The sequence below is a fragment of the Mus musculus genome, chromosome 11 (genome assembly GCF_000001635.26).
Source record: "Mus musculus strain C57BL/6J chromosome 11, GRCm38.p6 C57BL/6J".
NCBI classification, from domain to species: domain Eukaryota; kingdom Metazoa; phylum Chordata; class Mammalia; order Rodentia; family Muridae; genus Mus; species Mus musculus.
The window spans coordinates 111,605,070-111,677,158 of NC_000077.6; the positions used below are offsets into that span (position 1 = coordinate 111,605,070).

Sequence of the window (72,089 nt, forward strand, 5' to 3'; positions counted from 1 at the left end):
TAACTTTGGAAGATTCCGCAGGGACACCTGGGGCTAGACATTTCAGCCCCACTGGAATAAGTCCACTGTTTGTCTTTCTGCATGGAGAATTAATAAATGTATCAATCTTCTACCAGCTGTCCTGAGCCAGGGAGCATAAAGGAAACAGAGATGTGGGAACGAAACTACACGCATGCGCCTTCCCCTTTCCCACCCCCTGAGCCTCACCTCTCTGTCTTGAACTTATTTTCCTTTCAGAATTTTTTTTCAATATTATCCTCCCCTTTCCTCATTATTAGTTGTGTCTCTCGGTGTTCCTGACTGCCTCGCTCTCTGTCTACGTTAAGCTGATGTCTCCCGACCTGGACAGCGGTGATAATTTAATGGAATTGGCGGCTTCTGCATACCTTCTGTTCAGAAGATCAGTCGGTGGCCTTCACGTGTCAGATTTCATTAAATGCTTTTTGTTTCAATGGGGGAAAAATATGAAATGGAAAGTTAAAGGAAACCAGTCAGGAATCGCGCATGGTGCCAGCAGCCAAGCAACACGGGATTCCAGGGGTCATTTTACCATCTCTGGACCGATAAGCTAATTAATTATTAAAACAGAAACAGTCCTAAGATACCAATGACCAAGGTTATAAATACAGCCCTTTTCAATTCCTCCTTTCCTCTTACTTCAGTGTTCCCCTCACGCTGCACCACGGAGATTGATTCTAAGGCATCCAGCAGGAAGTTTGCAAGTCACAGTAAGGAGTCAGAGTAGCTAAGAGAACCTGATACAAATTCCATCATGAGAAAAAGTTAATAGAATTTTTAATATTTTATGTTTTGCTTTATAGCAATTGGTTTAAATCTTCACTGAAGCAAAACTTAGATACGTTCTTTATTATTATTATTATTATTATTATTATTATTATTATCATCATCATTATTATTATATATTTTCTTTATTTACTTCTCAAGTGTTATCCCCTTTCCCGGCTTCCCTCCTGCCCCTGCTTCTATGAGGCTGTTTCTTCACTCACCCACCCACTCCCACTTCCCTGCCTTTGATTCCCCTACACTGGGGCATCTATCGAGCCTTCATAGGACCAAGGACCTCTCCTCCCATTGATGCATGACAAGGCCATCCTCTGCTACATATGCAGTTGGAGCCACGTGTACTCCTTTGTTGATGGCTTAGTCCCTGAGAGTTCTTGGGGGGTCTGGTTGGGTGATATTGTTGTAGAAACGTTTTTATATCTAGTGCCTACACTGCTCCCCTTTTATGCAAACTGAACTTCTCCATAGCTTTGTTCACACCAGTTTATCAATCTGAGGGTAGCAACCTTCTTTGACAGTCATATATCAGATAGCCTGCATATAATGTATTTACAATATGATTCATAATAGTAGCAAAATTACAGTTACAAAGTAGCACCGAAAACAATTTTATGGTTGGGGGACACCACACCATAAGGAACTGTATTAAAAGATTGCAGCATTATGAACTAACCAGTACCCCCTGAGCTCAGGTCTCTAGCTGCACATGTAGCAGAAGATGGCCTAATTGGCCATCACTGGGAGGAGAGGCCCTTGGTCTTGCTAAGATCATATGCCCCAATACAGGGGAATGCCAGGGCCAGGAAGCGGGAGTGGGTGGGTTGGGGAGCAGGGCAGGGGGAAGGTATAAGGGACTTTCAAGATAGCATTTGAATTGTAAATGAAGAAAATATCTAATAAAAATATAATAATAAGTGGGAAAAAAGAACCACTGTTTTACACCATGATAGTTGTTTTTTCTTCTGTCACTCAGAACACAAAAGCATGGTAGAATCCTCACATAAACATGTCACATGCACCAAACAGGATTAAAGATTCATTAATCAGCTATTATTAAAGGTTTGTGTGTGTGTGTGTGTGTGTGTGGTTGTGGTTTTGCATTCTTGGAACCCAGAACTACCTTAAATTCTCCATAGGGATCTGCTCTTTTTAATCAAAGGTGACTTAATCAAAGGTGATAGTCACCAGTATGGAAGAGCATGCAAGATCGAGGCAGGAAGGAGAGAATAAATTCATAGCTCTGCACTAGAAAATGCATGTGTCTTCTGCTGTCTCTGCTAGGGAAAAACAAAAACAAGCAAGCAAACAAAAATGCCTGACGTCATGGCTGCATCCTGAAACCCAGGTTTATTAAAATGAGTAAGGGAACGTTAAGTGTCAATACTTGCCTTCAAATGTGGTTGAAATGACTATGATAGAACGCCAGAAGCCAATTTGACAGCTCCTCAAAAGGAAATAGATTGTCCATAGGACCCCGCTATATCACTCCTGTACATTTATCAAAAGGACTCCATCTCAACACATCCCAGAAGCACACACCCAGGTTCACTTCAGCACTATTTACAATAGCTAAATTATTTAAATAAATTAATATTTAGCTCCACATGGAACTAAAACTAAGTGTCTAAGAAGAGAGGAGGGAAGTGTGATAGGCGCACACAGAAGAATATTTTCAGCCATAAGGAAGAGCAAAATCATAATAGCAATATTTGGGGAAGTTGGGGAAACTTAAGAAGTAAATGGGCCCAGTTGTAACAAGCTGGTCACTCTGTGGAGATTTAGAAAGTTAGCCTTCTTCCTCAGTTCCTTTTCCTTTCTGCATTTTCTTCATAATTAACCAAACAAATCTCTCTTCTGCACAATATCTCACTTCCAAGATGTCCTGCCCAAATGCACTGGCCAGGGTGTTCATGGACTAAACCCTCTGAAACCATAAGCAAAACAATTATCTTCCTCCTCATCCTCTCTTCTTCCTCCTTCCCTCACCCCTCACCTCCTCTTTCTCTTGTTCTTAATTTCCTTGAGTAGTTTGCCACAGTGACCTATCACATTCAAGCTTTGCAGTAATTAACTGCTGCTTCCCCTGATATTAGAGTGTATTTTTAGAATATATCACAGTCTAGTTAGGGTACAGCCCACTGTCTACAGATAATATTCAGAGCCAAATGTGAAGCTTTGTTAGACCAACCTTACTTACATTTCGATTTGGCAAATTTAAGATTCTATCCTATCTCAAAAAATGGGCACCATATTTCTGGATGACTACACTTCCAAATGGTTACTCTCGGGTACTTGGAAAACATTCCAGATTGGAAAATGGAGTAGAGACATGTTTAAAATGATCAGGCTCATGGGAGAGATCCTCCGGGGAGGTTAGGCTCCTTTCATTCAGGTTCATGGTATCAATTGTAAAATAATTCCTAGATGATTGCAGCAGGCCCACAAACATATGTGTTGTAAGTTTATGAGTGGGTTATTGATATCAAGGTAATTTGCTCATGGGGAGTTAATTAGGAATTGCATAGTTCTGTTACTAATAATGAAATGATCCCATGTAGAAGATCTTCGGGACCATGGCTTTGATTGGTTTAAAGCATCTACCCATACCAAAAGATTGTCACCACAGAAGAGTCAAATATCAGTCATGTGGTATGGTTTTGACAAACTCCCCATGCTTTCAGTGGATGTGTTCTGGCTGCAGTTTTGAAACTTAGGAAGAGTGCTGCAACAAGAGTCTACTTCCTCTCATTGATTGTGTGAGAGGAATAGCTCATTGATTTCATTAGAAGCAAAAACAGAGATTGATAAATGAGGGTCTTGGTCACTGAGAATGTTAAATGAGGCCTTGTTCATAGTGGCCTTGGCATAGCAACCCTCCCTCCATAGTCTTTATAATAACTGCCCTATAAGATGGCTGAGTCCTATAGTTGGAATAAAACCCATGTGTAGTCAGAAGCGGAGGAACAAACATTAACACCAGCATTGTCCCCAAATTGTGCCTGCTCTGAATCCAGACTCGTTTTAGGGTCCTTTTCTGAATCATGTTCACTGGAGGCAGAACATTGTCCTGTGTGGGCACAGGGAAGACTATCAGGAAATACTACATAGTGCCCTGCCACAATTCATGAAGCATCCATCAACAGACAAGACAGAGCTCTGCGAACTAGGAGAAATGGGAAGAAAGAGTGGGTCCTAACCCCTATTACAAGAAGGGTTCTGTAACCCTTCCTCATGTTAGAATTCCTCTTCTGGAAGAACACAGTTTGACTGTGCCTTATTTGAATCCCAAAAGACAGTTGTATCCACATGGGTCCACTCAAGGATAGACAGTGCACAGCAATGAAAAGAAATGAAGCTCATTTGACTATCTACAAAGGCTTTTGTACATAACCTATTTTATTAATCACTTAGATCCAGGAGCTTTTATTAAGAATTATTTACATGTATGGAATATAAGATAATAATCTGATACACATGTATCATGTGGAAAGAGCCACGTCAGGGTGCTTAGACGTTCTTAGTGAAAATTAAAGAAGTAGGTTTTAGAGATTCCAGCACATGAGAATTCTGTAAGCGGATACACAGAAACATAGCATCGAGGCAGATGCACAGCAACGCAGGTCCCAATATTGGAACAAGTCTAAGTCTCAGCATTCAAACATGCATAGACCCCGTAGGACTGTAGGGCCTTAAGCAAAGTCTGCTTCTCATTGGCTGTCACTGTTCCTTGTCTGTAAATTAAATATGTAGCCCAGGTATTTCTGTCTCCCAAACCTAAAATTAGTTCCTAGAATAAGAATGGGAGGACTCTAGCTGATTATCATGTTAAGTCTTTTACATTTCACCCAGTGGGGGAGGCTGACATTACATTCTTTGTTGATATTTAATTTTCCTAAATATTTACGGACAATAATATCTGAAGATGATATTCAATTCAGCATATATTTAATGCAGAATATTATGGCTACTTCAGTGTTGAACCTTCATTTTCTGTGTTTGGGAAATTCTTGTAATCATACAAGGCTAAGGAATATTTTAGCAGTGCTTTCAGAATGTGTCACTCAATGTTGTATCCACATTATACATAAATTGACTCACAGAATCCTCATGTCTATGAGGTCAGTGCTATATGGTCAATTGCTCTCTAATGTTTAGAATAGATATACCCCTTGTTCTTAGAGAAAACAATGAGTGCAAAATGTTGGATGTAGTGTCATCTAAGTCACCATCATAAGAAATCTGTAGAGCTTAAAAGAGCCTGTAAAGGCTACATTTTAAACAGGTATCGAGTGCCTACAGAAGGCACCATCTTCTCCACTATGAGTCTTCTGGAAAGCCTTTCTTCTTAGCCCCATAGCAAGCAAAGCCAACAAGGTGGATCTATTGAGTGCTCTCGGATAATTACTGGGACAACTCTAAATATTTGGATCATCAAGAGAAGCCTTACCTTTCTGTGCCATAAAAACAAAGGCACCTAAGACCAGACTGGAGGCTTCAGGAGGAACATTAATGAAGCAATCACAGACAGTTGATGAAAAGATTCTAGAGTCTTAATTCACAAGCCCCAGGAAGGGTCAAGGAAATGAAAGGCAATTGCCCTGACTTCCAGGCCTTTCTGGTCCAGGGCTCCCTCCGGCTGCCCTGTCTGCAGGCTTTCCAATACCCGGGGGCAGTCATATTTTCTTTCTCTTTTGGCGTCTCATAGATTTAATGTTCCTGTGTTGAGGCACAGTGAGGTGATTTGCCAAATAACTCCTTTTGGCAAAAAGAATGTGCTGGGTTATTATTCTTAGTCCAAATGAGCCAGACTGACTGTCTACACTGTGGGAATATGCCAGATAATTACTTTAACCATGTCTTTCCCTTCAGCCATGTATGCATGGTCCTCACATTCTAGATAAACTTGCTTAAACCTCTCACTGAATAATTCCTGGCAAGTAGCCATGCACTTGGGCTAATTTAATGTTCATCCTTGGTTTCTGCAGGGTGCCAGTGACAAAGGCAGGTTTTGTTTATACATGGGCTAAAAGGATTTTCTTTTCATCATCCAAACGAACTCTCCAAAACACGAAGCAAACAAGCACTCCGCTAGAGAAAAGGGTTTTCCATTCCAAGCTGTGTGCAGGAGTCACAGAGAACAGTGCTAAGGAAAAGTTGACATGGTTTAGCTTTGAAAAACAGGACACTCTTAAGAGGGGATGTTGTGTTCTTCTTCCCCTGCCTGTCAAGTCAAGTGGTTGGTAATACATTAAATCATGGCCGACCCAATACTGCTTTCCCTTATGAAATTAAAGACTCAAGTTGCTTTGTTTTATCATGGGAAATAAATGATATCTTTGCAAATGAATTGCTGTGTGTTGCAATCCAACGTCACAAGGGGAAGCTCTAGAGCCAAACACAGGAGATGGGGACCCCCTCCCTGCCTGTGTTATTTGCTTAGGCCAGAATCAAGAATCTGTACATTTTTTCTTCTCTTTACAAAAATAAGAGCAACATCATCTTCATATTTAAACCAATTACATGTCCATAGAGTTACACAGAAAAAAAAAATTACAAGCTTCCTAACACAGTATCTTTTACATCAAAGAACAGAAAATTATTTGGAACTGGTTCCAAAATTTGTATCCTTTCTTTTCTTTTTTTTTTCATTTAAAAAATTTTTACATGTATGGATATTTTACTTGCATGTATGTACGTGCACCTTATGTGTGCCTGGAATTTACAGAAACCAGAAGAGGGCACCGGATCCCCAGAAAGTTGAGATACAGACATTGTGTGTGTGTGTGTGTGTGTGTGTGTGCACTAGGAATTAAACCCAGTTCACCTGAAAGAGCAGCCAGTGTTCTTTCTGAGCTGTCTCTCCAGCCCCATTTTTTTTTTTACACTTTTCCAGAATAAAGCACAAGCCTTGCAGCAAGGATGAGTTAGGATTCTGAAAAATGTAAGAGAGGCAATAGACTGCCCCAGAACCTGGAATTGGGATGAAAACCGTCTACCTGTTGTTACACATTGTCCTCCTCAGTTCTGCAGAGGAAGCTTGAGATCTCAGGGAGAAGAGGGGAAAACGCAAGTCGGAAGTACATTGCCTATTTGTATTTTAAGCTATGAACGGCTCACCGGCTTGACCCCACAGGATTGTGACTGCCTAAGACTGTTTCCCAATATGTGTGTAGAAGAAGACTAAGAAACTTTAGATTTGACAGTCTTCCCTGAACATTTCCTGGGAAAGAATGGTAACCAAGAAAACACTTTGTATTCCTCATCACTGTCTCCTCATCCTGGGCTCACTGGCAGGCCGCGTTTCCCTGTGATCATCTATGCCTTGTAGGAACACTGGGGTTGACATAAATGTGAGCAGAAGCAATATTAGCTGGGGCCAGAGAGATGGCTCAGTGGTCAAGAGCGCTCCCTGCACTTGTAGATGACCACTGTTCGGTTTCTAACACCTGCACCCCAGCTCTTAACCATTCTGTAACATCAGATCCAGGACATCTAATGCCCTCTTCTCGCCATGCAGGCACGACACAGATGTGGTGCATACAGTACGTACAGACAAACATTCAAAAAGAAATCATTTTCTGGGCGGTGGCAGAGCATGTCTTTTAAGGCAGAGGCAAGTAGACCTTCGAGTTCATGGCCAGCCTGGTCTACAGAGTGAGTTCCAGGACAATCGAGGCTACATCGAGGAAACCCTGTTTAAAAACAAAACAAAACAACAACAAACAAAAACAAATAAAAAAGAAAAAAAATAATTTAATAACAAGCTCATGAGTGCTTACTCCACAAACTCTCATGGGCCAAAACTGTCAAGTAAGAAACTGATGAATTTTTTAAAAACAGATATTGCCTAAAGTTTATTTCTATAAACAGCACAGGACACTGGTAATCTGCAAATAGTGTGTAGGTAGGCGTGTCACAGCAGTCCATCTGTCTTCACATTGGCAGGAGCCTTTTCTATGGGGCCTTCACAGGGACCTGGGCACCTTTGGGAGCCCGAGCTGGAGCTGAAGCCTGGGCCTTAGCTGGAGCTTCGGCCTCTGCCTTGGTTTGAACCTTGGGCTTTGGTTGGCAGAGCCTGCGATGCTTGGCCACTTAGCTTCGAATCTGCTTCCCAAGCTTGGGGTGCGAGATGAAATAAAGACGGCTGAGTTTCTGAATGGGGCCCTTTGGCATCTTGGGCTTGACGGCCTTAGGCTTCTCTAGAGCCTTGATGCCTCCGCGTGTGCACGCACCGCCTTTGTGTTGCGAGCCTGCATCTTCTTTGGGCCTTTCTTGTTGTGCTTCTTGGCAAAGCACATGTTTCTTAGACACTTGAGGTTAACGCCCTCCACCCCTGCCACCTTAAGAGATTTGTATTTTTGTGACTGGGGTTTCTTGATGCTATTTCTATGCCATCTGCAAGACTGGTAGTATGTGGTGTTGCTCTTGAACTTTGGCGTGTGTGGATGATAACTGGAGGCACCTGGGATCGGAAGAGACAAGCACGAAATTGAATTTTGCTTTCTGATTTCTTCTAGATTCAAACCCATCATCTCAACCTACATGGTCCTTCACTTTCAGACCATTACTCATCTCACCAAGTGCATCATGGCAGATCTGCTGTTTTTCCTTCTGTCCATACTCCTTAATGACCCATGGTGACTTCACTGTATTTTAGTTTTTTTCAGACATCGTTGAAACTATTGTGCTTTGATGACTTGTAGTAATTGTTAATCGATTTGGAATTAAGATAAAAGGCAATATTTTTTTTCCCACAGACTTCTATATGTAATTCACAAACAATCAAAAGTTTAGTAATTCCTCCATTGTTTCAAGAGAGATGACATGGTGTAAGTGAGAATCACTGGGCCTAGGTGAACCTCGGAATTTCTGGATAGATTCAAGTCCATGTTTCTGAAGGATGTTGGCCAATATCAGACAGGCAGTTTGTAAAGCAATTCTCTCTCATGGCTTTCAATCTGCAAACACCTGCTCTACCTCAAACATTAATAATAAACTTAGGAAAAGTACTTTCTGCATGCCCTTTCCTCCTTTCAAATTTTGACAAGTCCTTTAATTATGATGCCAGCCCTACCTGCTAAAATCTGGCGGGAAGGGGACAGTGTTATTACTTCTGCATGAAGATACCTGAACCCTGCAGGGCACGGGACAGAAAGATGTGAGATGGCTTTGTTCTTTTGAGACTGGTATTTGATCCTGTTCATTAGGACCATTTATAATTGTGCAACAAGACGGATTTCTGAATTTCATGGAAAATTATCCTGAATTCTTACACGGGTCTTTCTGCCTGTCTTTCAAAATAATAGGCATTTATTTTTCATTAATTTTTGAAATTCATTACTTCAGCAGAAATTGACCCTTCCAGCCTATCCCAGTTATCTTTCTTTATCCCTCTCCCTTAACACCTACCTCTGGTTGATAATAATGTATCTTTGATTATATTTCTTGTCTGTATATATTTAATTGTGTGCGGGGAGAGGTTCCGTACATGTAAAATATACACAAACAGAACTTTGCAGGTCTGTTTTCGTTGTCTGTGTTTATGTGATTTCAAGGCTGACCCCATGCAGTAGACATCCACTAAGCGTGCCCATCCAGGAAAGATGCAGCTTCTTTCTTTCCATCCATCAGTAGTTGTTGCCCTTAGTTCATTGTCTAAGGGCTGGTGTGTGTGTGTGTGTGTGTGTGTGTGTGTGTGTGTGTGTGTGTGTGTGTGCCCGTGTACGCACATGCATCCATGTCAGTACACACTTATGTGAGGGTTCATGGGCATATCAGAAGTGTTATTTCCCAGGCACTACCCCTCTCTCCATATTTTGAGACCTGGATTCACCAAGTAAGCTGGGTCGGTTAGCCAGCAAGCCCACAGGAATCTACTTGTCAATGTTAGTACAAGTTTGTACCACCACAACCATCGTTTTTATAAACATGTGGGTTCTAGGCATTGAACTCAGGTCTTCCTGCTTTCATTGAAAGTATTTTACCAACTAAGCTTTCTTCCCAGTGTGAGGTTTTTACTTTTTAAGTTTTAAAGATGTGTTCAACAACTGTTGACTTGATGATGCCAGATTATTGTAAACTCTCAAGTATTAATAAGACTTTTATGAAAGGAAGCTGTAGATATCTATGTTCCATTCCAAAACCTGGGAGATTTAGATGTAAATGAGTCTGCTTTCTTAGTTCTTCATTTTCTTCTGAGTTCTACGTTTGCCATCTTCCAAACTAGTTTTCTTATCGGTGTATGTTCAAGGTAAAGCTCCAATAGGATAAAGTCTGAAACTGTGTATGTGTGTGTGCTTTTTGAAAAATACCTGTGCCAAATTTAAAGTGTAAATTTCAGAATTATTTCCCAAATATACAATAGAGTTTCTGGTTCACTTATACAATTCTGACTAAAGATGATTCTTCCAAATTACTCGGTCAATTTTTCTCATAAAAACTATTTATGGAACACATTATATTACACATATATCTCATCCATTAATAGTGCATGGTATAAGGAAATAACATGTAAGTTGCTAAATATAAAAAACAAATTAAAAAAATAAATGCTTCTCTATCATTAAAACTGGTCCCACATTGATAACATTTAGGGAAGTGATATGTTCATTTTCAAAAGTTTATTTTTCAGTAAATTAGAACAAACTATTTCTGAAGTGTTTGAATTACGGTTTTAGTTTTAGAACCACTAAGTATTTTATGCATTTCAAATATTCCCTTGGTTGTGATTTTTGTGGACTTTTAGAAAATATAACCTGTTTCCAAATAACTAAAAATGCATGCTTCTAATTCCTTCAGTTTTGACTTTCTTGTATCTTTTCCTCTAAATAAAGTACATTCTGCTAATGCTTGACAAACAGTGAACTTTGTTATATGTCAGACACATTGATTTAATTGTCAGATGCAAATGCATGTTCCAGCATTTAGAAGTGGCTATATCTATCTGAGTCAGCTGCTGGGTGAAGTGTCTCAGAGGACAGTCATGCTAGTTTCTTGTCTATAAACGTAACAGTGTATCATTAATAGTGTCAGGCATTCGTGCTTGTCCATAGGATGGGTCTCTAGCCAGGCAAGTTATTGCTTGGATATTCCCTCAGTCTCTGCTCCATCCTGTCCCTGCATTTCTTGTAGACAAGATAAATTTTGGGTTGAAAATTTTGTGGGTGAGTTTGTATCCCTATAATTCCACTGGGGTTCCTGCCTGGCTACAGGAAGTGGTAGCACCTTCAGGTTCCATATCCCCAGTGGTGTGAGTCTCTGCTAAGGTCATCCCCATTAATTCTTTGGGACCTCCTCTATCTCAGGTCTCTCAGTAAAACATTAGATGGATCTTGGGGACTCATAGAAGAGTTGGGAGAAGGACTGATAGCCCTGAATGGGATGCAGCAACAAAGGGGATAAGGATCTCCACAGGAAGACCAACATAGTCAACCAATGTGGACCCTTAGGGGATCTATAGACTGAACCACCAACCAAAGAACATACACAGGCTGGACATAGCTTCCCCCTCCACATCTTCTAGCTGGTCTGCCTTGTCTGGTCTCAGTGGGAGAGGATGTGACTGGCCCTGCATAGACTTGATGTGCCATGGTTGAGGAATACCTAAGGGGCCCAGAAACAGAAGGGGAGGGAGAAGAGAGGAGTGGTAGGGGGAGACTCGGAATGGGGGACAGAAATAGAGATGTAAAGTGAATAAAAATAAATAGACAGGTAGATAGATAGATAGATAGATAGATAGATAGATAGATAGATAGATAGATGGATGGATGGATGGATGGATGGATGGACGGACGGACAGACAGACAGACAGACAGACAGACAGACAGACAGATAGATAGATAATAAAATAAAACGTGTCTGTAATATACATCCTTAGAGTTCAGAATCTAGAATAATTCTACTTTAAGTAACAGCTCTCTGCTCATGTTGATGGAAACAGAATTATACTGGAGAATGTGTTGGACTCCAAGTCAGTAGCTTACCAGCTGCAGCAGAATTTAACTTAAGACTTGTTTGAAGCAGAGGGAAATTAAATCACCAGCTACATACTCTACCAATACAGTTGGACAGTTAGTACTGTTGGGCCTATTGACAAGGTCATGTACTTCAGACTCAGAACATACTCAAGTCAAGCGTGGGTTATCAGCTGTTTCAACTGTGCCCTGCTATTTTATTATTTTTCATAGATAAATTTCTGATGCTATCCTTTTTTACTGTAAAACGATGGTTAGTATTGCTGTACATTGTCACAGGAAAAGCCAGTGAAATAAAGAGTAATTCCCAATGGAGGAATGAATAGCCATTCATAGGATAGTTGTCAATTTCTGGAGTTAATTTTGGTGACCACAGCTAGAAAGTAAGGGCAGACACTACTACCCTCATAAACAGTTTCTAGCATTTGTTGATGAACACCTGCAGTGCACAAGAGAGCCTTCACAAGTGTCAATGCTCTGGCAATATGTGTGAACGGGCCTGGGTATGTCAGCTTTCCACATGTGATTTAATTAAAAAGTCCTGATGGCAATGACTCTTGTTGCCCATAAGAAAAATTAAAGTACATAATTATATCCAATTCAGCTTGTTAATTCAAACATTTGCCTCATATAAATGATTTCAGGCATTTTGTCTAATCATCCTATATGGTGAGTGATCCTCACTAAATATCACTAGTGATACACACACACACACACATAGATAGATAGATAGATAGATAGATAGATAGATAGATAGATAGATAGATAGATAGATAGATAGAAATAGATGTATGTGTGTATGATATGTTATGTATGGATAAATTATACATATATGATACAAAATAAAATGCTATAAATCTAGATGTGTTTTGAATGTACTGTGTGTATGTGGCAGGAGTGCTTATTTGTACTTATATTCGGTGTTTATATAAATGTGCATATACTTGTGTGCACACACCAGTGAAGGCCTAAATCTCTCAAGATTACATATTGAAGAAGGGTCTCTTCCTTGAACTCAGAGTTCAAATGGCCAGCTCCATACATTTTAAATGTCAATTGAAGTGTAAGCAATGCATGATAGTATTTTAACTTGCCATAACTGCTATTCTATTCAAGATTACTCAACTGGAGTTTTTGTATTAAGGGATTTATTCACTCATTAAATTACAAGGTGATTACAATAACCATAAACACTTATCACCAGCATATCTATAGGGACTATCCACACATCAATTCATCTGTTTTATTTTGTGACCTAACTACACACATATTCTCTATAAGCAACTTAACTATATTCATGCTCTCCATAAGTCATCATCCTCTTGACATTCTGAATGCCTCACAAAGACGTTCTTCCATATTAAGTCCAATTAAATTAAATTCAAAACCAATTATACAAAGAAACCAGTCTTTGGAAAGTTGGAGAATGATAATAGTTGATTGTGATACATATTTAGTAATCAAACTATTTAAAACTATTATCTAACGTGAAATAAAGATTTAATAATCAAAAACCCCTGTTATGGTTCACAAATTCGATGGTTATGAGTGGAATGCCACCATATTCACCAACATCACCCCCACTACCACCATGGTTTTCTTCCTCAGAAGTCGTAAAAGTAGAATTCATATATCATTTTCATCTGCTTGAGTTCATTGAAACTTATCAGGCTAAATTTCATGCTGTCAAATTATTTTATCAATTTTCTTTCCTTTTATTAGTTTCTTTTCTAATCCATTCAACACATATTTCTGAGCATGGTACTGGATTTGGAATGCACTAAAATAACAGAAATCAGATTCAGTTTCTGCTCTATAGTAGCTTCCTTCCCTCAGGGAGACTTGACATCACTAAAGGATGGTAATTATAAATAATTATAAAAAATGTTTAGGAGTTGGAGTCTAGTGATGTGGAGTCAGTAGTAAATACTTTCATGAGAAAGATGTCCATGTTGGAAGCTGCAGGTGAAATGAGAATTAAGAGGTAGAGAGGAAAAAAAACCTTCAATGGTGTGGGATGACATATACTATACTCTAATGCCTGTGGGAAAGGGACAATGGCTCGCAGACTTACAAAGACCAATAAGTCTACCATCAAAAGGATGTGTAGTACATATTAGCCATATTCACAGAGCATATGTACTTGTCCCCAAACTTTAAATATGGCAGTTCATTTAGAGTTCCATCCATTCCACCCATCTCCTACAGATGAATATACCCCGGCTCAGAGAAGGCATAGATTGTGTACAGAACACAATCGGTAGTCAGCAAGGATAGAGTCTAAATTGGCAGAATTGTGAGTCTTATTCTCCCTGCACTAAAACAGCTATGAGCTTAACCTGTATCAAACCACACATGGATCTGATGGTGGATTTTTATTTGTCTTTAGTTTAAGTGCAATGAAGAACACTGGTGAATTTTAACTTCTTGGCCACAAGTTGACAAGTTCCAATTCATGCTTAACAGCAACAAAAAACAAAACAAAACAAAACAAAACAAGTCCACAATTTTCCTCCCTACACTATGTAGTTACTAATGACCAAAAGAAAAAATTGTCTGAGTGATTGGGGATGTTGTGACAGTAGCCATGGTATCATGTAACTACATAGTGGTTTCATTCATATCCTGAGTCATCTGTAAACTAAATACTGAGCTTTTATGAGTGTTGTTGAAAAGATACTGTGTGCACTTATTATTTAAAACCCACTTGACTGATAGTTAGCTAGCTCATTTTGTTGGGCCTGAGTCTAAGCAACCTATATGTATCAAATATAGATTTTTACTACCAGCACACCACTCTCCACCCTGCAAAAAAGTGACAGCAACTTGTCTTCCCTAGGTTTTTTAAAGTTAGATCTATAGTGATCTCAAGAGTTATTGACTCTTTTGGGGACAAGTTTCACTCTGTAGCTTTGACTGTCTCAGAACTTGCTGTATAGATTATAGCAAATTCCTATCCACCAGCACGTGCCTCCCAAGCGCTGGGGTTAAATGCATGTACCATCGTGTCTTCACTGATTATTTTTTTTGTACCTTCTTTATAAAAGTTGAAGGTTTGTATGAGTGTATGTAAATAAGGAGCTAAAGATACAATGAAGTGGCTCTGTTGATTTAAATGACAATCTGAAAATCGAACTGCAAGCAGTTGCTGTGCTTAGCTACCCCTATTATATAGAGGAGGAGAGGAGCTGGAATATCAAGCACAGAGACAAACTTGAGTAAGTGTCTCCTCTGGAAATGATGGAGCCAGCATTTAATCCCAGGCACCTGCCACCATGTGAATGACGCTCAAGGCAAAGGATGCTCGAAAGCCAGCCATTCACCCAAAAGAGATGAGAAGCCCCAACGTGACCCTTGTATTTCCTATCGATTACAACCCAATGTTTTCAATGTATTTATTATGTTAGGCATATTGGCATTTGGTTTGCATTGATGTTTGTGTATCACACCCATGGTCACTGATGGCAAAAGAGAGCACTGAACCCTCTGGGTCTGCAGATATGATGGTTATGAGGCTGCCTTGTGGTGCTTGAAATCAAACCTCCTTAGTCGTCAGTGCTCTTAACCACTGACCCATCTTTCCGGCTCCCTAAAGTCGAGAGACTTGTGTGTTTATAGTTAACCTTTTCTTTCTTTTCAGAGAGAAGCTTTGGGGCACTGAGAAATCCTAGGACACAGTAAGGTGACAGAATACTAACAGTGTTTCTAAAATATAAAAGAAATATTTAACAATCCCGCCAGTACCTAAATCAGACCTAGATGAGTGAGCACACATGTGTGCTCCTGGCTTTCAGAGCGCGCTGCTATAAACAGCGGTGCTGCCCCCGGAGTTCATCCTCATAACAATTTGGAACAGCTTCAAACAAGAAATATCTAGAGAAAATGACATCTGAACCAGTCACTTAAAAAACAAAACCAAAAAAAAAAAATTTTTTTTTTTCAGATCTTTGAAATTCAACCTTTGAAGTACATGCCTAGAAAACCCATTTTCCATCCTCTTCTTGTTCAGGAAATCATTTAAATTTTTCTAGATTTATTCCATGAATCTGAAACAAAATACTATTTCTTATGTTGAATTTATTTGAAGGATTTAAAAAAAAACATTTGTCACTATTTGTAAGTAAAATAAAATATGAAGGGCTTTCATACCAAAAATATTTTTTTTCTGGTGTTCCTTAAAACAAGCCTCTGAATTAAGCAATTCAGACAAAAATAAATTCCTTTTCACATTTATTAATTATTCATTCTAGTTAGACCTCTTTTACAGCCATAAACACTGACTTGAAATTTTTCAAACTTGCTATAAATTTAAAACACAAAGAATCCTTCTTTGTAAAATAGAACAGTATTGATTGCTTAGAATAGTTCTTTGCATCAGAAAAAAATAATCAAAAAATATTTTCTGTTTTGAAATGGGAAAAAGTATCAGATTACAAAGTATAATATTCATATATTTTTGATAGATCCTATTAATCAAAGGTAAGAGCTAAATGATAAATAAATCCCTAACTTTTAATCCAAGACTTTAAACAACACTTGAGTTATTGGGAAAGCTTTCACAACCTTGTACCAGTATTCAAAACTTATAGGCAGAAACTGGAAGAAAATACAAATGTTATTGTTCTTCTGGAGGATGGAGACATAATTTTAGGGACAGTGGTCGTTGGACAGTTGCCCATGATAACATAGAAAGCACTAATTAGACTCAATAAGTTATTAAAAAAACAAAAATACATGAAATTGGAAGAGGGTGCCATTCTAGTTGAGGGAGAATTTGGGGAAAGTTGGGGAAGTATATATGTATATGTGTATATGTATATATGTGTATATATGTATATATGTATATACGATGTGTATATGATGGATGTATATACTATGTATATATGGTGTATTTATGACTCATATATGTATACTTATAGACACACACACATCTATACACACAGGCGCGCGCGCACGCACACACACACACACATATATCTCACAGGTCTTTATGATAGATAGTTTGAGAAGCTGTTGGAATTTCGATCTTTGTACCTTAAACATATCCTGATCCCATCTACAGCAGCTCGGATTTAGGCAGTGTGATAGTTGCAGATTTGAACAGGCAAAATTAATGACTGCTGAGAGGAAGAGTCAGTCATCTACAGGAAGGAGGCTCCCAGTAGGTTACTCAATATCAAGAGGGCAGCCCTTAGCAAATGCACACATAAGCAACATTACATGGACCCAACAGGATGTATTTATATATGTATGGATGTATGATATATGGAATAATAATTCAAGAAAATGTCATAAATTTGAGTGGGAGTGGTACAGAAGTGTTAGAGGTGGAAGACAGGGTTGAAAATGATTAACACCGTGTTTGTGTATAAAATTCTCAAATGAAAAACAAACAAATGCTTATATATATACATATATATGTATATATATATATATACACACAAACATATATATGTATTATGCAAATACAAAATGTGATGTGATATAAGTGAGGACTTAGCTCAAAGGTTAAGGTAATTTGTTCTTATTTTTTAATTATTTTAATTTTTTACAGTCCAGTCGTTACCCTCCTCTCAGTCTGCCCTCTCACAGTGCCATTCCTCCTTCCCCTGTCTCCTAGAAATGCTCACCTCCCCACTGCCAGGCCTCCCCACTCCCTGGGGCCTCAAGTATCTCAAGGGTTAGGCTTATCTTCTTCCACTGAGTCCCGACCTGAGGTCATTTGTTCTAATGATGGATGTGGGTTCCATTACCCACATGATGACTCACCAACTCCTGCTCCAGGAGATCTGACACCCCCTTCTGGCCTCCATGGGCACTAGGCATGCCTGTGGTACATAGACATACATGTAGGCAAAACACCCATGTACATACAAATAAATAAATAAAGATCAAACTCTCCCATAAAAGAACAAAGGGAAATGGAACTGTTAGAGGGGGAGGGGAGGGGGAGGGGAGGGGAGGGAAGGGGGAGGGGAGGGGGAAGAAAGGAAGAAGATGAAGATTCAACCCAGAGTCAGGGAAGGAGAGTTTTGCTTAACTGTTACTTACTCATACTAGTATTTTGCTTATTTTGTCTTCTGTATCTCAACTGCTTGCCTCACCATATTCCTGGGTGAAAAGCTGCTGGGATGTGGTTATGACGCATGCTGCTTAGCTCTGCTTTATTCATAAACTTGGTTCTACAGACGTATCACTTGGCCTTTAAAGAGCTCTCAAAACCGTGCACACCCCTCTCTTGTGATCACTGTTGTCTCTTTGCTGCCTCCATCATCTTCAACCTTCAGTATTTAACAAAGCATCTCAAATGGGTTCCCCGCCAACACTAATACCTTCTCTTCCCTGTCATCATCCCAACAGCAATCCAAGTACCCACTCCACCATGTAGCACATGGTCACACCTCTTCACCATTCTGATGTAACAGCCCGTACAAGTAAAAATGAAAGCCCATTAGTAGGACTCAGAAATTCTCACTAATTTGATTGAGTGGTGGTCATTTTATTTTTAACCTCTGGTTCTTTTATTGTTCTATAGGTCTCTCTCAGACAGATGAAGAATAAATGAAGTAGAAGCTCGAAATCATAAATCTGTTATATCCTAAGTTCATTTGTGACCTATACTGTTTCAAATACTGCTTCTCTATGCACACTTTTTAAACTCTGTTTCAAGTACCACACACTAAGACACCTTGCTCATGTATATTTAAGGCATTAGTTTCTTATCAAATGCAGTCAGCCCCAAGTTACAATTTCCAGATAAGAGGAGATCAAGGACAGAGCCTTGCAGAAATCAATGGACTAAAAATGTGAAGAACACAGCCTTACATTTTATTATTAATCAAATCCATTCACATGCCATTAATATTCTCTAGTCTCTTATTATAACTGGTATTAATTTTGCCTCTGGGAGGTTAGGAATGCCGCAGAATCCTGTTGACCACAGTTTCTAGGGAGAATCTGAAAGCATGCGTATCCCATGCAGCTTGTGATGTGAGGAAAGACTTGCAGCCTTCAAATACTTTATGAAATTAAATGTTATCTTAAGAAATCCTAATTAAACTAATCTTCTTCTCTATCTTTGCTTTCATTCTGTGACTTCATTCCAGGCTGGCTCACATGTGACTCGGAGCACATTGGCTTAATATTAACTGGAATTCCACTAAAGCCCCCCAAACAACCTTTTATTTACCTTTTAAACTCTATAAAGACAAAGTCTGCTCTCTAGTGTGACATCATACTGGTCCAGGGTGCTTATTTTGCTCCTTCATGGCACTAATTCCTCTCAGTTGACAGAGATCACCAACCAGATGTCAAAGCAGGTTATGTCTATGCATTGTGACTCTAGGGTGTTGGAACCAAGAAATACTTCCATGTTTCTAGAAGTTTTTTTTATGTATTAATTATGCATTTGTCTTGTGGCTCCTAACAAAGTGTGCAACCTTGAACGGGAGGCCACCAATTCTCAGAGAAGACTAAAAATCCACTCCTCCGGGACATGTTGATGGGTAAACACATTAATCATAGCACCAAAAGAGTTTCACAGTGACACATGCAGATCACTTCAAGAATACTATTCTGTCACATCTGAAAGTTGTCACTACGTTTCACAAAACGATACTTATTTTCCCCTGAATATTAATTGTAACCTAAAATCCAAGTCTTAACACACTGGATACAAAATGACCAATTTAGAATGTTTAGCCTTGTTTTGCTCCTCCCCCTACACACATACACACATAACATTGTGTTTTCCTACATGTGAAAGCAGGAGTATTTCAAAGGTACTCCTGGTTTTCCTGCCTCCATTTCTAAAGTACTGGGATTACAAACACGGTTCATCACGGGTTTATGCAGTGTTGGGGATCAAACCCAGGACCCCAATATATTAGACAAAACAATGTCCATTAAGCCCCATACCTAACCCCTACAAGTTCTAAATACCCATGCACTTTGGTTGCCCCTCTCTATACTGCTTAGATTTGCCAGTCAGTTCCCAGAAGCACACAGATGGCATTGTCACAGTTTTGCTTTAGTATTCCTGATCACCTCTTATTTTAATTGAAGATAACATGTGCCATCTACAGTGTACCTACTAGCCAGTTGCAGCTGCTCAGTTGTCAAATTTTAAAATCATTTCTTTCAGCAGCTCCATATTTATCCTGCAGGCCTGCCCATGGGGCTCTTAATTGGAGAATAACTTCCTTGAGTTGCAAGAGGCTTTCTTGATTTTTCATTTAAGTTTGATTTTATTTGCAATGCCAGGTGGATGTAACACTTATGTGTGATTCTGTGCACAGGAGTGCAGTTGCCTCCACACTGAAGAAGAGGGTATCAGAACCCATGTATCTGACATTACTGGCATGTGAGAAGCCTGACATGTGTGCTGGGAGCCACACTCAGCTCCCCTGCCAGAGCAGTACATGGTCTTCACTACTGAACTATCTCTCCATTCTCAGGAGTGTTTTTTCTTGTGTCTTATTGATAACCTCTCAAAGCGCATGGTTTATGTGCAGGTGAAAAATCTGTGAAGCTAAAACTGGAAAAAAAACACCTTTCCTGTCACTCTATTCCTTATTTCAAAGTTCTCACTTAAATATCTGATAAAGAATAATTGTTTTTCAGTACACCATGTTAATTTACATCTGTCTTTCAAGAGGTGCAAGCCTGCTTTACTCTGAAGAGAAAGTGGAGGGGATGAATCTGGGAAAGAAGGGAGGTACAAAGGGAAGTGAAGCCATGATCAGAATGTGTTGTATAAAAGAAGAATGTATTTTCAGCAGTAAAATATAGCAAATTCAAAATAAAATTGTACTCACTGTAAATAATCATCATGCAACTTTATTAAATATGAAATCAACTGAAAGTCTTGCCCTTCAGTGAGTATGTGAAGGTATTCCTGGTTGTTGACCCTCTTCAAGAGTTGCCAGCCCCTTGCAACACTGAGCCAGATATGAAGACACCTGAGAGATAAGCAAGGTTGCTTCGATCTACCCACCTCTGTTCCTTGATTGTAAGTGCATCTACCTGGTGACTGTTGCTGTTGTTTTTGCTGCTGTTGCTGGTGCTGTTGTTGCTGTTGCTGTTGCTGTTGCTGCTGCTGTTGCTGTTGCTGCTGCTGTTGCTGCTGCTGCTGTTGTTGCTGCTGCTGCTGTTGCTGCTGCTTCTATTACTGTTGCTGTTGCTATTGTTGTTGCTGCTGCTGTTGCTGTTGCTGCTGCTGTTGCTATTGTTGCTGCTGCTGCTGCTGTTGCTGCTGCTGTTGCTGCTGCTGCTATCACTGTTGCTGTTTCTGCTGTTGCTCTTTCTGTTACTCTTGCTCGTGTTGTTGCTGCTGCTGTTGCTATTGCTATTGCCATCCTTCACTGACATGGGAACTCAGATTCTTAGGCATTCCAGTAGACACTGAAGACCTGTGTCTGTCCAGAAATTCTGCCATGACTTGGGCTCTAGATTGGATGCTGAGCCATTTGGCATGAGCAGTGACTGAGCAAAGGATGTCAAACTTCAGCATTCAGACAGTTATGGTTGGGCTACCCAACCTATATCATGTGACACCATCTAATAAACCTATGTTTATTAAGAAACCTATGTTCTTTCTATTGAGTCTGCTCCTCTAGCAAGCCCAGATTAATACTTCATTGCATCTACATCATAGTTTTATTCTATTCCTCTCATTTTCCTCACTTACTACAATGCTAATTAAACATTAATTGTACAACTACTTATTCATGTCTGGCTTTCTTGCCAAATTATAAAATGAAAGATTATGATCTTTCAACACATGACCTATTAATCCTTGAATGTCTAGAAACCAAAGTACAATATATATTTTAAGGGTCTTAATTTATTCTTAACCATAAGCATTTATGTCAGAATACAACTAAGCCAGCTGATCATTTGCTATTTGTCTGGCCCTAAGCTATTCAGCAAATGATTTTTTCATAAACAAATGAAGACCTTTTAGCATCAGTTATGATTTCAGAGCAAGATTTACTACTGCCTGGGCTGTGCAGTCAAGTGGGTGATAAATGAGATCTGAAGAAGAGTTCATGCAGGTTTCTTCTTCATGCTGTTTTAGATAATGGTTCCACCATGGGCCCTGGCTTATTTGTGGCACAAGCAAGTGATGCCTCTGTTTATACTCACCGTTTTGTGGTAACCTATTTTTCATCATCATTCATTTTTATCTCTAGGAAATTATTTTTTCTTAGCCATAAATGAGTATTTTGAGTTCAGAATAAGACTTTTCTCTAATACTGGTGTTTCTGGAATCAGACAAATTGGGAGACACTCTGCCCACAGTCTTGTGTATGGTCTTGTATAAGTTCTGCATACTTCACATCCCTTGTCTTCCCATTCATAGACTGGCTTTACTCTCGGTCTCACTGGATAGTTATGGGTTGGGCATAAATGAATCCGCTAACATAATAACAGTGGTTAACATTTATTATCACTGAAATTTAACCCATTAATTGAGTAGGCAAGTTTAGGACATACCATGACTTTCATATGTACACGGAAATAAAAATCCAACTCAAGAGAATGCATGCATATACACTGTTGATCTGAATTGTTGCTTCTGTCTCCATGGTGCTAGGCATAGGTCTATAAGGTAAGATATCAGTCCTTGGTCTAATGTGAAAGATTATTCACTCTGGGAACTCAGCCCCTACATTATTCATGCCGTTCCACATGCAGCTAGATTTATGTGTCAGGAAAAACACACAAATGGAATCCGATTTACTTACAGGAGTTCCTGGACCACTTGATTTATGTTTGAGTAAATAAAGACATATGTCTTAATAGGCATTGGCTTCCTTCTCTTTAGAAACTGAAGGCGCTTTGGTTTCTTTCCTTGGCAGGCCTCTGGTTCTGAAATTTGCAAGAGATATAGTCTCACCTTAGATGCTTTGCCTTTACAGCTGTGCTTTGTATTTGGTATTTTCAAAACTGGGATGATGTAAAATTTACAGCCCTGGATTACCTCCAAATGATTAAACCTTCTCACTTTACATACACATTATATAAACACAATATGGAAAACAGACACAAAATTGGAGCTAACTTTCCATCAAGCAACCTAGTATTTTGATTACAAAATACCTATTCAAATCTCCCTGGCCAGTGGATTTTTAACACTGTCACTAAACCTTCAAGAACTCTTAAACTGGCTTGAGTACCACCATCTATCATGGGCATTCATCAGCTTTATATGGATATTTTAAACATAAGTATGAATAATACATAATTTCCCTCTCATCCAGTCTCTTTCTCCTTACCTGTCTCTCTTTTTCTTTTTTCTTCTTTTTGGAAGGTGGGAGTTGATGTCTCACATAGCTCATACCAGCCTAAATCTTCACTATGCATCCAAGGACGATTTTAACCTTCCAGTCCTCCAATCACTATCTCCGAAGAGCTGGGAGGATAGATATATACTGCATCTGCTTTTGTGGAGTGCAACAAATGGACTATCTAGTAAAAAGTAATATTTACTTGGTTATTTACTTTTGTGTTGTTTTGTCCAATAACATTCACATACCATCAACATTAATCATGTATGCATAGCCACAGAAATATTGAATTTAACAGCTTAAACCACATTTTGAACATTAAGAAAAATTTGAATTATGGTTATTGAGAAACTACACATGAGCTAGAAAGTAATGTTTTGCTTAAATGATACACTGTAACAATAGAAGAAACAAACAATTTTAGATTTCTGGCTTAATGGGGAAGGAAGGGTATCAATTATTTCTAGCATTAAATAGCACATAAGATTCCCTCTACCTACTCCAATTGTCATTGAAAACATTAGAATATTTAAGACTAGGTAGTATAATAAAAAACATTCAAAGATGTTTCTATGTAAAAACAGTCTGAAATTTGTATTAAGTAAAGTGATTTAATGATAAAATATTGTGTGTTGTAGACATGTCAGAGTGCTTAAGTAATTCTCTGAATTGAATATAAATAATGAAATGCAAATGCATGTTCACAAAATTTAACACTAAAATAACTATTATTTGAGACACAGTGACTCCTAGGAGAAAAATATAAATTGCACTGAATTACATTTGGGAAATTTACATCTATACTTTCTCTTTCTTGCTTGTCTTTGTCTCTGTGTCTCTGTCTGTTGTTCTCCCTCCCCTCTGTGTGTGTGTGTGTGTGTGTGTGTGTGTGTGTGTGTGTGTGTGTGTGTGTGCGCGCGCGCACGCATGTGTATTTTGGGGGGGATGAGTGTTCACATGTTTGTGAGAGAGAATTCAGGCCACAAGTCAAACTCAGTCACTACCCATCTTGTCCATTTTTCTGTGTGTCTATTTTTGAGCAAGTGTCTTTCATTCAACCAAGAATTTGATACTTCAACTAAGATGGCCAGCCAGTGAATTCCAGGGTTCCATTCATCTAAACATTTTCCCCAGCATTGAGACTACACATGCACACTGCTGCTCTTGAGGCTGCTTTCTTGGTGGTTGGTTGTTTATGTGGCTCTGGCAATCAAACCCAGGTCCCCACACCAACTTTAAGGATCTTGCTGGCTGTGCATTCTTTCAGAACTGCATGTAGATATCCTTAAAGTGCATTGAAAAGTATTTCTCAAATATCAATTATGGGAAATGGACAGATTGCTCAGTATTTAAGAGTTGTGTGCCACTCTTGGAGAGAATCTGAGTTTGGTTCCTAGAACCTGCAATGGAGAACTCACAACTACCTATAAATCCTGCTCCAGGGGATCTGATACCTTCAGGTTTCTCTACAACCACTATATTCATGTGTGCCCACATACACATACTCACACATGCACTCCTAATAGAAAACATAAATAAAAGTTTAAATAATACCAAATTTTGTCTTTGTTGTCATTGTTGTTTGTTGTTAACATATAGTCTTGCAATACTGTTATGGATGCCTGGTTTGAAAACTCGCATACTGAAACTATATGAGTATCTGGTATTGCACCGCAATGCCCAAATATTTTTAATATTTCAGTCATTCCACATATTGAGTGTATATCACATTTTATTAAACGATTTCAGGTATACTTAGGTATCTAAGTTCATGTGGTTTCTTTGTTTGTAAAATCTGTAACATAACAAAACTGAATCTAATCATAGCTAGAGTATATAATTATGTCTTATAACTTATCAATAAGGACCAAGGAATAAGCAGAATTTAAAATTTCCAGATTTCATATTTAAAAGTAAGGTGAATTCTTACAGCTTAAGTTGATAAATAGTATGTTTGGACCCAGATCTTAGTTCCGTTTGTAGAATATAATACCTTGCAAATAGGTTTCATAATAAATATCTTAGAAATCAAATACTCACATCTGAGAATGGCTGATTTTCATGATGCAGTGTTTGTTCCTAGGTCTTATATCCCAGCTCATAAAATGTTTTATATCATTTCTAAATCACATTTAGGGTTAACTTAAAAATACACTCTGTCCCAGTTGTAGGACCAGAAGACCAATCCAGCCACAAAGACTATTACCCACAACCTGGCCTACATGCAAGATGCCTGGGGCAGTGGTGGCTCAGAACTTCTGGGTGTGGTCAACCAGCAACTGGCCTAACCTTAGGCCCACACCACAGGAAGGAGCCCTCGCCAAACACTACTGACAAGAACACAAACAAGCAAAATAACAATAAAAATACATCAAGACAAAGAAAATAAATCAAAGAAATGATTCCTAATGATATTTTGCCATGCTCATGGAGGGATTAGTATCTAGACCAGTTCCTCTAGCAACTGATGGAAGCAGATACAAAGACCCACAGTCAAAAATTAAGTGGAGCTCCGGGAAGTCCCCAAAAGAGATGGAGGAAGGATCATAGGAACCAGAGGGGTCAAGGATATCGCAAGAGCACTATCCATAAAGTGAGCTAAGCAGGGCTCCTAGGGGCTCACAGAGACAGAAGGAGCAACCATAGAGCTGGGATGGGTCTGTATCAGGCCTTCTGCATATATGCTGTGGTTGTTTAGCTTGGAGGTTTTTGTTGGACTTCTAACAGTTAGAGTTGGGTATCTTACTCTTTGACCTACTCATGGGACCCTTTCCCCTTACTGGGTTGCCTTGTCTGACTATAGAGTCCTCATAAGAGTGACGTGCTAAGGGGAGACATTTGAAGTTATTAACAATATTAAACAGATATAATAGGAAGATAAAGATAATAATAGATCTGCCAAAGAGGGTCTGATATGTTCTGCATCCTTTTAAATGCATCCTAAATGCTCTGGGAACACAGATGACCAAAATTTTAAAAGGACAAGGAAGGTTAAATGTTTGAATTCCACTTTTTCCTTCCACTCAAACCACAGTCTCCACCCCCGCTCCTCCCAGCTCTCTGACCTCATCTCCTCTGTCCTTTGATCCACTCTACTTCTATTTCTCTTCGGAAAAGAGCAGGCTTTCAATAGACAACCAAACAGGACAGAACAGGATACAACACAAGACAAAAGTCCTCCCATGGCTGGACAAGGCAACCCTATAGGAAGAAGAGTCCCAAGAGCAGGCAAAAGAGTCAAAGACGTATCTGCTTTCACTGTGAGGAGTCCCACAGAAACACAAAGTTAACAGCCATAATACATGCAGAGAACCTGGTGCAGACTCCTGCATACCTCATGCTTGCTATTTCAGTCTTTGAGTCAGATGAGTCTTGCTCAATTGACTCTACCGGCCTCGTGCTTCTGGTTCTCCATTCCCCCTGACTCCTACAATCTTTCGACAACCCATCTTCTGCAGAGTTCCCCTTCAAGAGGAGGGACTCAATGAGATTTCCTATTTAGACTCTTTCTCTGCATAATGTCTGGCTGTGAGTCTCTGTACCCAGCCACGTTCGCTGCTGGAGGAAGCCTCTCTGATGACAGCTGAACAAGACACTGATCTATGAGTACAGCAGAATATCTACTTTTTAAAAATTATGAATGGCAACTTCTTTCTAGAGCATTCTCCTTAAACACATTCATATGAAGACCCTGGGGATTTTTTTTTTTTTTTTTTTTTGGCTAAAATCTGTGATTTGTGAAGTGAGCTGTATAACTCTGCAGAATTTGCATACCTTTGGTTTATGTGATAAGTGAGCTTTCTATGAAAATGTGAAGGATTGGCTTTCTTTTAATTTATTTTTAAAAACTCACTAGGTTCATTCTGTATGCCTAGCCATGGAATATATAACAACAAAACAGCAGGAGTATACATGTCACCGTTTCTTTTAGGCGCTTAGATATGGGAGAAGGCTGTTGACATACAACCCTTTCATTTCCCCTTAAAGCCAAGCAGTGGACTTCCTTCAAGGAATTTGATTCATCCTTCTTCATTTGCACTTTGTGAGAGGGGAAGACAGCATGCCCTAATGCTCCACCTTTGGAGTAGCTCTCACTTCTTTTTCAGTTGTGTGGAATATGACTCACTTCATGTAGAGATGAGAACACTCGTGTTCTTAGGTAACTTCTCACTGCAGCAATGATCTTTTCCTTTATATATGGTAATAGCTTGACTCTTTCATCTTTTGCTGGCTTCATGTGCACTACATGATTTCATTCTTGCCTCAGATTTCTTCCTAATGCCCACCACCTTGGAAATCTCTGCCTTGCTTTTCTTTCCTTCCTTCCTCCCTCCCTCCCTCCCTCCCTCCCTCCCTCCCTCCCTCCCTTCTTTCCTTCCTTCCTTCCTTTCTTTCTTTTTTCTTTTTTTTTTTTTTTTGATTTTTCGAGACAGGGTTTCTCTGTGTAGCCCTGGCTGTCCTGGAACTCACTTTGTAGACCAGGCTGTCCTGGAACTCAGAAATCCTCCTGCCTCTGCCTCCCAAGTGCTGGGATTAAAGGCATGCACCACCACTGCCCAGCAATCTCTGCCTTTCTTGGTGCACCTACATAAGACCACGGTGCCTATTATAATTTATGAACATAAGTAAATGAAGCTCACATATGCTGTGTTTTGTCTTATTGGAGTGCTCTGAAACAATTGGTACTAAAATATTTGGTACTAAATATTTGTTCAAATGGAAGCTGCATTCTTACGTCTTCTGTGGTGGTTTGAGAATTGCCCCATATGTATTTCTCATTGAATAAAAAGGGATGCTATTATGAGCTAGAGCACTTATTATGTCAAGAACCTTGGAACTGAGTTTACTGCAGGGTGGAAGATGGAGATTTAATTTTATTCTTTTAAAGGTACCTGTCCAGTTTGACCAGCATTATCTATTGAAGATGCTGTCCTTTCTCCAGTATGTATTTCTGCTGCATCCACTGCCTTTATATATTTAGACTCTAAATTTTATTTTGTAAATCAATCTCTCTATTTTAATGCCAGTACAATGCTGGATTTATTTCTTTTGCTCTGCAATAGAACTCGAAATATGACATGATGGTTCTTCCATCCAGTCTCTCATTGTTCGGGTTATTTTTGGCTATACCCTGGGTTGTCTGTGTTTATATCTGAAACTTAAGATTAATTGTCCATTTCCATGAAGAATTATCCTTGGCAGTTTTGATAGGATTGCATTGAATCTGTAAATTACTTCTGGTAGAATGACTATTTTTACAACATTCATTCTGCCAGACTTCTGGTATTTTCTCCAGTGTCCTTTTTCAATGTTTTAAAGTTGTCATTGTAAAATCTCTCGACTTCCTTGATTATATTTATTCAGGATTATATATATTCATTGAAGAAGGACACATCAAGGTAGATATGGCAAAGCTAAAACTAGAACTCTCTACGTGCCTGACTAGAGTGGCCCTTTTCCTCTATGTCTCCACAGGCTAGCCTGAATTTCATGTTTTGTACTGTGTGCAGTCATGGCCAGTACTTGTTAGTGAATACCTAGTCCAGCAGCAGTCTGTGGTTGTCTCATCCTCACAGCAGATTTTTCTGAACGACTATGTAAGCTCCCATAGTAGGGGCTCAATTTCCATCAAGAAGTTTGCTTCATATAATATAGATGACATCATAGTTCTATGGATGATCAAAAGGGGACTTTCTTCATATTCAAGAGGATGGGTAAAGAATTCCCAACATTTTCATTATAGCTAACATCTAAATAATAACTCAGTTTGTGTTATTTTAGTAACAATGAAAATATTTATTTTAAACATTAAAGTAATATAATAACTGTAAATTTAAAGAGTGTTAGGGATAGAGAAAGTGTTGTGATAACTTGATCTAATGAAGACAACTATTCCAATATTAATTCTGATGTGCAACTGAAGGAAATTAAAGCATAAATTATCAACATGAAACAATAACCAGGGGAATAGATTAGAAGAGTAAACTTTTCTGAAATGTTTTCTTTCTACTTATTAACTCAAGTTAATATATACCAATTATGTTCATTTGCATACACAGAAAACAGTGTCTTACATTCTCTAGAAATTCATAAGTGAGCTAGTTCTAATAAAACCTCTTTTGTTTTCATAAAAATATTAATTTCACTTGTTATTTTTGGTTGTTTGGCCTTTCTGTATTGTAGCTATGGGATTCTGCTAAAGTTACTCATTTTCACAATGACACTGTTTGTCATTTCTTTCCACCTCACCCTCTGCTCTTCTGTCTTCTGAATTCCATTATAACCGATATTCACATTTGTGGCTTTACAAGACAGCCAAAGTGTACAGCAAAGGAAAATATCATAAATTCACAGTGAAATTCTACTCTGCTCTCTTACACACATATATATATTCCCCAGCCTGCAAAGGCTATATTAATGGACACTTCTAATTTTGTTCTTCAGAATAAACCATTGTCTGGTTGTTGAATCCTGTGCTACTAATACATTTTCAAGTCTGACACTGTTCATTTAGCATTTTGAAGGACATCTTTTAATTCTGTAAGTCAACTAATATTGTGCAAAGCAGTTGCTCATTTCTTTTGCTGTCTCTGCAGGGTACAACACAAATTTCTTGAGCCAGAATGAAACAAGATACACATACTATTCATTTCCAGAGTCTCTGTTGAATGGTTACCTTTGCTTATTGGGTCAATTAATTATTGAAATGGCAAAAGTCATCATCTTCCATATAGGCATATATATTTAATTTACATTTTTCTTTTATGTATATGGGTGTTTTCCCTGCATGTTTGTATATATGCCATATGTATGACTGGTGCCCACAGAGGCCAGAAAAGGGGATCACATACCCTGGAGCAGGAGGCTGTAAGTCATCATATGGTTGCTGGAATTGAACTTGGATCCAATGGAAGAGTAGACAGAGTTCTTAAGTAATCAAGAGTCTTTCCAGTTTTGTTTCAGTATATATATTTTAAACATCTATAATCAATTAGCTTGTAGAAAGAATAGGTTTAACTTGAATCCCATTGGTTGGCTCATTGCTATGAGAATATGTCTTCAAGCCATGGTAGGCCATAGTGGAGCAACTCCATTCAAGTCACAGTTCAGAGAGAACAAGAAGAGGGGAGATGGGGGAATTAGTCCTACTATATGATTCAGGGTTATACTTCCCCAGTATTTGAGGGTTTCTTGTTAGGCTACATATTTTAAAGATTCTACTACTTCTTTCAAATAGTGTCAGGCTGAAACCAACCCCTTTTAGCACACAGGCCTACTTTATGTGCTCAAGGTACCAGGGGAGGTTAGCTGTACAGATTAAGAAATATTTAGCTAAAATCTTAAATGAATATTACATGTTATAAAACAATCTCAGGGAAGAAGTTAGGAAGGTCAGGGGGGAATATCATGAATGCTGAGCACTGCACATGAACTGACCTGTGGCTGGTCAATCATTTTCTGACTGAACAAAGTCAAGGGAGATTTGCCTTCAAGTTGAGTCGAAGAAACAATTACTTTTCTAGATTAAAAATTGTTCTTCATACCACATTGAGATGCATGAACTCAAATAGTATGGATAATTGTAGCTCTTCATGGAGATATTAACAAAACTATCATCAAATTATTGTACTTTTTAAAGGGGGGGTTGAATGCAGTAGCTGGCATTTAGTGTTAATTTTAACCAAATACAATGGAAAATAGACAATGGTGTCCTATATTGACAAATGTCTACTTTTTAATTTTATTAGTTATTTTATTTATTTACATGCCATATAATGATGTCCTATATTCAGAAATGTCTGTTTTTAATTTTATTAACTATTTATTTACATTCCAAAGGTTGCCCCTGTTCCTGCTGCCCCCCCCCATGAGTTCTTCCTCCCTTTCCTCCTCCCCTTTGCTTCTGAGAGGGTGCTTCCCCACCCAGCCACCCACTCCCACCTCACTGAGCTAGCAGCCCTCTTCCCTGAGGTTTTCACAGGACTCACCCAGTGTATTTCTTGAGTTAAGAAAGTATGTACAGACTTTCTGTGAGGACAACGCCTATATACTTACACTGTCCATGCCATCCGTTATGTATCCCTACATGCACATATACTTAATATGCTACATTGTAAATGCAGCACCAGTGCACTTGGGACATAGCAAATGGAGGGCTTAGTACCATTAAATAAACCGATAAGCATATGAGCTCATGCTCTGATGCCAGTCATGATCTGTACCGGCCCCCTCCAGACATCTGGAGTAAATAATGTAACATCCCTGAACCTCAACCCTCCTACCTACTAGTAGGAATTCTTTTTTTTTTTTGTTACATTTTTTAAATTAGGTATTTTCCTCATTTACATTTCCCAATGCTATCCCAAAAATCCCCATACCCACCCCCCCCCACACTCCTCTACCCATCCACTCCCCCTTTTTGGCCCTGGCGTTCCCCTGTACTGGGGCATATAAAGTTTGCAAGTCCAATGGGCCTCTCTTTCCAGTGATGGCCGACTGGGCCATCTTTTGATACATATGCAGCTAGAGTCAAGAGCTCCCTCCGGGGTACTGGTTAGTTCATGTTGTTGCACCTATAGGGTTGCAAATCTCTTTAATTAATTCTAAAGTCCTTTGCCATGCAAAATAGAATGCAAACTCATGCAAAAAAGTGAGGAGGACCATCTTGTTGTGGGACACCCAAATCTGGTCCTTTCTTCTAAATCGCAGCATCTTAAAATCTGTCCATGTGGATGGGAGAAAATACAATAACAACAACAACAACAACAACAACAACAACACCCTAAATATATAATACTTCACATGCATATTCAAAATTGGCATTGCGAAAACCCACCAGGCACCTTCTTGTATAATGTCCTTGTCCTTTCTACTTTTAGGTAACTGGGTTCACACTTCAACTTCTTTCCAAGACTCCTAATTGCATCATATGATACTAAGTAGAGACATCATCAAGAAAAAATTTAAATGCAATAATCGAAAATATGATATGTAGATGAGCAAGCAGAGAAACTAGAGATTTTTTTGTTGTTGTTGTTTAAATTACAGACTTCTGTGCGGCCGACTTAGCTGTCTTGCTTAGATGGAAAAAGGAGCTTAATGGAAAAATCACTTCTATACATTAAAAATCAAATTTGTGAAGATTTTATTAAGGGAAACCAAAACAACTTTCCATTTCTGGTTTTTAACATACAGCCAAGGGTCCCATTCTGACAAGTTAGGGGCAGGCAAGTGAAGGAGCCAACAGAGTTTTGAGGAAGAATATCCGTGATACAAAGGCAGACTTCAATTGGCTACTCAGGCTTAACTGCCGTGGGTCTCCAGCATGATCTCATGGGATACAGCTCATTAAGCGACTGTATGGAAACATAACAAAATTCATTTCATTTGAGCATTATCCATTTCACATTTCCACCCTCCTAAGTTAACCACAGTTCTTACTGTTCCATTAGAATAGGGGCATGCTCAAATTCAGAAATTATATAAATGAGCTCTCCAAATAAAACCTACATCCTATTTGGTTTCTAGTTCTGGGAGGAATTTTATATAACCCTGTGTTTTATCAGAACCGACTCTAAATACCTTTCAATGTGCATCCAATTACTCTGTGGATCCCTGAAAGGACAGTATGGTCTATATTGATGGGCACCGAGAGCAGCTTGTAAGGCTTCATGTACTTGTCTTTTATATTTTAGTTCTGGAAATTTTGCATGGCTCCATGCTCTAAGACAGAAAGAATATTCAGAAAGAGCTCACTATTTGCAACCCACACCAACTACATACAGATGCTATCAAAAAATTCATGACTAAAAAATACACTTGGGTCATAGTCACGATACCAAGATTATTTTAAAGTTTTATGCACTCTCAAGAGGTTGATACTGTGAAATAATAATCAGATTTGGGAATAATAAATGTGTTGAAAGATCTAATTTTTCAACCTCAAAAATTAGTAACACACGGAGCCTTGAGATAAAGGAAATGTCCTTATACTGGCACCATTGACAGAGAAACCTCAAGAAAGGATATTTGATAACCAACATAGAGCCTGGGTTTGCACGAACAGACAAGCCACAAAAGGTGGAGAGAGAGAGAAAAAAAAAATTACAATCAGATTTACATGGACCCTAAAGGATTGGGGGAAACTTTCTTGAAAGATGTGGCCATAATAAATAGTAGTCCAAAAGATAATCACAAACATATTATCAGACTATGATAAGGTATCTTTTCTATGTATGAATATATGTCCCCTTCCATGTGTGTGAGTGCATGTGTAATTATGTGTCCCTAATTGTGGAGGTCAGATGTCAAATTTTCCATCTTCAATATTAGGACAGGTCCCTTACTGAGCCTTGAACATGTGGATTCTGCAGACTAGCTAGCCAAGAAGTCCCAGGATGCTCTTGTCTCCATCTTTATAGGACTAGAATTACAGACACAAGCTACCAAGCCCCGATGCTATATGTTCAAACCAAACTGTTCTCTACTTGCACGGTAAACACTTAACCAAGTTACCTCCCCAGTCCCATCAGCTGTTTTCAAAAGTAGTTTTTCAGGAAGAAAATTTTATTATTAATCTGTCAAATGCAAGGCCACAAAGGTATGGCACTTTTGATGTATCCTAATGTCATAAGACATGTCATTTTATCATGTCTCTCTCTCTCTCTCTCTCTCTCTCTCTCTCTCTCTCTCTCTCTCTCTCTCTCTCACACACACACACACACACACACACACACACCTATCTACCTCTATCTATCTATCTATCTATCTATCTATCTATCTATCTATCATCTATCTATCTGTAGAAAGTAAACTATTTAACTTTTATTAACTAATATTGGAAGTTTTCAAAAATTGTAAGTTTTAATTAATTTACTATGAGTAAAGAAAAATTTCTAATCTGTAGCTGTTGTCTAACTACCTAAAGAGAATGCTTGATGTACCAACATAGGGAAATGCTAGGGTTGTGAGGCAGGAGTGAGTGAGTGGGTGGGGAGAACACTCTCATAGAAGCAGGGTGGAGGGTTTGCAGAGGGGAAACCAGGAAGGGAGATAACATTTGAAATGTAAATAAATAAAATAACCAATAAAGAATTAAATAAATAAATAAATAAATAAATAAATAAATAAATAAGTTTAAAAAAAAAAGACTTCTACTTAGCTATATGCCCTTAAGTTAAAAGTTGGCCAATCTTAAAAGATTACATCAGATACAAATAAATAATCGATGCTGGATTCAAAGTGGACTAACAAAAAAAGGACAGAGGAATTCTTTGAAGGAGATTATTACTACTGTGTCATGGCATTGAAAATCTCAGTCTGTCTAAGGTGACAATCTAGCTTGTACAACCTTCTTTTCTATGTGTCTATGAGACCATGTAAAGGTTATAGAAAACATTACTACAGAAGCCACTTTTGAAATATAGAGTTCATATGATTTTAGTCTTCATTGTACAATTTAAAATCTAGTCTGTTTTGTGTGTGTGTGTGTGTGTGTGTGTGTGTGTGTGTGTGTGTGTGTTTCCTCCTAATACAACCTCAGATCTCCCCCTCTGCCCTCAACATTGTTTTGAATCTATTTAAATCTGACTAGAGCCAAAATTTGGGATCTATTTCTTCAGGGTATTATAACTTGTGCTCAATTTGCTGATGTTGAAATGTCTCATATTCTACTGGGCACAAATATTCCAAACATTACTCACCAAAATTAAAGGAAAGTGGACCCTATTGGAATGGATTTACCCATTCAATCCAGTGCAGTCTAAGTTGACTGATTTCGTGCAGGAGTCTTAAGTTTAAACAAACTTTCCGTGGCAATCTATTTTCTGAAGACTTTTGCTTTGTTTGAATTCTTTTATAGAAGAACATTTTCCTCTGTGTGTTTATTCACACGGACAAATACAGGAAAAAGCCCACTTGCTCTCTGTGACCCTCGCGCTTAGCAACTATGACTTTTCTTAGCTCAAAGGTAATTCTTTATTTGAGAGGGCCTTATTTAGAACATGTGATAGGCATTCCGCATTTTCCAGTAGCCTCTGAACATTATAGAGTATTTATTTATATTGTGTAAAATTAGAGGAAATGAAGGGGTATGTATTTGAACTCGAAACTAATTCTCTTTCAGGAGAGGTTTCAGGCAATGTCACTTTAAGAAGTCATGGAAAAGAACTCAAATTACCGACATCTTAAACAATGTAGATTTCTGTTGCCTAACAATGAAATATATTATTCTGGTTTCTAAATAAGACCCAGGCTGTGGGTTGGGGACTATTTCTAAGAGTACATTTTGATCAATGTCTTATAAAACTAAGTCATGGGCAGCTATTTCTGTCAATTCAGCCCAAAGGTAAACTGCTTTTGTGGAAAAAAAATTAGTGTTCAAAGGAATTGAATGTATCTAATCTGATATCTCACTTGATGAGTATATTTTTTATATTGATCCTTCATAAAATAAAATCAGACACAGAATAGGTGAAATCTTCTATACTGTAAATGAGTCTTAAACGGAGACAGTGTTGATTGACGTGCATAAGATCTCTCATTCCCTTTGATGCTTAAACCATGACCATGTTATTTATCGAGCTCAAATATAAGCCCCATTGGAATAAACGCTGCTGAAAATGTACAAGCTTGAAGTCAGAAGGAAATGTTTATAAACAGCCAGCTAAATATTTGAGTGAAACACTGAAAAATAATGATTTTCAGTTCAAACCGAAATACTTCAGAGTGATAATACCCATGACTGTGAAGTCAGGCCTTAAAAGATATTCCACTGTGATGCCCACAAAAATTCCCATTACTAATACAATGGCAATAAATACATACCAAATCGATTTAAAATATCCCCACTCTCTGAAACAGTTAAGAAGAAAATCAGCAACCCAGCACGTTTAGGTAGAAAACAGGCTTGGGCTGCCTGCTGTTTAAAGTCTCAACTGAGCAGAACCTGTTTTCCAATAGCTTACTATAGACAAAGCTCTTGATGTGGAAAGGCATCTTAAATAACATTCTATATGTAATTTTCACAGATATTTCCTCAATACGTGTATTGCATTTTCTGAGCTCAGGAACTGCTTCTGAAGTACATAGCTTGAAACACAGCCAGTCACTTGGATGCATCCCAAAACATTAAATTCCACAATAGTGGTATTTTCAACATAGCTGAGTAATAATTTCTACTAATGCATTTAATTAAAATAATGAATAAGACCACATATTATATTAAAATATGATTTTAAATACTCCAGTGAATCCTCTCCTCTGTAAAAACTCCACAAAATATGAGTGGTCAACTCAGTAGATAGAAGCTTAACTTATTTTTCTTGAAGATATGGAAAGTAATTTCTATAGGTTAAAACACATATCCATTTTCTATTATAAATTACTCAGTCATACATTTAGTGCTTATATATGTTTGCAAGGATGCATATGTACTTATGGACTTATATAGATAGATCTAACAAAGTAATATTCATTTTGCTTTCTGTTGTGTGTTTATAGAAATGTCTTTTCTTCTCTCAATTTTCTTTGTTCTAAATATTCTTAGACAAACCCAAATAAGATGCAAAGGGTATGGAGATGGATGCCTTTGTACACTAACAGGTGTGTGTTGAGATATACTCTAACTGGGAGAACCCCACTGTAAGACACATTTCCATGTATAGTTATTATTTGACAACATAAACCTATCAGTTCAAAACTATGTGAAACAACTCCATTATGTAAGATGTATAATTTTTTATTTTGCAGTGTGTAGAATTAGCAAGGCTTCTTTATTATTTATTTTATATTTTTTTTGCCATGAGAAAGTACCTGCTTTTATCTGTCCTTCTTTAAGTTGAATATTGTTTTCAGCCCTATACCTGAAAAAAGTAAAGGAGATAGATAGATAGATAGATGGATAGATAGATAGATAGATAGATAGATAGATAGATAGATAGATAGATAGTAATAGAGTGACTAAGGGATTGGAAGCATTAGAGAGCACGGCCAGCATGCACTCACTTGATGAACAGAGAGGGCCTGAATGTATAATCTGTGGAATCATACAAAAAAAAAAAAAAAAAAAAAAAAAAAACCAAAAAGGATCCTAAAGGGAGAGAAGCGTGGAATAGTGCAGTTTAGGTATTTCGTTCTCAAACTCAATTAGAGGACGCTCGGCATGCTCTCCTTTGGAATCTGACTTTTGTTTTGGGTTTGCTACCCAAACAGTGCTGGAACTTTTGTAAGCCTCAAATTATTTTGAGAAACTTAATAAAAATGACAACAATCGTCTAATTGAGTAAAACATACGAAACACCCACAACTCCCTGCCACCACATAAATAGTAGGTGTATTTATGTCAAATGTCCGAGTGGCTGGGCCTCTCCCCATACCTGAGAAGACTATTAATGCAATTGGAGATTCTTACATTTTCTTCCTAGAAAACTCCATTCTATGTTCTTTAGGGAAGTTACTAAGAAACGTCCACTTAGCAAATGGGCTAGTGAGGCAGTTCCTTAACATAGCTACAGACCTACCAGTCTGGTTCCCATGTTTTCTTCTCACAGCTTGAATGTAGATTCTACGTATTCGTTTAATATTCAAATATCAGTTAAATGTATTTTATAATACTGTGCCCATTCTGTATAAACATGGGCCAAAGATATATTTGATATTCAATATAACTTGTTATATATTTGTAATGTATTCCTATAGAAACAAGTTTTATACTTTAAATGGTTGCACAACATAACTTGAAGATGGGTTGATCCTGTACAAATTGTTTTCCGTAATAAAGTCTTACAAAACTTAGGAACTTGTTCAAGTATTTAATGTAATACAAAAAAATATATGGATGTCTCCGGTAGAAATCTGGTGTGTCATACCTCATTAGTGGCATATCCGTACAGATCACAGTCAGGCCCCAGGGAATGGCTGAAATCTGTGTAGCAATATAACTGTCAAATTGACACAGGAATGGGTCTGTTGATATTAGCCTGGCTAATCATTTTGCTAATTGGACAGCCAGTCAGGCCACAGTGCCATGGGATCGCCTTTCCCTTTAACTACTCACACAGATGATGTTTGACTCAAATGCATTACTTTATATCAACACCCTGAATGGCTGTAAAAATACCACCACATGTGTGGCTGCCTCTTTTTAATACATGTCCTCCTCAATTTTCCCTATTACAATAGAGATTTTAACTAAAAAAAAAAAATTAAGGTTATTTAAAGGCTATCATTTAATTTTTTTAAAAAATGCAGCCAGAAGATTCAGGATGCCAATCCAGATGCCAGGGCAACTCCTAGGACAGCTTTCCATTTGTCTTCCCCACAGCAGACTCCTTCCGGTTAACCTGGCTATGGTTTGCTATAGGTGAGGCCCTGTGTCCTTTCTTTCTGTTACCTTCACAGGGTTCATGTGGCCTCTTCTTTCCTTCCAAGTCATGTTTAAAGTGTATCTGTTCTGCTTCTGCCTTTTAAGTTAGTTGCATTTGGGTATTTTTCACATACCTGATGAAAATGTAAATGTAGCGCAAGGTGTGTACAGTTTCAAGTAGGCTAAGTAGTCTATCCTTAAGCATTAGAGGCTCTGATGGTTGCCCACCCCTTCCTCTGATTCGTGGTTTGCATCTCCGAAATGAAAGTTTCAACACACTGTTACACTCACAATCACTGTGAGTAAACCATCTGCTAGATATTATTGCCAAACAAAAATCCCCACAAAAGGAAGCAATTTCGTTATGTGGTTTAGGGAAAGGACCGTGATCAACACACGTCTTCCTCATTCTTTGATTTTTCTGTGACAGCAGATACAGTAGATGTTGGCCTTGTTAGAATACAACAATTTGAAACTGGGCGTAGGACTTGATGCTAAGGTGTGTAAGAGCCCTAAAAAGAATGTTGTGGCAGAGTACTCCTTTAACCCCAGCACTCAGGAGAAGACGCAGCGGGATTTCTGAATTTGAGGCCAGCCTGGACTACAGAGTAAGTTCCAGGACAGCCAGAGATAAGAATTAAGTTTTCAAACATAAGGTTTTTTTCATAATGACTATATTATTGCATACTCTAGCAAATTATTCCATCTTGGGAATAAAACTACTGTAGAAATGTTGCTCTTAAAATTATCTGGTTTGTGAAGTGTTGATTAGAACTCTCAGCCCATTCGATGATTGAAATTTCCTCCATGTTATTTTGTAGTGACATGTTATTTTATTTTATTATTATTAATGTGTTTGCGTGTGCGTGTGTGTGTGTGTTGGTGCATGTAGGTATACATTTCCATGTAATTCTGGGCATGCGTGTATGTCACAGTGTATGTGTGAGATTCAGAGGACAACTTTTAGAAGTCATTTCTCTTTTTCCACCACATGAGTTTCAGGGTTTGAATTCATGTCATCAAGGTTGGTGCCAAGTAACCACTGAGCCATCTTGTCTGCCTTACAGTGAGAGTTTTAAACGCAAATAAAAATTTCCAACATGATACACGATCCACTGGAAATTAGGAAACAGAATACACTTAAACCTCATGCTTTTTTTTTCCATAAAATTAGTGGAAATAAAATCTCTCTGTATGTTTTGTATACTCTGTATCTCTTTGACACCATGGGAAAAAAAATCTATGGATATGAAAAAAATAAGTTATTTCAAAAAGCAGATCATTTTGAATATGTGCATTATGCTAAAGAAGACACATTAAAGTTTTTCTTTTAGGTTCTTTAATAGATAAGCAAACAGATGATTTCGTCTGACATAAGGTTTGCATGATTCATCTACATATATTCTCCATCTTATGTCTAATGCTTATTATGGGTTTTTCCCATGGCCCCGCCCCTGCAAAGCTTCCATTTCTTTCTTTGCCCAGCCACTTCTTTCTACTTGCAATGCTTCCCGGGTTCCCTGTGTGACTCTGGCTTCTTATCCAACCTCAATTCATTTCTCTCCAAAGAAAACCCTTGCTGTACCCCTCCCATCTCTCCCATGGAGGCTGTCAGCCTTTCCTTCCTCCTGTGTCTTAAAATTTAAAGAGCCCCTGGGAATTTCTTTCCATGAGATGATGGCTAATCTGTTGTCAACTGACACAGCTTAGAAGAAGGAGCCTCAGTTGAAAAATTGCCTCTACCAGAAGATTCCATGGACACTTTGATGGGGGCATTTTATCTTTTGTAAATAGGTGTGTGAGGATGAAGCCCACCGTTGGCAGAGCCATCTACAGGCAGATGGGCCTGAGCTGAATAAGAAACATAATTAACCAACCAGAAAGCACTGTTCCTCCATGGTCTCTGCTTTAGTTCCTGCCCTTAGGTGTCTGCTTGAATCCATGCCCTGGCTTCCTTTCATGAAGCACTGTAAACTGCAAGCTGAAATAAACATCTTTGATCCCAAAGTTGCTCTTGATTGGAATATTTTACTATAGCAAAAGAAGGCAAACAAGAACACACAGCCCTGCAAGGTAAGCTTATCGACATGCATGGTACAGTCACTGTGAACCTATGCGAACAGGATGCTCCATTTTTCCTACCAGTGCTATGAGTGCCTGATGCTCTTCTGCTCTTCTGTTCATTTGTTCAGTCAAAGGGAAAATTTTAAAGATGAGGACAAACAGGATCAAACCAAGTTCTATCCCTTTTCTGACCTCACTGGCTTTACAGGGCAATATATAGCACATGTTTATTTGGAGCTGAGATGAAAGGATGGACCATGTAGAGACTGCCATATCCAGGGATCCACCCCATAATCAGCATCCAAACGCTGACACCATTGCATACACTAGCAAGATTTTATTGAAAGGACCCAGATGTAGCTGTCTCTTGTGAGACTATGCCGGGGCCTAGCAAACACAGAAGTGGATGCTCACAGTCAGCTAATGGATGGATCATAGGGCTCCCAATGGAGGAGCTAGAGAAAGTAGCCAAGGAGCTAAAGGGATCTGCAACCCTATAGGTGGAACAACATTATGAACTAACCAGTACCCCGGAGCTCTTGACTCTAGCTGCATATATATCAAAAGATGGCCTAGTCGGCCATCACTGGAAAGAGAGGCCCATTGGACTTGCAAACTTTATATGCCCCAGTACAGGGGAACACCAGGGCCAAAAAGGGGGAGTGGGTGGGCAGGGGAGTGGGGGTGGGTGGATATGGGGGACTTTTGGTATAGCATTGGAAATGTAAATGAGCTAAATACCTAATAAAAAATGGAAAAAAATTGCTTTAAGTGGTAACCTATTTTTCATTTGTTTGTCTGTAATGTTAAGGGCCACTCACGTTATTTAAATCTAATGAAATCAACGGATAAGTACTGTGACTTTATAAAAATTACGGTTAGTGAAGGTTCCTGAGATATCATCAGATTTATTTAGGTAAATAAAATAAGCCAAATAATAGCAGCCAATAGGGAGAACGTTGCAGATTATTATCTTCTAAATAAAATATGGCCATGGAATCCATGCGATCACAGTGACTATGTATTATAGCACTGGGTCCAGTTAAGCCCTTCCAGGGTCAGAGACCTATGGGGCCCTACCACATTCTTTAGATCTGCTAGTGAACAACAAATTCTAGGAGAGGGAATAGCACAGCACCAAGTCATGCGAGGACTAGTGACCCATTAGGCACTTACAAGAAGATTCCAACATGGGATCATACAAGACTGCCTCGACTATTGATTCTGCAACAAAGTTCTAAACAAAACCAAAGCTAAACAAGCAAACACACTGGAGAGAGATATTTGTAGGGAAGGGAGGATGATGGGAGCAGGAGGCAAATGGGAAAGAGTGGGAGGGAGATTGTACAAAATATGCAGTGTACATCTTTGAAAGTGTAGAAAAACTAAATTTAGTAGAGGAAGGAATAGATTTGTCTGTGAGCGCCTCAGGTTGCCTGTAGATGGTATAAAATATTACAATCAGATGTGTTAAACAATGAAGCCCTGTTCAATTGCTTTGGGAGGTCTATAAGCAGAATATCTCTCTTTGAGGGCTGGGGACTGCCAGCACGGCTGCCATGGGGGTCTCAGTTCAACTCCCATCAGTGAAACAAAAAAGAAAAAAATAGGAAGAAAAAGCAGAACAATTACTCGACACACAAACAAATGAAAAGAACCCAGTCACTAGGGCTTCCGAGATCCTAACCAAACTAGATGTCACCTGCCTGTTCTGTGTTCAGTATGGCCCAGCGACACTGAGCCTTTGAATCTCATTGGCTGGCATGCTTATTCGGTATCTCATGCTTTGCTCTTGTTTATTACCACTCACATCTCAAAGCAAATGTCACTTATTCATCATATAGTCACATGTGTCTCTATAGATATTCATTATATAGACATATATGATCACTGCCTGTCGATCACTCCAGTTTACATGATCCCATTCCTCTCATTTATTTCATTCACTAACATCTGACATTATTTGTTTTATTTATACTAATTGGTCTAATGTAAAAGACAAAGATGAGATATCTCAAGCTATTAGAATCCTTAGAGTTTGAGGCTATTAAACCCTTGGTGCCTATAACTAACCACAGTGTACATTGAATAAAGTAGATTTCTAAATGAGCATCAATTCTTTTTTGTCTCTATGCCGCTAGAGAAAAAAATACATGCTAAAATTTAGTACAGGATACTTAGATAGTGTCTATAGCATGTGATTTCGTTCCAAGTTATATTCAGAGTCAGCCGCACGTCATCAATGATTTTGGCTAAATGGAAGTTGAAAAAGTAGAAAAATTTGTTTTTAGCACCTAATTTGAATTTGAAGGGAAGAAAGCACCATGCTGTGAACGGTCCCTCATCATTTCGTTGAAACTGATCTGATGTGGATTTAAGGTACATTAAAGGGGTTTGGAATTGAAGACAAGGGCCTGTAAAGATAATATATTATTCCAGCCTTCACTGCTTCCCTAAAAATTGAAATTGTGTTCCCCGCCATCCTCCTCTGGGAAGGACGGCTTACACCAGCCAGGCTTGCCTGCATTTGATTGTTCAGCTGTATATCAACCAGTGTGGGTTCAGCAGAGGTCTCCGCCATAACCCTCCAGGAACCCAAACCACCCAAACATCGTACGACAGGGATCAGGCTTCGGTTTAAGCGCTGCTCCCGACACACACGTGTGTTCCAGTCATTTAGGAAGGTGTGATTAAAAACCATTATGTGCCCTAACAGATGTGACCTTAAAGAATCTACTATGGTTTAAAAAAAAAAAAATAAAAAGGGGCACAAAGTATTGCATAGCAATAGTGGTTAGACTAACACCAGGAAAGTATTATAGGAGCTGAACCACACTGAACAACTTTCATTGATTACTACCTTCTGTTTCAAGAAAAATACCACGATGTTTAAGAATGAGATGCAATGTTCTTATCCCAGCCCCCTCTTCCCATCGCCCTAACTCTCATGGTTCTAATGAGGAAGAAATTGAACCCCACGGATGGTAGATTTTAAATCTTCTTCACTGAAGAGGAATTATTGGATTGCTACCATCTTCGTCTCTCTAGTCAAAGATAATTCAACCCATGTGCTATGAACATACAAAACAAACAAAATAAAACCATGGAGACCATTTAGAAAATGAAATCTCCTTGTTTTCAAATCTCCGATACACGCTAAAAGTCTGTTTAGTGATCTTAAGAAGTGAGTTAGTTATTTTGTTTTTCACCACATCAGTTCTGCTCTCGGGCACCCCTACTAATTCTCAGAATTCATGTAAGCATATCATAGTTTGTACATCTAATATCCCAACTGTACATTTATAAATCCCAACTACCATGTCAACAATGGTATTATACTGCAATGTACATGGTCAATGCAACAGCTCTGTATGTCTGAATCAACAATCTGTGCTGTTCATAAAGTTGGGCAGGATTTTCTGCTCATCTCACCAAGAATATTTTTTTGCATTCTTGATTTTATGTCATAGCTTTATGTCATTTATTTTTATTATTTTGTGTGTTTGTTTCTTTGTTTGTTTTGTCATGGAAAGGTATACCACAATATGTGTGGAGGTCAAAGAATATCTTGCGGGAATCTATTTTTCCTTCCCATCAGATGGGTCCTGGGGATTGGCCTCAGGATCAGAAGCCTATACAATGAGTACTTTTAGCCACTGAGTCATCTAGTCAACTGTCTAAGCCATTCTTTGAGTCTTGTACAAAAAAAAAAATAAAGTCTGTCAGCTTAAAACTGTGACTACTCAATGTACAGTCTGTAATGCCAGGTGTAAAATACTGAAAAATTATATGGGGGAAATGAGTCAGAGAGAAAGAACCATTGCTGTGTGAACACGAAGAACTGAGTTCAAATCCAGGCTCACAACTTTAAATAGCAGGCACGACTCAGAACATCTGTAAACCAAGGGCTCTGGTGAAGAGCAGAGACTAGAAGACCTCTGGGGGTTGATTGCTACCAGCCTAGCTACAAGTTCAGTGAGCTTCCTTATCTCAAGGGAAGAAAGGTATGATAGAGAAAGAATGTTAGATAACTTCTAGTCTTAGCATGCAGACACTCAACATATAAACACTTATAGACATAAGTGCATATCACACACATACACATGAACACACACATTCAAAACATATACATACACTATGTGTATATATAACAAATGCTTTAAAAAGTAAGTCAATTAGTTATATGATTGATTCATTTTAATAATGTTTGTTCTATTGAGACCAGAACATTCCTCCATTATCAAGTTGAAAAGACACCTGTGTTTTTAAACTTTAATATTATTTATATTTGATGTGCTTTCATGGTATTTATACATTTTTCAGTGATAGTATTATATAAAATTGTTTAACATTGGAAAAGATAGCTATAATTCTCTTATGTGGTAAAAACAGAAGCTTTAAGAGAACTAAACATATTATAGTTAATGTCTTACTATTCTTGCAATGTTTCGTTAAACTATTAACAGTTTAAAGAAACAGTCAAGTAGAAAGTAATTTATAATAAAATATGTTTAAAGTTAAAAAAATGTATTTATTTGGTTTCAATCGTACCCTGAATAACCGGTACATATAAAAGTATTCAATTCTGAAATTTAAATAGATGTGTTGCTTAAAATAAGCTCCATGAACATACTTGTCTGCATCTCCTGATTCCAACCAATTTAAAAATTACTTTAATGTTTGTAAAATAGGGGTCTGCTGCTATGGGTAATTGCAATGGCATGTAATGTAGGTTTAACATTATGGTGGGTTCCATGAAGTGGTATTGTAATCAAGAAACTAGAAAAGCACATCTCTTTATCCCTGCCTTAAGAAAGTCTCTCAAAATCTTAACAAACAATAGGGCAGAGTACGTGGATTTAGGTTCTCCATAACTTATAGCTTCTCTAAATATTAGTGTGTGCGAATGTGGATATGTATGAGTTGTGCAGTATGTGTGTATGTGTGTATGAGTGTATGCATGTGATGTATTTGTGTGTGCACACATGTGTGTCTTGTGTGGTATGTGGTACATATGTGTGTACATGAGTGTGTGCAAGTGCATGTGTACATATGAATGTATATGTGTTGTGTTGTATATGTGTATGTGTATATAGTGTGTGTGTATAGCTATCAGCAAAAATCAGAAGAAGGTGTTGGAGAACCCATAAGCTGAAGTTGCACACAGCTGTGGAGTTGGGACGCATGCAAGGGGGATGCTGAGGTCTGCACGCAGATCTTCTACAAGAGCAGCAAGTGTGCCTAACCACTGAGCCACATCACTAGTCCCAAGTCAATAATTCAGTAACTTCCACTCAGTTTGCTGTTCAATTGAATTAAAAATTCATAACAGATAATACAAGTTTTGGGAAAAACAAAAATTGTCATAGAGACAGGAAACTAAAGAATTGCTGCTGAATCAATGGGTCCAAGAAGACAATCTCTAGGATGTTAGGATCCTGGACACAGAAACCCAGTAAACCCCAGTGGATGCTGACAAAGTGTCAGGAAATCAACAAACCCTGCTGACAAAGACGTTCTAAGTATGAAGCATGCGTGTACAGTGGCTAAATGTGATTCAGAATCATGTGAAGTTTTATTTGTTATGGTTGTTGTTGCTGTTGCCGTTGATTTGATGTGCTCTGTGTTTGAGATAGGGTCTTACTTCATAGCTCCGGCTGTCCTAGAACTCACTAAATAGACAAGGCTGGCCTCAAACCTCACAAGGGACTGCCTGCATCTGCCCCACTGAGCGTTAGGATTTGAGCTATGCTTCACAGGACAGCATGATGCTAAGATTTCTGTGATATAAGGAGTGTTTTGTGGGGTTAGATATACAGTTCTGTAGCTAAGAGAACTCACTGTTCTTGCTCAGTGTCTTTTTCATTTCTTGTGCTTTCCCTCCTAAATGTTATGTTCCCTTCTTATCAAAAGGACCAAGAGGAATATTTTATTAAATCCAATAGCTTCAGGAAAGCTAACAGATCACTGAGGTGTCTTCTAGGTAAGACCCAGTGCATACCATCAGAGAATGAATTCCTACGTAGCCAGGTTAAACTTAATACCTTCCAAGTTTATGTCTTCAGTGTTCTCTGTTGACAGTGTCTGGATAAAGGTGTCATTGTGGGTCTCGCTGTATTTCCTGCCCTGGGCAAATATACTAGTCTAATTCAAAGCACTCGTTTTGAGTAAAAAGTAATTCATTTTCAATGTATGCATGTGAATGTTTGCTTGCATGTTCGCAGGTGTGTATATCAGAGATGATAGTTCTTGTTTGGCAACTTTAAAGGTTATTTAAAAAATTCAGGTTTGAAGCCTATTACAACTTAGTTTGGAAGGTACTGTTTGGTCATACTTTACAGGACTTACGTCTACAGTGGTTCCTTATAAATAAAATATTTAACAGTCATGAATGGATCAGATATCGGACCTCAAATGATTTTTCTCTTCAAGTAAACAAATTGAACTTATTATATTTCATGCATTTTGAGGTAACAAATGACTTCGTGGGATATAACAGGAAACCAAGCTAATTTCCCATCAGTTGCTCTGTTGAAGATTGTCCTACTGTAATATCTTGTAATATTTTCATTGGGGGGGGGCATTTGGGTTTATTTTAGCAGAAATTTGGAGTAGAAGTATTCCACTCTGACATGATCATTCATTTCTGTCTCAGGACCTAGGTAGATTTTAATAGATGGGATGAGAGAAAGGACTGTTTTTGTCTCTCAAGGAATTGCTAAACCAGATGTGGTAAAATGAGGGGGAGGCTTTTAGATTTTAGCTGAAAAGCACTATCTAGACAGACTAAAAAACCAACAAACTGACATCAAATCAGTAGCTAAGCCAGATAGCAGTGGGTATGTCTGAATCCACCGCTGGTCAGCTAGTTACAACTCTCCGAGGTTACTTTTCCAGGTCACTTCTTATTGTGTATTTGTGGAGGATTTGTGGTCCAAGCAAGCAGATGACCATCTGTTTCTACATCAAAGGCATCCATCTCCAAAGTTGCTCACTGAAAACGGGGTCAAGGTTGGATTTAGTTCTGCAAAGCCACACAAAATGAACTGCTGGTTTTAATACATTTCAAGTTTTAAAATAGTTTAGTCTGTACGATATTTGTGTATAAAACAAAAATACTAGATTCATGGTATTATAATTAGTTCCTCTGGATCATCATATTTCATATTTGACTCTTGACAAAGGAAAAAAGCTACAACGTCACCCTTCAAAGATGATCTCTAAAGCCTTCTTTTTCTGTTTCAGTAGATTTTAAAGTGATAATAACATTGACTTATAATGACCTTGATATTAACAACAAAACATATTTTACAATAAGATGTTTATAAATGAATATTGTTTGTCTGGATAATAGGAGAGCCTTCTTTAACTCTGAGGTTTTTCAAATTATCATTTACTCAAGGTTTATATTAAAATCGAAAACATCAAAACTAAGACACTTGTCTAACCACCTATCCTCTTCAAAGATGCATAAACACCAGAACTTCCACTGGATTCCAAAAGAGGGCAGTGGAAGTCCACAGATGTGTTCAATGGTGTTGCTGGGGGGAAAATATTCCCTGAAAGAAAAGTTTTCTGAAGAGTAACATGTATTAATCCAGCTACTTAAGGAAATGAGAATTATGGCACTTAATTAAAGAGTATTGACGCCATCTGAAATACCACCTCCCAACCGCCACATTTTGTATTCATTAATGATAAAAAGATATAGATCAGGGACTAGTCAAGGCAATCTTCTTATAAGGGTCAATGACTTATCTCTCTTTCACGATAATCTTACAAAATTATCCTTAAATAAAAAGCTAGTGAGCAAAATAAGAGAATTTTATGTGGCGATGTTTGCATTCATTATCTCGTTCACAAAGAGAAATGTTGCTAAATATTTCCTAAAAGCTCATACTCCTAGGGATACATTTTTTTTTCTCTTTTAATTAAATGATTTTAAACCTATAATTTTAAAAGAGAGCAGATCTCTAGTTGCTGTTACATTTTTGCCAGTGATATTCAGCCAGGGTTTGAATTTTATAGCGCACATGAACAGAAATAGATAAAATAGTAAGTGACCAGTTGTCCACTTTTGATAAAGTTCTTGCTTTTTGAATATATGCATACATTACATTTGAAACTGAAAGTTTCCCCAAGACAGATACAACTTGTTTAAAATAGAAACCTTAACTTAATTTGTAGAATAATATAGCTAAAATGTCTATTTATGAAAATTTTTTTACTGGGTCTTTCTTTGTCAGATCCCTTATTCATGTCTTCTTTTTATTTGATGTTTTCATTTGTTCCCTGTATTTTTTTTTCCTCTGCAGACTTCAAAACATGTTTAGTAATGGAAATAAATGCACATCATGTCATTTGGATCTCTTCTGGAATTGATGCTGCTACAAAATACAGCTTTTTCTTACATTTGAATTAAATTACTGCCTCCATGCTTTTGAAAAGTTACAATATAACATTTTTATTTCAATTCTCCATTTCTTTTGTACTTGTAGAGCATTAGACACCAGTGGGTTAATCATGTAAGAAATATAAGCAGCCATTAGGAATATATCCCAATGAATCAGACTTTTCTTCCCAAAGACATGCTATTGCCCTGTCTACACATCTTCCTCCCATTTCAAATACAAGTACATAAAATAGGTGTCTATCTCACTTACAAATGTGTGTGTATATTTCATATTAAAATTATATATTTTACATGTGCTGTATGTACACATATCCCCAACAAGTTTTAGTAATATATATTGTGGACTCCTCCAAGTCTTCGTCCCTTCACTATGTAATTTTTAACTGACTATCCATCAGTCTAGCATCTGGACTCAGCATTATTCATTTATTCTTCCCTGTAAATGAATGATATAACTGAAACTATTGTAGGCAAGAGATTGAAAATCCATCCAAAGCGAAAAGCGTTCTTTGATAGCCACTCAACATCCTTTGACTCGTTACCCTGACTTGTTAAATGAGGTTTATGACCAGCCTACACAACGGGCGAGTGACTACTAAAAGTGGTGTTCTGTGAGAAGGCAAATACTGACGCTATGGTTTTAAGGATGAGATCTGCATTTCATTGATGAGATTTTAGGAGCAGGAACAAGGTAGAGGATGGTACTCTTGATTCTGAAAGTCCCTACTGCTCATGATGCTTTGTTTTTGACCAGGTTTTGCCCTGGAAAGTCACAGAGGGGTCAGAATGATGCCATTTCCCGCCATGGTCAGATTCTCTGAACTATTTGCAAATTCTGATTTTTGCACCTATATAAAAGACAAAGTTATACTAACTCTGTCATTATACATATCATAAGCATACATTGAGTAACCACACTTAAATTTCAGCTACAAGATAATGAAGAACTTGTCAGAGTTGGTGAGAGCTGATATTAAAGGAAAGCTAATGTCATGGGAAATTATGTATTAAAGCTTAGGTAGAAAGGGCTCAGCTTTCTGCCTTATCCTGCCGAAGTCACTTTTAACCACCTCTTAGTTCCACACCCAGATAATACCCTTTGCAAACCTTCTAGAAACAACTATGTATTTGATAACATGCACAGATGAGCATAAGATTAATTGAATATACCTGTTACTCCTATGTATATATATTTAACATACTCTCTTTATTGAGATTACATATATGCCTGTGTGTATATGTATATATAAATGTTATATATCATGTATTTTATTATGTAATTTATATAATATAATATAATGTGCATAATATATTTAACTCTATTATATGTTATATGTAATATAATTTATATAATATATTTAAATATTATAATTTACATTACATATTATATAATTTATATGTTACATAAAATAATATAATACTTTTCATTGGCAGACTAAAATTGTCTGGAACCAGAAACAGAAGTCAGAGAAGTAGTATTCTAATATCATGTATGAGGAAACAGGAATGGCTGAGGTACTGATGAGATATTGCTGAACGTCAGCCACACATGCATAGGAAGATGAGAATTAAACCCAGGTCCTCAGGACAAACACTAGTGTACACTCCCACTCCATCACCCATCATAGTTTAATATGTTTTTCAGCTTAAATCTATCTACAAATAATAATATTTTAAATGATATGCAAATATATAATATTATCTGTACAAATAGTCACACAAAACACATCCGTATGCACAATTGTAAGTGACTATTCTAAGAATTCGATATTTTTTTACACTTGGGCTTTGAGATTTTTTTTTTTTTAAACAAAAATAATTTGGTGTCTCCTTTCTCACAGTCAAGTAAATGAAAACATGATTACACATTTGAATTTCACAGGTTTCCCATTTCATACTTGGAGTCAGGCTGTGTGTTTTGTTTTGTTTTGTTTCTGTTTTCTTTTTTACAACATTAAACACTGTTAAATTTGCCCTGAAATTGCTGCTCCATTCTAGAATGGCATCTACTTATGGAAAGTCACTTTCTGAAATGAGCAGGGGAGACTTTTCTTCCCCAAGGATTCTAAATCCAAGTTGAACCCGAATCTGGACAACTCAGCAGATAAGTGTTGGCTTGAATGAAGTGGATCACGGGTTTGTCTAAAACCGGAAGCAGCCTATGCCTGCTTGAGACTGCCCTCTCAACCAGAGCTGCAATGCAGGTTCTGCTGACACCCGCTAGGGTCTTATACCAAGGTCTATGCTACCTTCTTTCTGCTTCTGATTGACACGGAATGCTTACCCTGGATGCAGATGTTTACCCACAGGAGGCTTTGTCGGAGGGAGGGCAAGCATAGTCTCTCATATGCTGGTATCAGAGTGAGGGAGTGCTGGAACCTGAGTTGCAGAGCTTGCTGAAGGCGTTCATTATAGTGAAAACCCAAAGTGGGATGGAGAGCCACCTGAGAATGTCAGAAGTTCAGTAGGAAGAGTAGCTCCAGGTGATCCCTCTTGATGAGCACCAAGCAAAGGACAAACAAACAAAAGCCCAGTAGAGGATCAGATTAGTGGGGGCTTGGAGGCTAGATTCTTAGTCTCTATGTAAGAAATGTTGGAGGCCATGATAATGCTAACTTAGAGATTTTTTTTTAAGGAGTATGTGAGAAGGGCCAGACCATGATGGGTCATACCACCCTGTGCTAGTGGTCCTTGGTGCTATAAGAAAGCAGGCTGAGCAAGCCACAAGGAGCAAGCAAGTAAGCAGCACCCCTCCATGGTCTCTACATCAGGTTCTATCTCCAGGTTCCTGCCCTGACTTCTTAGCCTGACTTTCTTCCATGGTGAACCTTGATATTTGGAAAAGTAAGTGAAACAAACCTTTTCCTCCACAAATTGCCTTTGGTCACAGCATTCATCACAGAACCAGGAACCCTAAGATAAGAATGTTATTCTCTGTTTCCTCCTAAGCCAACAGTGCAAACCCTGGGCTCATTTAGTTCTCAGATGACACCGCGTAGTAACTGGCACACCTTGGAGTAGGAGGCTATTGGTCTGTTGGTTCAGATGTCAGGAGTGCCTACAAATATTCTGCAAGGATACAGAAAGTTGCTTCTATAGAGGTCAGCTAGACCCCCCACATGTTACATTATCTGAGACACCATAGAATGACAGCCACCTAACTGTAAGCTGGTGTTGAAGTGGGAATGTGTGTCCTTAAAGAAGGATGCTGCCTCGGAATATGAGTTACCAGAGTTGCGATACAATAATCACAAGCTTTAGGTTATCCTTTCTAAGCTCTACCTTTCCTCTGACGTCTCCAGATGCTGTCAATCATTATGAAAACCTGTTGTCTTAAATATGGCTGCCGAAATCAAGTGTCAAGTTAAACAGGACAGATATCTAAATTACACATCTCAACCCATTCACAACCTACCCATAACAAGGCAGTGCTTCCGTGTACAGAACTAGTCATCATTAAAATGTCATTTTAAAGAGTTTGCTATGAGATAGGAGGGATGCCTCGGGTGTAAGAATGCTTATTGCTTTTGCAGAGAACCTCAGGTGGTTAGTTACTCTCACTTACAGGAGTAGGCCCAACCACCCATAACTCCAGTTCCAGGGGATGCTATGCTCCTTCTGGCCTCTGCATGCACATGATGCACATATATACACTCTGGCATCCTCCCCCAAACTAGCTAAGCTTATCCCTTATTTCTTTATTATGATGTCTTTTAAAACTTTATTTTTGACAATTACATACATGATTATAGTATATTTATGACCCTGTGTTTTATAATTCCCCTTTCATGTCTTTTAAGCAGCTCTCAACTAGTCCCCCTCCTACTTGCATGATATGTGTGTGCGCGAGAGTGTCCACACGTGCATGCGTGTGCTCATCCGTGCGTGTGCTTTTGCACGCACACTTGAGTGCATGCATGTAAGGGCAGGTGTTGTGAATTCACAAGGGCACCGATCCTGTCATGCGCAGAAGGCAGCATGCTATAGTGTTCCTCCTCACCCTTCATCTCCTTCAGCCTTTCTTCTTCCTCTTCTATGAGATCTGCCAAGCCTTGGAGGGGTGATACAGATGCCTCCCTTAAATGTTTGTCTTAATGACAAAATTTAAACAAAGGACTTGAACACAAAATGTAAACAAGTCAATAGAGAAAGCAACAGACATTTCAAATTAGGAAATGACCAAAATTAGCTGTCAAACTTAAACATTCATGTGTCTGATAACGAAACGTTTGTTTGCTTGCTTGCTTTTGCCTTTTGGTTGTTGTTTTTTGTTTTTTGTTTTTTTAATTTCCCCTTTCTCCTCTCTTTTAAGGGAGCATATTGAAAAATGTATGAAAAAAAGCATTTGTCAGAGCTACACTGCGTTCCTCATTAGGGGCTTTCTTCTCCTGGAAAGCTTTCGGGACCTCTCTGAAACAGACATTGTGGGGTGTGAAACTGTCAAATGCAGACAAAAGGCTTCCAAGGGGCCTAGCCTTGCGTTAGAAGGCGCTTGTTTTCTGTCTCAGAATGGAGCTTGCCTGTGATGAAGTCTGTTTTTTCTAAAACTTGGCAACAGCTGACTGGTGAGGTTCGGTCTTGGCCGGAAGTCTTAGCTACAGCGGTGGCAAGGGTTAATATGAAACCCACCACAGCATTTTGCACCGTCTCCCAGGAGAGCTCGCAATGGATTTCCACTGCCACTGGACATAATGGCTCGCAGCTGCAGCAACCCATGGCAACACTTGATATTCCCGTCGCTAGCAGACCAGGCCCTTTGGTAGAAATGAAACAATCGCTGGTACTGGGCTGAGTATTGTAGCTGGGGTCAGAGTTCCTAAGCCACAACCTAAAATGACCTTTCAGTCCAAACCTAACTTTCCCAGCTTTTGGGTGGATCCCTTATCTAGCCAGTCAGCCTGTGAGCCAGTCAACCCATCACCTGTTTAGTTTGACAAACTGAGGATAGAACTTAGGATCTCACACACGCTAGGCCAGGTTTCTACTAGCAAATTGGATCACCAGCCAACCTTTCTTTTCCAGAGTCTTACTAGGTTTCCTAGGCTACCCTACCACTCACTCTAGTCCAGGAAGAACTAGACGTCACAGTCTTCTGGTCTTAGTCTCCTGAGTGGCTGGGTTCCAAACCTTGAACACCAGTCTCACTCTTATCTCTCCTGTGTATGAAAAGGGCACGTTGGCAGGCATGTATAAAGGTTAAAGACAAAATCAAAACAAACAGACAAACAACAACAAACAAAAAAACAAACAACCAAAAAAACAAGTGATGTGCTTCAGGGAAATTGATAGTTTTATGTAAATGGAATTTATTTCTGTCTTCCAGAATTTGGCTTTATTCTTTTAGAGCTGTAGTATAACTGGCAAAATACATTAAATACATGATTTAAATTCACCAAAAGTCTACTCTCAGCACATCAAAGGCTCTGTGCTAAAACCAAACCAAACCAAACCAAACTAAACAACAGCAACAACAACAACAACAACAACAACAACCTCACTATTGGAGATATTATTCTCCTAGGAATAAACTCTGACCCTCTGAAACAAATGGAATAGATGGAATCAACTAAAGAGACATATAAACCATCCATCCTTCTAAGAACCTCTCTTTGTCCCTCTCTGTCTCTCTTCTGTCTCTGTCTGTCTGTCTGTCTGTCTCTGTCTCTCTCTCTGTCTCTCTCTCTGTCTCTCTCTCTGTTTCTCTCTCTCTCTCTCTCTCTCTCTCACTGGTCTCCCCCCATACCTTTTATTGAGAATAGATTCTCTTTTCTCAAAATATCTTCTGATTATAGCTTCCCCTTTTATCCATACTTACAGTGTCTCTCATAAAAATAGAGCAGGGTTCTAAGAGATAACAATAAAATATAAACATAAAATATACGATAAAACAAAAACTATCGTATCAAAGTTGGACAAGACAAACCAACAGAAAGAGAAGATCCCTAGAGAAGGCACCAGAATCAGAGACGCACTTGTTGGCACACTTAGGAATCCTGCAAAAATACTAAACTGAAAGTCTTAATACCCCTGTGGAGGGCTGTGCCAACCCGCGCGGGCCCTGGGTTTGCTGCTTCTCTCTCCATGAGCTCCTGTGAGCTTGGCTCAGTCGATTTAGAGGGTCTTGTTTCTTGATTTTCTCCATCCTTTGTGGCTATTACACTCTTCCCACATCCCTCTCCACAGATTCTCAAGCAGATCCCACAATACCTGTACTATTCAGCTAACATATATACATGTACACATACACACACACATATGCATACATACATATACATATGCATATGCATATACATATACATCATATACATATACATATGCCATCTAGTTATTCTCACTGCCCATTGTTCTGCCACATTATATACTCACTAGACAATCTTGTTTAAAACTGAAAATTTACCAGGCACAGGACATGGTGTATGCTTACATCATTATTTGAGAGATCGAGACACAATGGCATCATTTATACTTCTTCTCTGCCCTCCAACTTCTCCCATATCCCTACCAACACCCCCTGTATAATTCATGACTTCCTCTTCCATTATTAATATACAAACATAAATACTCACAACTGGTCAATGAAGACAATAAATGGTCATGGAATTCCCAGTCTAAATGGGACATCATCACACAGTGCCTATGTTTAAGCCTTAGGATAGCTCTCCAAAGAGGTTGAAAGATTGAGAGGGAACAAGAGCAGCTACAGCATGGTAGTCTCTTCAGGACAGGACAGGTAGGTTACAACTATGTGGTACTTGTAGGCAAAGCCGAGATTATTCAACTATCCTGGAGAAACAAACACAAGAGATCTTTATCTATCTCTATCTCTATCTCTATCTCTCTCTATCTCTATATCTATCTATCTCATCTATGTCTGTATCTGTCTCTGTATCTATTTCATCTATGTATAATGTCTTTGATGATGTCTATATACATATATTTGTAGATCTATCAATATCTATTTATCTATCAATCTATTGACCAATGTGTATTGGTCCATTCATATATCTATCCAAAATCTATTACTATCTATTCATATTTATTATCTGTCATTGACATTTACTATCTACTCATTAATATTTATGTGTGTATAATCTATCTAATTAGATACAGTATGTGATGTTTATTTTACATAATATGTTTTCATATCTCACACAGGCTGTGTGTATATGTACACACGTGGCTTAAGTCTTCACTGTGGGAAAAACTCAGGAGTCCCACAGTCTTGTGTAATACTAAAAGTCAAGAATTTTAAAGGAGCAGGAAGCAACAGGGACAGTCCATGATGTCATCGAGGCCCCTTAGGAAAATGTAGTCATTAACTGAGTTGCATGTGGTGATAAGAAGCCATTAAAATAAACAGAACTTCTCAATAATTACAAACATTCTCAGAAAAACAACTAGAATGCCTGAGACACTTTGTGTCTGTCTTCCCCTTCGTCCCGTGTTTCTGCTCAAGCGATGCTTTTGTAAAAATGTACTTAATGAAATTGTGCATCCTAACTGCGAGTAAAGAAATGAAATTGAAAAAAAAAATTAGTGTCCCCTATTTGACAGCAAATTTGCAGCATGTTTAATTTCTTTGAAACATCTGGGATGGCTGACAAAATTTTCATAACGTGAATTGTGCTTTATGAGAGGTGAAACTCTTCAAATATTTTATATGATGTTTGTTTGTACATGATGAATAATTGGGCAATAAAACATCGATCTTCTATAGTGGCCTGTCTTCTACAGGCGTTATATACCTTGTTTGTCCACTTAGGTGGTATAACTTGGTATTTAACCTCCTCTCTCTCTCTCTCTCTCTCTCTCTCTCTGTGTGTGTGTGTGATTGTGTATGTGTGTGTGTGTGTGTGTGTGTGTGTGTGTGTGAGAGAGAGAGAGAGAGAGAGAGAGAGATTGTATATGTGTGTGTATTTACACAGACATACCTGGGCTTTGTTATTCACAGAGCATCCAAGATCACCAGGAACACCAAATGCGAGCCCTAACCAATGTTCCTGGTAGAAAGAGATAATATAGGCCTGGGTTTGAGATTAATGACTTTTATTTTCAAATTAAAATCTTGTTATTATTCATGCATAGGCATCCTCTGAAACATTTACACTTAAAGGCATATCGAAAATGTGTATTGTATCAAGTTGACCTGAGATTCATGACAGGACCTCCTTACCTGACCACTTTGCTATTTTGTGCTGCTTTTAAGAGATTTCCCTGGGAACTATCAGTGTACAACAGCTCTTCTCTCTGAACTCAAATAGCATACTGATTTATTACAGTCACATCATGTGTATCCATTGATGCTGATTTCCATTCATGCTTCCACCCCATCTGCATGTACAGCATGCATGCTCGTGGAAGGGTGCAGGAAATAAAGCTGCCTCTGCTCTTTTGAGAGCTAGGACACCGGCACTGTATAATTTTGTGGAATTATTAAGCAAAGGGGTGAATGAATGATCCATGCTATTAGGGTTTCTGGAATGCAAAGTCTTGTGTGATGCCTGAGTACAGAGGGGCTTGTCATGTGCATCCCGAGCATATGTGGTATTTAAGAGGCATGCTTAGAGCACATTATACGTCTCTAAGAACCCAGGGATGGAACAGACGGTCGTTATCCCGGGATGTTAAAGAGGAATGTCTGGATAGCTTTCATTTTATAAATAATCCACCAAATTTAAACCTTGTTTAAATGTTTATAACAGAGAACATGTTTTTAGTGGTTACAAGAGAGAAATGACCTCTAACATCTATTAATATTATGCCAACTTCTGGTTACTAAATTTGTCATTGGGGTAAATGTTATTTTCTGCACCATATAGAATTTTTTTTGTTAGGATTTAAACTAAATTTAGAGAAATAATATACAAGATTATATGTAGGTTTCATTCATACGTGTATAAAAATAAATGCCATGTGTGCTCACACTCACGTACTTAATTTGGGGAATTAAAAAAAAAATAGAGCTCTACTCTTCTCACTAGAACACAGGGAAATAGGTAAAAAAATTACATGATCTTTTCATCTCTTTGGTATGTGTTTTTAAAGTTTCAATTTAATGTTGGTGCTGTTTCTTAAAACAGCTTTAGTTCTAAACGTTGCTCATGGGAAATCTCATTGGACATGGAAATATTAATAACAGCATTTCTATCATGTTGCCTTTCAGTGTTAGAACATGTACAGTGTTGGGAATGATGAGCCTCTTTCCAAACCAAAATCTTATACAGCATCAATTCATGAGCCCAGGTCTTCTAATTGAGGGCATCATTAAGAGTCTTGGTGTTACAGGCTTCCCCATACATCTTTCTTTAACCTAGGACTAAGGATAAAGTTGGGACAACTTAGACAAAAATCAATGGCAGAGAATAGACAAGGTTACATAGCTCCTGTCCCCGTGCAATCGACTAGGTCTCAACACAGCTGCAGACCTCCTCAGGAGCAAGCCAGGCTGACTGGCAGCTGGGAAACACCTGCTGAGCTGCGCTGGTGAGCATGGCTGTTGACCACTTTGATTGGACAGGACATCTGTTTCTGATTGGTGGTTGTTGATGCCCTGCCAGTCATTAGATATTCTCAACACCTCCACTTAGAATAGGCATCCATGCTATATTATTCATATCATAAAGACAGCTACTTTTATCAGGGTTTGACTCATAGACAGGAAAAGCATACAGGGAGTGCATTCATAGATGAGATGCCCAGGCTTTATCTTCATTATTTTATGCTTTCCTTTATCTTTTCTAGGGTTTATCTTTATCACCATTGTCGTCGTCGTCATCATCATCATCATCATCATCATCACCATCACACATAAACAGAGCATGTGTGAGTATCTATAAGTGGGTATATGCAGGCGACTGCAGATGCCCACAGAGGACAGAACTGGAATTAAAGGTAGATATGGATCAACAGAATTGAGTGCTGTGAACCAAACTTGACTCCTCAGTAAGAGCAGTATATACTCATAAATGCTGAGCCTTCTCTACAGCCCTTACTTTTAATCTTTGAACTTAGGTTTTTGTTTTGTTTCTAGGGGTTTTTAATACAATTTGTATTCATATTGTTTCAATTTATTGTTACCATTATATTGAAATGATGTATTATATACATTAAACAGATATATCCACCTACTTACTTATAAATTTCTCTAAAAACATGAGCTTATAACTTAGCCAAGTTGGATATTAACATATTGTTTCTCATATATATATATATATATATATATATATATATATATATATATTCTTTTCATACTTTAAAAATTATTTTTGAGAATTTCATAGATGCATACAATGGAATGTGATGGTATCTATCCCATTTTCCATCAAACTGACTGTATCCCCACACACATGGGACCAATTCAAGCTATTTTGTCTATTTCTTTTATAGTTTCTAAGTCCATTTAATACTACTTATATGTGCATGCACATAGGGGCAAATGCGGGAGCATAGGACACCTACCAATGGCTACATCCTCAACACAGAATCATTCTCTTTTCCTAGAAACCATATGCTTCCAACATCTTCCTAGCAAAGGTTGGGCCTTCAGATCATTTTCCCATCTATGCTGGGACTTGCGCTGACTTGATCTTGCACAGGTCTTGTACAAGTATCTGAGCATGTCTGGGATCATGGAAACAATGGTCATACACTGTTCAGAAATCAGTATTTCACAGCACTTTGTGGCTATCACATCCATCCCATCTCCTTTTTTGTGATGTCCCCTGAGCCTTGGTGATGGTGGGTTTCATTGATAGTAATGTTCCATTTATGCCTGAGGGTTCAGTCTCTCGCTCTTAGCCCTTTGAACAGGTATGAATGTCTTCATTGACTATGGCCCACTGTAAAGCAAAGCTTCTTAGGCAAAGATGGAGAACCAAATAGCCCCGGTCTACCTATATGAACATAGAGATGTTAAGGCACTTTGACAGCACCCACATAGTGGTTCATTTAGAATGATGGCAGTGGGTTCTACCCTAGGAGCAATGTCTTTCTGAACCATAGATTTTGACTATAGTTACAGTTACACACATGAAATTATCTCCCATGATGGATGCCTCAAATCCCACCAGAAAGTGACTAGCTACCTCTAACCTTTGTGCCACTGTTGGACTAATAGATGCATTCCTTCTGCCCAGGTCAGTATTGCAGATTGCATGGTCCAGTTCTGGATAAAATCATTTCATGTCTTTTCTTTTCTCCCTAGCTACATATTTGCAGGGTCCTTGTTGCAGCCGTGTATGCTCTCTGGTTGGTGGTTCAGTCTCTGAGAGCTCCCAGAGGTCCAGGCTAGTTGACACTGTACTTCCTCCTGGAGGGGGGTGTCCCATCCCCTTCAGGACCTTCAATCCTTTCCCCAACTCTTCCATAAGAATCCCCAACCTCCATCCAGTGTTTGTCTATAGGTATCTGTGTCTGTTTCAGTCAGCTGCTGGGTAGAGCCTCTCAGAGGACAATTATACTAGTCTCCTGTGTGCAAGCATAGCAGAGAATCTTTAATAATGTCAGGAATTGGTGTTTACCCATAGGATGGGTTTCAGATTTGGCCTGTTATTATTTGGATATTCCTTCAGTCTCTGTTGCAAGGGCTGGATAGATGTCTCAGTGCTTAAGAGCACTGGCTGCCCTTCCAGAGGTCCTAAGTTCAATTCCCAGCACCCACATAGTGGTTTATTACCACCCAACTATAAAGGGATCTGTTGCCCTCTTCTGGTATGTGGTGTACATGCAGCAGAGCACTCATACAAAAAATACATAAGTGAATAAATAAATAAATAAGAAAAACCATTAGTATTATTTTTTATTTCCACTTCACATGTGTTTTCCTATTTCCTCCCTCCGTTTTAAAAAAGCTGGTATTGTGAGATTATAGGCCTCCATAATTTATATTTTGTCTATTAGTGGATGATGTAACATGGTACCTTACAGCATTTTTACACATACTTAGTTTGGGTTCCTATGTTTTCTTGCCCCCTTCTCCTTTCCTCCAGCTTCCAGGCATGCCTTGTCCCAGCTTATACCTTTCCACCAGTTTTCCCTTTTCCACTTTTATTGTTTCTGGTGAAAAAAAAAAAGCACAGAAGCCATGAAGGTTTTAGAATAATAGGGTACATTACATCATTCTCTCCATATCCATTTATGAAATGATTCTTTAGGAAGTGTTATTATCAATATTGCTGTTGAAGATGAGGAGATCATGACCCCAGCAAGAAGCCCCTATCCCTAACTATAAATTTTATTTTCACCCATTTGTTTTCTGATGGTGGCAGTGAACTCCCACCCCCTTCCTCATAGGCAAATATAGCTGAATAGAATACAAACTAAAGAGAATTCTATCCTATTTTTTTTACTTCCTATTTTTGTCAAAAAATATAAATAGAAGGAAAGCGTGAAATTCCAAGAGACCTTAAAACAGGCAGAATCTTCTGCCTCTACCTGACGTTTGGCGTGGATTTGAGCAAATAAACAAAAAAATGGTTCTTCACAACCACACACACACACACACACACACACACACACACACACACACACACAGCCAAGCTGTGAAGGTACGCTTAGTGGCTAGACACAGCTGGAAATAATTGGGAAAGAGAGTACGGTGCAGCAGAGTTTAAAAACCACATGGACTCAATGATATTTTCATAGTGCTCCAAGCAATTTTCTTCCACAAGTTAAATGGTTTCAAGACACTCCAGCCCCAAATTATATACACAACGTAAATGCCAAAAAAAGGAAGAAGAAGAAGGAAGGTAAACTGTAACGCATTAGGACAAAACAACCAGTCACCCTTGAGGAAATTCCTTGTCAAAACTGTGAACAGGACACATCTTAGTAGAGACAGCCCTTGAGAAGCCTTTAATCCAAACTGCCCGGCTGCCTCATCTACCCCAGTGAAGAGACTATGTCGTTATTCCCAGGAGACACTGAGGAACACACCTGATTTACCTGGCTCTGTTTACTTCTGTGTCTGGGAAGGGAGTCCCAGAACTGAGCTATCGACAATGTACATGTAAGTAGGTATTACTGCTCCCATCAACAGTGCTGTGCAGAGAATGTGAAACCTTGCCTGCAGATCTTCTGTAGATGTGCTAGTCAAAGAAAGCCTAACAGAATCTCTTTTGATAATGATGGATGATTATTTCAGCCTTTTCACCATTAGGAATAAAGTTACTTTCATAAACCCTAGGCATTTGGAAGTTAACTTGTCTTTATAATTTTGAAGGTAATTGATAGCTATAGGGGTGATCATCAAGGTTATCTAGAGGAGATCTGACTATTCCTTTCTTTAAATATAAAAGAATATTATTTTGTACCGTGATATCATCCAATTGTTTATCCATGTTCACTTAATTCACTAAATACATTAGCAAATGCCAACCTAGCATGTGGCGTGTAAAGAATCATTCTAAGGGTCTTACATGTAAAGTTTGCTTACACATCTTGAGATAATCACAGTTATTTATGGTGTTGTCATTCACCTTCCTGGAAGCCAAACATAAAACCTTAAATAGACACCAAATTCAAAGAAATTCAATACGAAACAGCTTAGTTTTAGTACTAAATAGGTATTTTTGTCATTATTGGGTTTTTAAAAATATTCTAGAAAGAGAGAGAGCATGAAGTTGGGTTGAAGAGAAGGTGGGAAGGATATGAGAGAACTTACGGGATGGGAAGAATATCATCAAAATAGATTGTATAAAAATTAATTAAAAGAAAAACGTCCTGACAACTGAACTTGTCAGAGGAGGAGTTAAGGTGGCAGGCATTTAAAAAGGAGAAACTATTTAAAATGTGCCAGACCCACATGAGATTTACAAGAGTTGTAAATTAATATTTCCAGAAAATTTTTCACAAGAGGTAAATGGTAAAGAGAGGACTGTCCCTCTGGCTTATTAGGAGAGTCTACTCATATAAGAGTTTTGTTCCACTTCCTTTGCTTTCCAAAGATATCTTTAAAAGGATATAACTGCATGGGCAAGCTATTTCTCTACATTCTTCATACTTTTGGTAACTGTCACGTAGGTGAGAAATTAGCAAATTACCAAGCGAAAACGAAACTGACCCTCATCTGATTTCAACAGAAAAGTCTTTGGGGGAGAAAAGCTGGTTCATCTTTCTGCTTATCGATTATAGGAGCCAAGCTAGACTAACCACCACACCGATACAGCAGCCACTGGCTCACAAGGACAAAAATATTTACTGTCTGTTTCATTGAAACAGGTTTGCCAACTTCTGACCTAGACAATTCCAGTAGACTGTTTTTCAACAAAACACAGAAGAAAATATGAAAGACTACCAAATCTTTAGCAGACAAAGGCAGACAGGGTTAAAATTTCATACCTCCTTCCAGACAGTGTGCTGTGTCCCAGAGGCTTGCCATCTGTCATTGGATCTTCAGGACCATTATTACAGGGGACATCTAGTTGGCTTAATGGCTGGAATGCCACAGACAGAATCCATGGAAAGCAAAGAAAAGTCGCCAGAGCCCATTAGAGCGAGATAACATTTTATTAGACTCTCACTCCAGCCCCAAGTTCAGTCTCCCAAACATGTTTGTTTCTAATACGAAATAATTATTTTTATAGGTCTTGAAACAAATCTCAGGTTGAAATATTTGTTTTCCCAGACTGTCATCAATGGTGTATTTTAGACTGGAATCACTATGGAGTGAGCTGATTCACAAGGCTCTGTTAAACTGATCAGAATCTTGAAAGAAAAGCCACCAGTCTAGATATATAAGCAGTCCGTGTAAACATCTTCTTTCCCCAGTTAGGTTCAGTAACAAAAGATTCAAGATCATGAGGCCTTGGAGTGCTTTCTCCATAGCTGTGGGTTCAGCCTAGTGTTCTAACACCTAAGACTGAAGATAAGGAGTTCTGAAGAAAAAAAAAAATGAAAAGAATGATCTGGAATGCTGGGGAGCTGACTACTCAAGGCCTAGTAGACAGTGTCCTCAGACTTAGGCTACTTGAGAAAAAATTTAGGGAATAATGAAATTATAGTGGCATCTGCTTTGTAGCCGATTTTTTAAATTAATCATTCCATTCATTTACACCTCAAACGATATCCCACTTCCTGGTTACCACTCCACAAAACTCCCATTCCACATTTGGCCTCTCCCCTCTCCACTTTGCCTCTATAAGGGTGCTTCCACCCCCACCCACCTTCTCCTGCCCCACCACCCCAGCATCCCCCTACGCTGGGACATCAAACCTCCACAGACCAAAGACCTCCCTGCCTCCACTGATGTCAGGCAAGGCCATCCTCTGCCACATATGTATCTGGAGCTGTGGATCCCTCCCTGTACACTCCTTGGTTGGTGATCTAGTCCCTGGGAGCACTGGGTGGTCCAGCCAGCTGATGTTGTTCTTCTAATGAGGTTGCAACCCCCCTCCGCTCCTCCAGTCCTCCTGCCAGCTCCCCCACTGGGGTCTCTGAGCTCAGTCTGATGACTGGCTCCAAGCATCCACATCTTTATGAGCCACCACATGGTTGCTGGGAATTGAACTCAGGACCTCTGGAAGAGCAGCCATTGCTCTTAACCTATTAACCATTTCTCCAGCCTGTAGCCAATTTTTAAATATATACATTCTGACTTTGTATGGCTGAACTCACATTTCACAAACTGCCACCATTTAAAGTGATATGTCTTCTTGTAGAAAAAAAAAAGTTACTAGACCCATGCATCATAGTAGTTTAAGCAATCCATGTCACACGGATCCCTTGACAACTTTAGGACATAACAGTAAAATAATTGAAATTGGATCTAGAGTGCCTTCATGAACTGCTTGCATCTTCCATTATATTTAGGCACTTAAATGGTTCAAGTATAGTAAGACATATGATCCTAAGTTGTTAGAGTAGGCTCAACACATATTCCTAATATGTAATTTATACTTATATGAAATTGACTTAATTATTCTGGTGATACTAAAATTACCCCATGTAAGGTAAGCGTAAAGATGAATAACTAAAGATGTATGAGGTAATAATTTTAGGATAAAACGAAAGAATCGCACTCACTCTTACATAGAATTTTTTTTTTTTTTAAATCTAGGCGTGAACATGATTCTAATCATTTTTTTGTGTTTTTCAAGAAACACTTGCACACAAAGTCAAAAGTTTAGGAACTTGATTTTCTGACCAAATTTTACAAATCTATCATTTCCCTTAGAATCAAATGCGATCAACTCTGCAACTCTTTGGCAAGATGTTCCATTAACCACCCAGATCAAAGCATCCACACAGATCTTGTGAGATACACCCATCCATTAAAAGACTACTGAGTATAAATTCCCTCGTGGCACACCCAGTCAGTGTGGATGCATAGCCCTAAAATTATGAAAGACTTTCTATTTTCTTGTGCTGTGAATGAGCTAGTTTGTGTCTCAGTTGCTGTTATTTCTCAGAGGGGAAACACTAAGACACATATACCTGCACTCCCTTAGCAACCGGCCTCCATTCTCTGTCTTCTTCCTTACCTGTACCTGAAGACTTAGCTGAGCATAATGCTTTCTCTGGGCTCCTTGGCTTGGCTTTTTAGAGAGATTTGATGAAAAGAAAGCCCCATGGAAGAAGAGGGTAGGAGAAGACACAAGGTGCTGGTTTTCCCAGTCTGTCAACAATGGACTTCAATACTGTTGTATCCCCGTTTCCAGATTAGTGATGACAGATGTTGGTGTTGAATATCTTTGCTGTGGCTTCTGCTTTCATAAGATGCATATAATGCTTTTATTTTACCCATCCAGAGTTAGGCTTGGATGTAATGGTGTATAGTGTTCATAAATAAGTGTAATACTTCCTTTGGATGTCTTTTTTTTCCCCTCAATCTACTCATGCTTCTTAAAAACAAAACAAAACAAAACAAAACAAAACAAAACAAAACAAAAACAAAAAACAAAAAACAAAAAACAAAAAACAAAAAACAAAAAACAAAAAACAAAAAACAAAAAACAAAAAACAAAAAACAAAACAAAACAAAAAACCCAAAAACCAGTACATCCTATTGTTAGTTCGAACCTTCACATCAACGTTCCAATGAACTGGAATAATTAAACTGATATTTACTTCTTTAACCTATCAGGGTATGAGGATTCATTAAAGGTAGACTCACATAAGATGTTCCCATTCGACTCTGGAGACCGCCATGTGTTCTTACAAGAAGGAAAAAACATGAAAGCATCAGTGGTCCCTATATAAGGGATAAATAGTGGTTCCAAGTTCATGATGTAATTATCTTCCCATGGCCTAAGTTCAAATACTATTGCACCAAGGGCTCTAGTTTCAACTGCTGAATTTTTCAGGGAATAAATCTCCATGTTTTTTTGAAATATATTGTTACTAAGCCATTTTGAATTTATTTCCTTGTCGCATAGAGATCTGCCTAAAAGGATTTGCATAGCCTCATGTTATTATAGATGTTTAAGTGTCTATAAACTGATTTTTCATTAATATAAAATATGAAAATAAGGAATAGATTTAGTGCACATTAATTACTTACAGAAATTTGGTCATAATTGATTTTTTTCATTATAACAGAGACTGTAATATTCTGTGGAGTGATAGATGTTGGAATTCCCATTTATTCCATATATGTTCAAGTATGCCATGTATATTTTGGCAACTGAACAGGGAGATAGCTCAGAAGTCATCACTGTTCCAAACGATGCAATAATGAATGGGAAAATAACAGCTGAATCAGCGGAGTCTGAAAACCGTATGCCATTGAAAACTAATACTCAGCTAAGTCAGTGGCTGACAGTTCTTTCATCTCTGTCTGACAGCTGCTATCCTGATTTTTGGTTTGCTATAATTTCTAGAAATCAGTCCTATCTTCCTCCTTAGACAAGTTCACTTCCGTGCGCATTCTCAGATAAAGATTCTAATACTAATCCAGAGACTTTTCGTCATGATAGCCTGGAGGACCTAGAAACCATCAGTATGTAATTTCACATTTTCCTCATTCCTGAACAATGGAATTTAATCTGAGTTTCACAAAAGGAAGTTGTGGATTGCAAAAGATTTTTAGACAGTCCTTGCCCAGAAAATCAAATCCTCTGGGATCCTTTTCTTTTGCAGAACAAATTGTGACATGTTCTCAAGAACAACACCAAGTACTAATCTCTAAACCTACAGAATACCAAAAATTTTATCTGTCAACACCAACACCCATGATAAGTGACATACGTTTGCTCACCAATTATGCTAAAAACAGACTCTTTGAGAATTAAACTGAGCAATTGTTTCCTCATCTCTGAGCATATTTGCATTTCTAAAAAACAATTGTTATGACTATCATATTGATGAATTGTGACCAGATTGCAACCATCTATAATTATCTAGGAGAAATTCATCATTCTTTTAAGATGTCCTTACAAATCCTGCTCTGTGAACATGGCTATATTTACATCATATATGTTTGCATCCATTTTGGTGTAAGACCAATGTATGCATAATCTATACATTATATATTATAAGCCTTTATCAAAGCATTTACTGTATTTATTAAGGGCAGTATTGTGATAGTAAAACTATAAAACTTGAAAAATATATCAAATATAACTACATCTCTGTTTCTCATTTTTTCCACCAAAAGACCACAGAATAACTGTCAGAATTATAAATTATATAAAATTTCAAATGCTAACCTATCAGTCACTTTTTTTTAAACCAAGTGAACTTTTAAACTTTTCCCACACAATAACCTTCCCTTCTGCAGTAAGAGAACACATCAGTACTACCCAATGTAAAACATGGTTTTAAATATTTTTTTTTCAGCTAGGGTTGTGCATTGAATTTGCTTCCCCTATAAACTTATGGAAGAGAAGCCAGTGGAGTAATAGTTGAAAGTCGAATGAAGCAACATTTATTACTGTGGTAAGATTGTTCAAAATTCTAGTGTATATCTTGAACTTATGTTAGTCCCCCATCTTTCTGCAAATAGTAAATGGTTAACAAGTGAAATTAATCATACAATATACCTCCTGTTAGACTCTGTCCCAACATTTATAGGACTGACTTAACCAATCAATATGCAATTTCTGCAATGATTAAGAACACATTCTCTTCCTACCAGTGTATATCATGTTCTCATTCCAGAGCATTGCCTCTGGTCAATGCTTTCTTCTTAACAACATAAAAAGTTTTTAAGAATGCAAAAAAACATCTAGTCCCAGAAAATTCAGTTTAAATGCCCAGCATTCCTTTAATAGAAATGGCAGGTAGAATTTCATCTGTATTAGTCAGGGTTTTAGAATAACAGGTAGTATGTGAATTTAACTGACATGTTTTCTGTGAGTAATTCAATTGACATGGAAGAAATCTGGTTATGTCTTTGACTGCTTGGTATTTCAAGGTTTTACATTTTTGCCATTGTGGAGATGGACCCAAATCTTAAAATCATTCAGTAGTGGAAATTTTCCCCCACTTATGAACTAACCCTCTACCTCCTCCAGCAGGTCTTGCTATTAAAAAAAAAAAAAAAAAAAAAACTACTGTGGATTTATGGCTATACAAGATAAAATAAAACTATTTTTAAAATATTTTCTCTGTCCCCAATAACTACAGGAATAAAGCATAGTAATTAGGAAGACATAAACTGCAATGGTTTTACCATTATCTCCACATTTGATATCTGCAGTCTGTGTAGTTCTGCCAACATTATCCCATGGTTATGCCCACTGCAGAACTTTAATTCTGTATGGCACAAACAATGGTTGATTATGTTTAGTAGTTCCTTTCTTGTTACAGGACATTTGATCACATTTTGAAACCCAAGATTGTATACTGAAACAGCTTGTCACTTGTTGGGGTGCAGCTTAGCCCTACCATATACCTTTAATTCAGGAGTGCTGTAGGATGTTTGAACATGCTGTGTGATTGTGTACTGGAGAAACCTATCTCTAGTTGTGGTTGGGCTAAGCCCATAGCACACACCATTAATCCCAGACAACAAAGTTAAAGTTAGTTTGGAGAAGGAAGCATCCATGTTTGAAAATGTTATCTAATTGAATAGCAGACAAAGTGATGAATCAGAGAAAGCTTTGACCAAATGGAATATGTCACACTCTCATAAGAATAGAGACTGCAAGTTCGTACAACCACTCTGGAAACAAGTCTGGTGGTTCCTCAGAAAATTGGACATAGTACTACCTGAGGACCCAGCAATACCACTCCTGGGCATATACCCAGAAGATGCTCCAACAATATATAAGGACATATGCTCCACTACATTCATAGCAGCCATATTTATAATAGCCAGAAGCTGGAAACAGCCCAGATGTCCCTCAACAGACTAATGGATACAGAAAGTGTGGTACATTTACACAATGAAATACTACTTAGCTACTAAAAAATGACTTCATGAAATTTGCAGACAAATGGATGGAACTTGAAAATATCATCCTGAGTGAGGTAACTCAGTCACAAAAGAACACACATGATATGCACTCACGGATAAGTGGATATTAGCCTAAAAGTTCAGAATACCCAAGATGCAATTCAAAGACCTTATGAAGTCCAAGAAGAAGGAAGACCAAAGTGTGGATGCTTCACTGCTTCTTAGAAGGGGGAAAAATACAGAAGGAAATATGGAGACAAAGTGTGGAGCAGAGACTAAAGGAAAGGCCACCCAGAGACGGCCCCACCTGGGGATCCATCCCATATACAATCGCCAAACCATGACACTATTGTGGATGCCAGCCAGTGTTTGCTGAGAAGAGCCTGATATGGCTGTCTCCTGAGAAGCTCTACCAGTGCCTGACAAATACAGAGGCGAATTCTCACAGCCACACATTGGACTGACTGTGGGATCCTCAATGGAGGTGTTGAAGAAAGGACTAAAGGATTAGAGGAGGTTTGCAGCCCCATGGGGGAAGCAACAGTGTCAATCTGTCAGACCTTCTGGAGCTTCTGGGGACTGGACCACCAGTGGTAGAGTACACATGGAGGGACCCATGGCTCCTGCTGCATATATGGCAGAGGATGGTCTTGTTGGACATCAATGGGAGGAGCAACCCTTGGGCCTGAGGAGTTTGATGCTCCAGTGTAGGAGAATGCCAGGGCAGGAAAGTGGGAGTAGTTGGGTGGGTAGGGGAGCACCCTCATAGAGGCAGGAGGTCAGGTGGTGATATAGGGGGTTTCTAGAGGGGAGATCTAGAAAAGACATAACATTTGAAATGTAAATAAAGAAAATATCCAATAAATTTTTTTTTAATTTTTGAAAAAGAAGAGAGACTGCAGAGGGTGAGAGGAGGAAGTGGTTTTAATAGGTGAGTTTTACAGAGACAGGTTGAAGAGAGAACAGGCTAAGAACGGGTGAAGACAGAATGAACCAGAGCCATTCTGAGAATGGCCAGAGTGAGAAGAAGCCAGGAGATTAGAACATATTGACAAAGTTACATGAGGCCAAGCAGAGCAATTCAGTCAGAAGCAGAGAAAAAAAAAAGCTAGATTGAATCGTCAGTTTGGAAAAAAAGTTTGAGTCAGAACAGCTGGGTTGAATCATTTAGAGTTCAGAAAGAACTCAAAAGGGTGATGCTATTCAGCAACAAGGTTCAGAGGCTGAAAACATTCTAGGCCTGGGTAAGATTGTTTGAAGGTTAGAAGCTTCCAGGCCTAGGCCTAGGTTAGTAGACAGGGGCAGTAAGCTTCAGAGACAACAATTACATAAAAGTAATTTTTATACCTCCTCCTCCCCCTCCCCCTCCCCCCTCCTCCTCCTCCTCACCTTATTCTTTCTCTCACTGAAGGGGAAAGCAAGATTTCATATTGTAAGCACCTCTTTGGAGAAGTCCCTTAAAATAGAAACATGTTCCTACACATAGGCAGTAAGGAAAGGGCCTGTTAGCCACCACACAGATAGATTTTCAGGCCATTCGTTGTTCACTGACTGTTGAGATAAGGACAGAGCAAGCTGAACATGAAAGCTTGACTCTAATATCCTAAGAGTCACTGAGGCATGGACACCTAGCTAAGCCATACCCTGATACCTGACCATGAGAGGCTGAGAGGTCTAATCAACAGCATTTGATTAACTATACTTAGGGTAATTTAGTTAAGTAGTAATATAATAAGAATACATACATCTACCACATGAAAGCCATTATGAGAACATGAAACAGGAAGAGAAAGAAAGGAAGAAAGAAAGAAAGAAAGAAAGAAAGAAAGAAAGAAAGAAAGAAAGAAAGAAAGAAAGAAAGAAAGAAAGAAAGAAAGAACAGAAATTAACAGGAATTTGGATCCAAATTGCAAGTGTTTACAGGATTTTTCCAATGAAGAATATGGACAGTACATCATAGAGATGTGAAAGTTTGTCCTCAAATGGAAAGAAAAACAACAGAGAAGCATATAGCAGCCAGAGAAAATAGACATAATTACAGGGGTCTATACACAAACAATGTTTTAGTCACTGACAGGTCTCATGATACTATGAGACCAAGAGACAAGTGATCTCTCACATGTTTCCATCTGTGTCATATACTCTGAAGTACACAGACAACAAGATCTCCTAAGAGCACAATACTCACAGTTTATTCATATCTCTACATTGTATGTAATGATGTGCCCAGGAAGCTGCCAGATGCAACTGTTATAGCTTCTATCTCATAACATGGAATGAGAGAAAAGGGTCTGTACAGAAAGAAAACCAGAGTTTCATCACGGAAACAAGACAAAACAAAAACAAACAAACAAACAAACAAAACTGGAATTGCATGTACAACACTTGCAAAATATTAAGCCAGTCAAAATAATAGCATGGAAAAGAGAGGGGGGTATTGCAACTCACTCTTTGCTAAGGAGCAATTGATAATCAATAGCTTTGTGGAGAAAGAAAGTCAGTCTTTTGGGGGGGTTGCAGGACCTAAGAGGCTCCCCATGCTCAGTAAATGGGCAGACAGATGGACGTCCATGGACATATAGGCAACAATTAGCAGACTCAATGTATTTTAAATTAAAATTAAAACTAAAGAGGAGATTGCACATGAATTTGGGAGAGAAATTGGACATATAGGAAAGGAACTTTGAATTTGATCCAAATTCATTATCTATATCTATCTATATCTATATCTATATCTATATCTATATCTATATCTATATCTATATCTATATCTATCATCTATATCTATATCTATATCTATATCTATATCTATATCTATATCTATATCTTCACATACATTATATAT

At 38.3% G+C, this 72,089-nt stretch overlaps 1 long non-coding RNA gene across 4 annotated transcripts; it reads right to left on the bottom strand.

Annotated features, from left to right (window-relative positions):
• Positions 1-32,185: 32,185 nt before the first annotated feature.
• Gm30219 lies at positions 32,186-53,944 on the bottom strand. 4 transcript variants are annotated; one of them, XR_001780139.1, is made up of 4 exons: positions 53,919-53,944; positions 51,194-51,401; positions 32,651-32,791; positions 32,186-32,424 (listed from the first exon to the last, which is right to left on the bottom strand). It is a non-coding gene; the product is annotated as a predicted gene, 30219 (long non-coding RNA). The 4 variants fall into 4 exon arrangements; XR_389110.1 differs by lacking the exon at positions 32,651-32,791 and having other exon boundaries at positions 32,260-32,424; XR_389112.1 differs by lacking the exons at positions 32,651-32,791; positions 53,919-53,944 and adding an exon at positions 53,539-53,586 and having other exon boundaries at positions 32,260-32,424.
• Between the last annotated feature and the right edge of the window lie 18,145 nt (positions 53,945-72,089).